The 72,089-nt window shown below is 42.3% G+C and overlaps 1 protein-coding gene across 1 annotated transcript; it reads left to right on the forward strand.

Annotated features, from left to right (window-relative positions):
* Window positions 1–23,549: 23,549 nt before the first annotated feature.
* Window positions 23,550–56,004, forward strand: ANXA5 (annexin A5). Its single transcript, XM_052641740.1, has 13 exons — window positions 23,550–23,688; window positions 23,858–23,905; window positions 37,066–37,150; window positions 38,476–38,570; window positions 39,763–39,876; window positions 41,759–41,849; window positions 44,527–44,606; window positions 45,015–45,071; window positions 50,228–50,321; window positions 51,167–51,262; window positions 52,962–53,020; window positions 53,227–53,349; window positions 54,790–56,004. The coding sequence occupies exons 2-13, from the start codon at window positions 23,897–23,899 to the stop codon at window positions 54,850–54,852; spliced, it is 966 nt and encodes a 321-aa protein (XP_052497700.1). The 5' UTR covers window positions 23,550–23,688; window positions 23,858–23,896; the 3' UTR covers window positions 54,853–56,004.
* The last annotated feature ends 16,085 nt before the right edge of the window (window positions 56,005–72,089 follow it).

Genomic DNA, 72,089 nt, shown 5'->3' on the forward strand with positions numbered 1-72,089 from the left:
CTGATATAAAGTAGTCATTTGGTAAATGTAAAATGCTGTTATTATTACTTTTTGGACATGTGTTTCACTCTACAGTTCATAGCTATAGTTTTAACTAATGACATACATTCTTTTCATTTGTTTTGCCTGAGCATATTAATCATACTTATTTTAAATATTTTTTGATAACTAAAATATCTGGATCAATGTGTCTATTTCCAACATTTTCTTTATGGTCTTTAGTAACTGTTTCTGTGTCCTGGAATGCCTGGTAAGTATTGATCCAATTTGATCCAGACGTTGTATTTCAAAAATTAGAGAGCTTTGGGGTGAAATCTTCCACAAAGAGAGGCCTTACCTTTTCTACTAGAGAACTGATCACTTTAATCCAATCAAAGGTAGAACCAACTGCAGCCTGCATTACAGGTTTTTATTTCTAGAGCTGTTTTTAGTTCACAGAAAAACTGAGAGGAAAGTACTAAGTTCCCATTTGCTTCTTGCCCTCACCGTTGCATAGCCCCCTCCATTATCAACATCCCTCACCAGAATGGTACCTTTTAAAAGTAATTTTTTTACTGAAGTACAGTTGACTTATATATTGTATTAATTTCTACTGTAGAGCAAAGTGATTTAGTTATATATATATATATATATATATATATATATATATATGCACGTATCAGTTCAGTTGAGCTCAGTTCAGTCGCTCAGTCATGTCCAACTCTTTGCGACCCCATGAATCGCAGCACGCCAGGCCTCCCTGTCCATCACCAACTCCCGGAGTTCACTCAGACTCACGTCCATCGAGTCAGTGATGCCATCCAGCCATCTCATCCTCTGTCGTCCCCTTCTCCTCCTGCCCCTAATCCCTCCCAGCATCAGAGTCTTATCCAATGAGTCAACGCTTCACATGAGGTGGCCAAAGTACTGGAGTTTCAGCTTCAGCATCATTCCCTCCAAAGAACACCCAGGGTTGATCTCCTTCAGAATGGACTGGTTGGATCTCCTTGCAGTCCAAGGGATTCTCAAGAGTCCTCTCCAACACCACAGTTCAAAAGCATCAATTCTTCAGCACTCAGCTTTCTTCACAGTCCAACTCTCACATCCATACATGACCACAGGAAAAACCATAGCCTTGACTAGACGGACCTTTGTTGGCAAAGTAATATCTCTGCTTTTGAATATGTTATTAGGTTGGTCATAACTTTCCTTCCAAGGAGTAAGTGTCTTTTAATTTCATGGCTGCAATCACCATCTGCAGTGATGTGGTGCCCCCAAAATTAAAGTCTGACACTGTTTCCACTGTTTCCCCATCTATTTCCCATGAAGTGATGGGACCAGATGCCATGATCTTTGTTTTCTGAATGTTGAGCTTTAAGCCAACTTTTTCACTCTCCACTTTCACTTTCATCAAGAGGCTTTTTAGTCCCTCTTCACTTTCTGCCATTAGGGTGGTGTCATCTGCATATCTGAGGTTATTGATATTTCTCCCGGCAATCTTGATTCCAGCTTGTGCTTCATCCAGTCCAGCGTTTCTCATGATGTACTCTGCATAGAAGTTAAATAAGCAGGGTGAGAATATACAGCCTTGATGTACTCCTTTTCCTATTTGGAACCAGTCTGTTGTTTCATGTCCAGTTCTAACTGTTGCTTCCTGACCAGCATACAGATTTCTCAAGAGGCAGTCAGGTGGTCTGGTATTCCCATCTCTCTCAGAATTTTCCACAGTTTATTGTGATCCACACAGTCAAAGGCTTTGGCATAGTCAAGGAAGCAGAAATAGATGTTTTTCTGGAACTCTCTTGCTTTTTCCATGGTCCAGTAGATGTTGGCAGTTTGATCCCTGGTTCCTCTGCCTTTTCTAAAACCAGCTTGAACATCAGGACTTTCACGGTTCATGTATTGCTGAAGCCTGGCTTGGAGAATTTTGAGCATTACTTTACTAGCATGTGAGATGAGCGCTATTGTGTGGTAGTTTGAGCATTTTTTGGCATTGCCTTTCTTTGGGATTGGAATGAAAAGTGACCTTTTCCAGTCCTGTGGCCACTGCTGAGTTTTCCAAATTTGCTGGCATATTGAGTGCAGCACTTTCACAGCATCATCTTTCAGGATTTGAAATAGCTCAACTGGAATTCCATCACCTCCACTAGCTTTGTTTGTAGTGATGCTTTCTAAGGCCCACTTCACTTCACATTCCAGGATGTCTGGCTCTAGGTGAGTGATCACGCCATCTTGATTATCTGGGTCATGAAGATTTTTTTGTACAGTTCTTCTGTGTATTCTTGCCACTGCTTCTTAATATCTTCTGCTTCTGTTAGGTCCAGACCATTTCTGTCCTTTATCGAGCCCATCTTTGCATGAAATGTTCCCTTGGTATCTCTAATTTTCTTGAAGAGATCTCTAGTCTTTCCCATTCTGTTGTTTTCCTCTATTTCTTTGCATTGATCGCTGAATGTTTATGTATATATACATTCTTTTTCAAATTTTTTTCCATTATGATTTATCCCAGGATATTGAATATAGTTCCCTGTGCTGTATAGTATGACCTTGTTGTTTATCCATTTGGTATATAATAGTTTGTATCTGCTAATCCCAGACTATCAATCCATCCCTCCCCTAGCTTGCCCCCTTGTCTGTAAGCCTGTTTCATAGATAAGTTCATTTTTGCCATGTTTTAGATTTCGTATAGAAGTTATATCATATGATATTTGACTTTCTTTTTCATACTTCACTTAATATGATCATCTCTAGGTCCACTCATGTTGCTGCAAATGCTGTTATTTCATCTCTTTTCTTATGATTGAGTACATTCCATTGTATGTATGTACCACTTCTTTTTTATCCCAGAATGGGACTTTTTTAAACCAGGGATGACTCTCCATTGACACAGCTTTAATCACAAACTCCACAGTTTACATTACGGTTCACTCTTGGTGTTGTACATTCTACAGACTTTAACAAATGTATAACAACAACTTATATTCATCATTATAGGATCATACAGAGTAGTTTCACCGCCCTTAAAAAATCCCTTTTGTTCCATCCATTCTTTCCTCCCTATCCCTAACCCATGGAAACTACTGATTTTTTTTTTTTTTTGTCTTTTTAGCTTTGCTTTTTCCAGAATGACATATAATGCATCATAGTTTTGTGAGGCTTTGTTCCATCCCTATAGTCCATGGGGGTGCAGAGAGTCAGATGCAACTGAGCTGCTAAGCACAGTGATCTCTTTGGAGCACCACGATTCCATCTCTGATCCATCTCTGTTCCCAGGCAGTAGCCCTCTGGGGCAGACTGGATGTTTATGTTCCCCTCAAAATCCATACGTTCAGATATATTTTGTGTCTGTGTTAGTTTCTCATTTGTGTCCAGCTCTTTGCGACCCCATGACTGTAGCCTGCCAGGCTCCTCTGTCCATGGGAGTCTCAGGCAAGAATACTTGAGCAGGTTGCCAAAGTCCCTTCTCCAGGGGATCTTCCCTACCCAAGGTGAATTCTTTACTGTCTGAGCCACCAGGGAAGCTCATTATGTTGAAATCCTAACCCCCAAATATGGTGGTATCAAGAGGTGCAGCCTTGAGAGGTGATTGGGTTGTGACAGAGGAGCCCTCATGAATGTGATTAGTGCCCATATAAAAGAGGCCCTGTGGAGCTCACCCCTTTAACATGTGAGGAAACAGCAAGAAGACAGTCGTCTGTGAACCAAGCAGTTGGCCCTGAACAGACACTGAATCTGCCAGATTCTTGATCTTGGACTTTCCACCCTCCAGAACTGTGAGAAATAAATGTTTAAATCACACAGCCATGGTGTTTTTGGTATACCCATCCCACCCAACTAAAACACCTCCTGGGGTTCCACCTGGGTACTTGGTTCTCACTGTGTCCCTGTCCTCCTGGTGAGTCTTTTGAGTTTTCCAATTCTCCGCTCTACTTTACAGAGACCTTCTGCTTAGTTTAGCTTGATCCACGCAGCATTGGAATCTGGGAGAAAGGGTAAGTGTTAGACTCGTTTTTCTACCTACCCTTCTCACTGGCATCCCTGCCTCAGAAAATCCCAATTTTTCTCTCTAGCACCCCAGACTGCTAAGAATTCTGCTGCTTTCTCTGCCCTTGGTGACCTCCTGCCCAAATCTCTTGCCTGGATACCTGGCCTCTTGCCAGGTACTCAGAATTGGCAAGTGCCCCAAAGGAAAAATCAATTGAAGAATGTCAGCACTCCTCTCCAAGTCTCGTCCTTCTCCAGAATCTGACTGCTCAAGTCTGAGTTTCCCCTGCAGTTCTTCTTTGCCTTCAAACATGAACCGTTTTGTGTATTTTATCCAGCTTCTCTAGTCATTCTCAGTGGGAGCACTGGCCTTCATCTCAGCAGAAAGCAGCAGTCCTGACATACGTTCCTGACGTGTGTATCCATATTTTCTCATTTATTCTACTATTAGCAAATATATTATTTAAGAATTATATCTTTTTTAATCATATAGATTATTATGTAAATTATATAAATATATATAATTTGTTTATTCTACTATTTGTTATTATTAACAAATAATAGAAAGAGTTTAGCCAAGAAATCTACAGTCTACCTTGATTTTATGGATGATTTGTCTTTCACAAGTATAAATCTGTACTTTAATTTAGAATGTCACTATATTAACATCTTTGATTATCTGTTATATAAGTACTTATGGATGTTTTCATGGATTTATATAAAAATGAATATTTAATGGTCATAATCACCATCTTTTATGTACTGTACATGAATTTTAACTGAGCAACACAATATACTGAGGAAATATAATTTTCTAAACTGAGTAGAGTACAATTCTGTGTTAGTTTCTGGTGTACAGATACTTTTTTTTTTTTTAATAACAAGTTAATTTCAACCTTGAGCTTCCATTTTACTTAGGTGGCATAAACTTAATCTCAGCCAATTTGAGGCTCTCCCTAGGCTTGTGTTTAAATAATGAAAGGCTTACATAGTGTCAAAGCCTCAGGGATGGGAGGGATCTCAGTGTCATCTGTCCATGAAGTATCTGCCCACATGGGCATCCCCTGTCCATGATGCCCTGATCCCAGAGTCCATGATCTCTGACATGACACCATCCTGTCTCCCCATTCTTCCCCAGTAGGGAAGAAGTGATCCCCATTGCCTGGGCATACTATTTATTTTTTCTGTAGGGCTTTGGTGCCTCCCTAGAACTGGGCTCTGACTATCTTTTGGATCACTCTTTCCGTTTTAAAGGAGAGATAGAGGTATACTTCACAACTTTCTGCCCCGACATTTTGTTTATGCCATAAGCACTTTGAATTTTCCTAAAGACATAGATATTTGAAATTCAAAATCCAGGCAGAATTTTCTCTCTATTGTCCTATGCGTTCCCTGAAGCTTAGATAACATATTGACCTAGCTGAAAAGGGGAAAATGAGATACTAGAGAGAAAAACAAAACAAAACATTGGTTACTATTTCAAGAAAGTTACTGTGCTACATGTGTATTCACTCAATAGACCCTTACTTTCTTACTGAATTCCTAATTTACGTCAGGCAATAGGCCAGACTCCAGACTGTCATGATAAATGAGCTGCAGTCCTCAGCACACAAGAAGGAAGCAATTTCAAGATTTCTGGTTAAAATATGGCAGAGTAAACACATGTTTTCTCCCTCCCCAAATTACATAAAAGTAACAGTAAAGAACTTTTTCTTAATTAATAAAAGCCATGAACTTATAAAGGCAAAAATTGAACTAGTTGTAAACAGACGATTGACAGCAATGGGATGTTGCAAACTAAAGTAGGTAGACTAGTGGCAAAACTGACTTAACAACTGAACCAAAGCTGGCAGTGAGGAAAGCTAGGAAGAAGGCTGACCTGAACTACAGAATCTCAGAAACACTTAGAACTATTAGAATAAGGGTGCAGGAGGTGATGACAATAGGATGATTCATTGCAGGCAGGTCTGTAAAAGAAATTAGTTAGCAGCCAAACTTTTACTTTCTTGGTGAGAGTGTGGCTGAGTCCTCTGTGCGAAGCCAGATGAAAATAAAAGCAAAGAAACAATGAAAGGGTGGAATGTGGGAAAGAGGTTCAAGAGGGAAGGGACGCATATATACACCTATGATTGATTCATCTTGTTGTATGTCAGAAACCGACACAACATTGTAAAGAAATTATCCTGCAATTAAAAATACATAAATTTTTTAAAAATTAAAAAAGAAATAAATTAAAAGAAACAATGAAAAACCAAATCAGATTGCCGTACATGTATGGATACTAGTCTATTCCAGGCAGTTTTTAAAAATTGCTTTATTTTTAAATATGAGCAGACAGCAGTGTTGCTCAAAATTCTCCAAGCCAGGCTTCAATAGTACATGAACTGTGAACTTCCAGCTGTTCAAGCTGGTTTTAGAAAAGGCAGAGGAACCAGAGATCAAATTGCTAACATCTGCTAGATTATTGAACAAGCAAGAGAGTTCCAGAAAAACGTCAACTTCTACTTTATTGACTATGCCAAAGCCTTTGACTGTGTGGATCACAACAAACTGGAAAATTCCTAAAGAGATGTGAATACCAGACCACCTGATCTACCTCTTGAGAAATCTGTATGCAGGTCAGGAAGCAATAGTTAGAACTGGACATGGAACAAGAGACTGGTTCCAAATAGGGAAAGGAGTACATCAAGGCTGTATATTGTCACCCTGCTTATTTAACTTATATGCAGAGTACATCATGAGAAACGCTGGGCTAGAGTACATCATGAAACGCTGATGAAGCACAAGCTGGAATCAAGATTGCTGGGAGAAATATCAGTAACCTTAGATATGCAGATGATACCACCCTTATGGCAGAAAGTGAAGAACGCAAGAGCCTTTGGATGAAAGTGAAAGAGGAGAGTGAAAAAGTTGGCTTAAAGCTCCACATTCAGAAAACTAAGATGGTGGCATCTGGTCCCATCATTTAATGGCAAATAAATGGGGAAACATTGGAAACAGTGGCTGATTTTATTTTGGGGGGCTCCAAAATCAATGCAGATGGTGACTGCAGCCATGAAATTAAAAGACGATTGCTCCTTGGAAGAAAAGTTATGACCAACCTAGACAGCATATTCAAAAACAGAGACATTACTTTGCCAACAGATGTCCATCTAGTCAAGCCTATGGTTTTTCCGGTGGTCATGTATGGATGTGAGAATTGGACTGTGAAGAAAGCTGAGCGCCGAAGGATTGATACTGTTGAATTGTGGTGTTGGAGAAGACTCTTGAGAGTCCCTTGGACTGCAAGGATATCCAACCAATCCATCCTAAAGATCAGTCCTGGGCGCTCATTGGAAGGACTGATGCTGAAGCTTAAACTCCAATACTTTGGCCACCTGATGCGAAGAGCTGACTCATTGGAAAAGATTCTGATGCTGGGAAAGATTAAAGGTGGGAGGAGAAGGGGACAACAAAGCATAAAATAGTTGGATGGCATCACCAACTTGATGGACATGTGTTTGAGTAAACTCCGGGAGTTGGTGATGGACAGGGAGGCCTGGCGTGCTGCAGTCCATGGGGTCGCAAAGAGTTGGACACAACTGAGTGACTGAACTGAATTGAAGCAAGTTAGGGACATTTGTAGTACATGTGAAGGCTTCTCAGGTGGCGCTAAAGGCAAAGAATCTGCCTACCAATGCAAGAGACAAAAGAGACACCAGCTTAATCCGTGGGTGGGGAAGATCTCCTGGAGGAAGGCATGGGAATCCACTCCAGTATTCTTGCCTGGAAAATCTCATGGACAGAGGAGCCTTGTTGATTACAGTTCTTGGGGTTGCAAGAGTCCAGAGAGACTTAGGGAGGAAACCACCACCATGACCACCACCAGATTCTTTACAAAGGGGTCTTCCCGTAACATGGTCCTTTTCTGCCTTGGCAAGCTTCCTGTTTTTGCCTTTTCCTGCCTTCCAGCACAGAGGGGAGCAAGGTGCCCTTGTTCCTAATTGCTCCCTTGGAGGCCCAGCTCTCCCCAGTGTGGGCTCAGCATCCAGTGCTCAGTTCCTCTTCCATAGCCATCCCACCTGTCTCTCAGGGAGCCCCAGTCTGCAACTGTGAAGCCCTTGTCAATATATTTTCCTTCTTCATCTCTTTTCTGTGCTCAAAGCCCTCCCCCTCCATCCGTGTGGGATTCCTGCGTGCTGAGCCACACAGGGCACCCTGCCCTCTACCCGAACTACTTTGCTCTACCTCCAGTTTTTTTCTTTTTCTGGGGTTTTCTGCTGCGTGGAGCATCCCCATCTTGCAGAGTGCTATTAATATTTGGACACAGCCTGTCCAAAGTGAAGAGAGTTGAATGCTGATTTCCCTCCCCAACTCAGCTCAGAACCAGTGGGTATTTATCATGGCTCAGGGGCTGGGGGTTCCTTTTCTCAAAGGTAGTATTTGGAAAATATTTGGAAATATTTACTTTGTTCCACTTGCGTGATGTGAAAGCTCTTCCTCTTTGGTTTCTGAATTCCCAGTTTTCTTCTTCTGAAAGAGAGGCTATCCTTTCAAAAGGGAAACATGATTTTGTTTTGGTGTTATGCACTATTTTTTTTAATGTTGTCTTTTTAAGATTGAGCTTAAAATGACATAGAGTAAAATGAACATAAGTAAATTGTGATTTTTGATAAATATTTACACCCATGTAATTAAATCAAGATAGAGAACTTTTCAGTCCTTTCCAGAATTTTTTTTCCTCCTTTAGTTGTTAATAACTTCAATCCTACAAAAAACTACTCTTGATTTCTATCACCTTAGCTTAGTTTTCGGAGAAGGCAATGGCATCCCACTCCAGTACTCTTGCCTGGAAAATCCAATGGATGGAGGAGCCTGGAGGGCTACAGTCCATGGGGTTGCACAGAGTCGGACACGACTGAGCGACTTCACTTTCACTTTTCACTTTCATGCATTGGAGAAGGAAATGGCAACCCACTCCAGTGTTCTTGCCTAGAGAATCCCAGGGACGGGGGAGCCTGGTGGGCTGCCATCTATGGGGTCGCACAGAGTCGGACACGACTGAAGTGACTTAGTAGCAACAGCAGCAGCTTAGTTTTCATGTTCCCAAACTTCATATAAGTGGGATCACATAGAATCTTTATTTTGTTCTGCCTCTTTTTCTTTTGTTCAACACATATTTGAGACTATTCCCTGTTGTGTTCTTTTTTTCACTGCTGAATACCATCCCATTAGGTGACTATACCACAGTTTATTTATCTATTCTCATTTTGATGATCATTTCAGTTGTTCCTACACACTAATTTTTAAAATGCAAACTAATTGTATAGAAAGAGTGTTACAGCGGAGTGTGTTCTTCATGAAATCAAAGTTTCATCCCTAGGAACGGACTGGTGGTAACCAGTGATGAGAGGAAGTGGGGAGGAGCGAGCAGGGAGGGAATTAGAGGTGCAAGCTATTCTGTGTAAAATAAGCTATAAGGGTATATTATATAACATGCGGAATATAACTAATATAGTAATTATACATGGAATATAGCCTTTAAAAATTGTGAATCACTATATTGTACACCAATATTGTATGCCAGTATTATACTGTACAGCACTTACACATCAATTTTTAAAAATTACATCCCTAGCTGATTATCTAAAATACGGAAATTAGATTCTATGTATCCTATAGAATCTGATTACTGAAAACAATAGATGCTTGAATGTCAAACAAGAATGTCCTGGGAATTCCCTGCTGGTCTACAGGTTAGGACACTGCACTCCCACAGCCAATAGCCCTGGTTCAATCCCTGGTGGACGAACTAAGATCCTGCAAGCCGAGTGGTGTAGCCAAAAAAGAAAAGAAAAATAAAATCTATTAATGTTCTCTCAATTTCCATCCTGAGTCTTTAGTTCAGTGCAGTTCAGTCACTCAGTCGTGTCCGACTCTTTGTGACCCCATGAATCGCAGCACGCCAGGCCTCCCTGTCCATCACCATCTCCCGGAGTTCACTCAGACTCATGTCCATCGAGTCAGTGATGCCATCCAGCCATCTCATCCTCTGTCGTCCCCTTCTCCTCCTACCCCTAATCCCTCCCAGCATCAGAGTCTTTTCCAATGAGTCAACTCTTCGCATGAGGTGGCCAAAGTACTGGAGTTTCAGCTTTAGCATCATTCCTTCCAAAGAAATCCCAGGGCTGATCTTCTTCAGAATGAACTGGTTGGATCTCCTTGCAATCCAAGGGACTCTCAAGAGTCTTCTCCAACACCGCAGTTCAAATGCATCAATTCTTCAGCGCTCAGCCTGCTTCACAGTCCAACTCTCACATGCATACATGACCACAGGAAAAACCATAGCCTTGACTAGACAGACCTTTGTTAGCAAAGTAATGTCTCTGCTTTTCAATATGCTGTCTAGGTTGGTCATAACTTTTCTTCCAAGGAGTAAGCGTTGTTTAATTTCATGGCTGCAGTCACCATCTGCAGTGATTTTGGAGCCCCAAAAAATAAAGTCTGACACTGTTTCCACTGTTTCCCCATCTATTTCCCTTGAAGTCATGGGACCAGATGCCATGATCTTCATTTTCTGAATGTTGAGCTTTAAGCCAACTTTTTCACTCTCCTCTTTCACTTTCATCAAGAGGCTTTTTAGCTCCTCTTCACTTTCTGCCATAAGGGTGCTGTCATCTGCATATCTGAGGTTATTGATATTTCTCCCAGCAATCTTCATTCCAGCTTGTGCTTCTTCCAGTCCAGCGTTTCTCATGATGTACTCTGCATAGAAGTTAAATAAGCAGGGTGACAATATACAGCCTTGATGTACTCTGTTTCCTATTTGGAACCAGTCTGTTGTTGCACGTCCAGTTCTAACTATTGCTTCCTGACCTGCATACAGATTTCTCAAGAGGCAGGTTAGGTGGTCTGGTATTCCCATCTCTTTCAGAATTTTCCACAGTTTATTGTGATCCACACAGTCAAAGGCTTTGGCATAGTCAATAAAGCAGAAATACATGTTTTTCTGGAACTCTCTTGCTTTTTCCATGATCCAGCGGATGTTGGCAATTTGATCTCTGGTTCCTCTGCCTTTTCTAAAACCAGCTTGAACATCAGGGAGTTCACGGTTCACGTATTGCTGATGTCTGGCTTGGAGAATTTTGAGCATTACTTTACTAGCATGTGAGATGAGTGCAACTGTGTGGTAGTTTGAGCATTCTTTGGCATTGCCTTTCTTTGGCATTGCCTTTCTTTAGAATTGGAATGAAAACTGACCTTTTCCAGTCCTGTGGCCACTGCTGAATTTTCCAAATTTGCTGGCATATTGAGTGCAGCACTTTCACAGCATCATCTTTCAGGATCTGAAATAGCTCAACTGGAATTCCATCACCTCCACTAGCTTTGTTTGTAGTGATACTTTCTAAGGCCCACTTGACTTCCCATTCCAAAATGTCTGGCTCTAGATTAGTGATCACATCATCATGATTATCTGGGTTGTGAAGATCTTTTTTGTACAGTTCTTCTGTGTATTCTTGCCACCTCTTCTTAATAGCTTCTGCTTCTGTTAGGTCCAGACCATTTCTGTCCTTTATCAAGCCCATCTTTGCATGAAATGTTCCTTTGGTATCTCTAATTTCCTTAAAGAGATCTCTAGTCTTTCCCATTCTGTTCTTTTCCTCTATTTCTTTGCATTGATCATTGAAGAAGGCTTTCTTATCTCTTCTTGCTATTCTTCAGAACTTTGCATTCAGATGTTTATATCTTTCCTTTTCTCCTTTGCTTTTTGCCTCTCTTCTTTTCACAGCTATTTGTAAGGCCCCCCCAGACAGCCATTTTGCTTTTTAGCATTTCTTTTCCATGGGTATGGTCTTGATCCCTGTGTCCTGTACAATATCACAAACCTCATTCCATTGTTTATCAGGCACTCTATCTATCAGATCTAGACCCTTAAATCGATTTCTCACCTCCACTGTATAATCATAGGGGATTTGATTTAGGTCATACCTGAGTGGTCTAGCGGTTTTCCCTGCTTTCTTCAATTTAAGTCTTTAAGGCCATATTAAATAATAATAATAGATTTTGAACTCTTACTTTGCATATTACTGTATGAGCATTAAGTAGTTAATTCACTACTAACCCATAATTAGTTTTACTATGTTTTAAAAAGAAATTGGAGAAATAAAAGGCAGTTGGTTGGTACTGTTTAAAGACCCCTGAGGATTGAGTTAGGAAGACCGAGCCCCTGCACTTGAAACTTGGGTCTAGAATTTCATTCATGTTGACCTCTGCAAGTGAACTGTTTCAGTTGGTTTTCTATTGCTCTGTGGCAAAGTATCCAGAAACAACCTTGCTGGCTTACAGCAGTAAATACTTTTTATTTCCTCGTTTCTGTCGGTCGCGAATTCAGGAGCAGCTTAGCCAGGTAAGGCTTGGAGTCTGTTGTGAGGTTGCCGTCAAGGTGTTGGGACACAGGGCCAAAGAAGCCTTTTATTTGTTTGCGGCTATACTGGGTCTTCGTCGCTGTGCTCGGGCTTTCTCTAGCTGCGGCCGGTTGAGTTGCGCTCTAGTCGTGGTGCGCGGGCTTCTCACCGCGGTGGCTGCTCTTGCTGCCGAGCACAGACTCCAGGTGCACAGGTTTCAGTAGCTGCAGTGCGTGGGCTCAGCAGCTCCAGTTCCCAGCTCTGGAGCACAGGCTCAGTAGTTGTGGTCCACAGGCTTAGTTGGGCTTCCCTGGTAGCTCAGTTGGTAAAGAATCCACCTGCAATGCAAGAGATCCTGGTTCAATTCCTGGGTTGGGAAGATCTGCTTGAGAAGGGATAGGCTACCCATTCCAGTATTCTTGGGCTTCCCTTGTGGCTCAGCTGGTAAAGAATCCATCCACAATGCGGGAGATCTGGGTTCAATCCCTGGATTGGGAAGATCCCCTGGCGAAGAGAAAGGCTACCCATTCCAGTATTCTGGCCTGGAGAATTCCATGGACTGTAGAGTCCATGGGGTCGCAAAGAGTCAGACTCGACTTTCACTTTCACAGTCTTAGTTGCTCCATGATGTGTGGCGTCTTTCCTGATCAGAGACCGAGCCCATGTCTCCTGCATTGACAGGTGAATTCTTTAGCACTGAATCACCAGGGAAGCCCCTGAGAAGAGTCTTAGGAAAAAAATTTGAGAAGATGCTTAACAGTGGGCCCTGAGGAGGAATAGGAGCTCACCAGGAGAGCTAAGAGAATGCAAGGGAGTGTGTTTGAAGCAGACAGAGGAGGTAAACGCAAAAGATGGAGTTTTAAGTAGTTCATTAGCAAAAAAATAGTGTCAGCAAAGTTGAAGAAAAATTTCTGGAAGGCCTTTGTACTTCTTGCTAGAGAATTCGGAATATTTCCTACAAGGAATTTGGATTTGCAAAGAATCTATTCATTTTAGGCATGGAGTAACCCAATCAGATTTGCATTTAGAAGACAAATTAGAGAGAAGAGAAACTAAGAGGTCAGTAGAAAATGATTGCTGTAGCAAATGAGTAGAAGTGAGCCAGGACGAGACAGGAAGGGCATTATTAGAATCTACCACCTTAAATGTGGTGGTGGCAGGGCTGGTAAGGGAAAGTGAAGAACCCAGAAGCATTGCCTGGATTCATCACCAGTGACTGGTTAACAGGGATTCTTTAACCAGAACGGGGAATATGAAAAAATCTGGTCTTGAAGGAAAAATGATGAATTTGGTTTGGATGTGTTGGTTTTATCTATGGCCCATCCTGGCTGAAACAAGAGAAGCAAGCAGGTAGCTATGTGAGCCTAGAGCACAAGAGAGGTCTGAGCTGCAGATGAAGACGTGGAAGTGTACTTTGCTATGGCTAGTATTCCTGACAGAGGAGCCTGGCGGGCTACAATCCATGCGATCGCAGAGTGGCATGTAACTGTGCGACTGAGCAGGCTCACACACACACACACACACACACACACGGAGCAAGTAAAGAGAACACCGGGGATCTCTCCCAATGCAGCAAAGCAGTGTTTCCTTGAACAGCAAGATTGGGGAAATTTTAAGCTAAGATTACATACATAGTCATGAAGGGGCTTGAGCAGAGGAGAATTCAGCATAGAACTGGGGCATAGGTCAACAGAGGCCAAGCTTTAGTAGACTGAAGTCAGCAAAGGTCAGGAGCCTTCTTCTATCCTCCTCTTGTGTGGGGCTTTATTTCCTGCAGATCTCAAAGATATGTAGTAAATTGTTGTGTGTTCCTTGAGGAGGAGCTAGGGCTCTGTTTCATGCTGAACTATTATTTCTTGTAGCCATATTTTGCCACAAGAACAAAGCTGGTCTCTGAGACAGGAAAAGGAAACCGAGAGAGAGCTAAGAATGTGTCATCAGTCATACTTTCCTTTTATTGATGTTTCTCCTTCATCTTTCTTTCTTTTTTTTTTTTCTGTTTTAACTTCTATGAAATTGATGTGGGAAGGAAGGAAGGATATTGCTTCCATAAAGTTGAAACTAGCACTCACTTCCCAAAACCTTGAAGTATGACTGATGACAAATTCTTAGCTCTCTGCCTTTTTACCTAAATTAGCTTGAGTTGGATTTCTGTCAGTTGCAACTAAGAGAGTCCTGATTTAAACAGCTGTGTTAATTTAGCCTGAGAAGAAGCTAGTGAAAGGAAAAGATTTAAATATAGGTGGGAATAAGATCACAATCCTGGAGAATGAACTTTAAATCTCAGAACAAATAGGAAGAGGGTCCTTTCACCCTCTGAGTGAGGAGGTAAGAATGGGTATGGGCCAAGATGTGTTTGTAGGTGTAGGGTGAGAATTCAGGGCAACTAGACTTGCTGAGTAGGAATTAAGATCATCTGCTGGGAGAAAGGGTGAGGGCGAGGGTGCAAAGGAGAGCAGTGAAGATCAAATATGATGCGGGATGGTAAGAGGCCTGAATAGGGACATGTTAAAGCATCGCTATGGGATGCTGAGGGCCCAGTTGAGGCTGATGACTCCAAACTGTGTTTTTCGGTGATCTATCGTGTGATGTTGCTGTGTCTAACTGCTCAGCAGCGTGCATATAGTGATACCCTGTGGGGCTCCTGGGCGGGGCCTTCATGTCTCCCACTTCTTTGATTATAGGAAACAGCCTTTGTGCAGTCTTCATGACCTTCCCTGAGTTCCAATGGGCAGATTCAAGCAGTTGTTCATTAGGGAAGGGAGAGAATGGGAGGGCAAGGAGAAACAGTCAAGAGCAACGGGGGCAAGGTCCTGTTTCCCCATCAGTGGAGACACACAGTATCTCTGAGCTATTTTGCAGATATTGAAACCCCCTCCAGGTAGGAGAAGTCAATGATTCATGATGCTATGCTGCCACAAGCATGTGAAACCCCAGACTAGTTGGACCTGAAGGTTGACGACGTGGACTCCTACTTGCCACCTCATTCTTCTGAAAAATGTTCACATGGGCTTCCCTGGTGCTCTAGTGGTTAAGAATCCGCCTGCCTACTCAAGGGACATGGGTTCCATTCCTGATCCTGGAAGATCCCACATGCCACAGAGAGGCTAAGCCCCTGCTCCACAGCTACTGAGCCCACGTGCCTAGAGCCTATGCCCTGCAACGGGAGGGGCAGCCATAATGGGAAGACTGCCCTCTGCAACTAGATGGTAGTCCCTGCTCACTGCAACCAGAGAAGGCCCACAGGGAGCACTGAGGACCGAGCATAGCCGGATATCAATACGTTAAGAAAATGCCCACGAGCTGATCACGCCCTCTTTGAGCAATTACCATAAAACCTGGCACTATTTTCCCCAAACATGTGGTTTTGAGGGCATGAGCCTGCTGTGTCCCCCTTTGCCTCAGGAGGCAATAGATCTATCCTTTTCTACTTCACCCAAAGGTCCATCGCAGCACTGTTTATAATAGCCAAGACATGGAAGCAACCTAGATGTCCATCAGCAGATGAATGGATAAGAAAGCTGTGGTACATATACACAATGGAGTATTACTCAGCCATTAAAAAGAATACATTTGAATCAGTTCTAATGAGGTGGATGAACCTGGAGCCTGTTATACAGAGTGAAGTAAGCCAGAAAGAAAAACACCAATACAGTATACTAATGCATATATATGGAATTTAGAAAGATGGTAATGATAACCCTGTATGCGAGATAGCAAAAGAGACACAGATGTATAGAACAGTCTTTTGGACTCTGTGGGAGAGGGAGAGGGTGGGATGATTTGGGAGAATGGCATTGAAACGTGTATAATATCATATATGAAATGGATTGCCAGTCCAGGCTTGATGCATGATACTGGATGCTTGGGGATAGTGCACTGGGATGACCTAGAGGAATGGTACGGGGAGGGAGGAGGGAGGGGGTTTCAGGATGGGGAACACGTGTATACCTATGGTGGATTCATGTTGGTGTATGACAAAACCAATACAATATTGTAAAGTAATTAACCTCCAATTAAAATAAATAAATTTATATTTAAAAAAAGCTATGGTTTTACCAGTAGTCATGTATGGATGTGAGAGTTGGACCATAAAGAAGGCTGAGCACCAAAGAATTGATGCTTTTGAACTGTGGTGTTGGAGAAGACTCTTGACAGTCCCTTGGAAGAAGATCCAACCAGTCCATCCTAAAGGAAATCAGTCCTGAATAGTCATTGGAAAGACTGATCCTGAAGCTGAAACTCCAATACTTTGGCCACCTGATGCAAAGAACTGACTCATTGGAAAAGACCCTGATGCTGGGAAAGATTAAAGGTGGGAGGAGAAGGGGACAACAAAGGATGAGATGGTTGGATGGCATTACCAACTTGATGGACTTGGGTTTGGGTGGATTCTGGGAGTTGGTGATGGACAGGGAGGCCTGGCATGCTACAGTATTTGGGGTCGCAAAGACTTGGACACGACTGAGCAGCTGAACTGAACTGAACTTCACCCAAAACTCTGTCTCTGAGATTTGATTTGGCACTGGTGTACAGAGAAGCTGAGCTTTCAGAGTCGATAGGGGCATATGATAGTGGTCAGCGGGACTTGTGAAGAGAATAGCCAGACTGAAGGAAAGTGACAAGATGAGGGTGGGGGGGGCGGGGTGGGTAGTCTACAGGCCATAGGTAGGATGGAGAAGGAACAAAGCAGGAGAAAGGATGGACGGCAGCCTGGGTGGAAAGAGAGGCTAGAGGTGGGTGAAGTCTGGGAACACTAGCAGATTTATGATTGGAAAGGTAAGAAAACGTGGAGGACAGGAGGGAGCCGCTGGGGGTGAGAAATAGTAAGTAAAGTATTAGAGGAGGAACTGTGGAGAGGATGGCAGTGTTCGGGGTGTGACACAGTGAGCCCTCATGCCCATCGCATCCAAATAGTCAGACTGCATGAAGGGGAAAGAAGGAACTCTGCTTCCATCCGTCACGTGCCTGGATATCTCTGTTAGGCTGACTTCTGGGAAGGACAACGCCCCCCACCCAGCCCCCCAGTCACACAAACATACCCACCTTGCAAAGCTTTCCTTGTTTCAAGCCTACTTCCTGCTCTTGCCTCCTACTCTAAAGTAAACAAGATTCTGCTGACATATCTCATTTAATGTTAAACCGAGCACTAAAATTAGATTTTTTTAAATTACTGTTTCTTTAGTGCCAATGACAAGATGTAACACACAATAAAGTCACTGAATGAATGAAGATAAAGTTCAGATAAAGAAACCAGTGCTGAGAGGACTTAACACTGGCCCTGGAAGTGGGGGTGGGCTGGGTATAGGGGGCCAGTGCTGAGAAGCTGTCTGTTGATGGGTGAAGCCTGCCTCACTGGAGCACTGGATTCATAGGGATTTAATTTGGGATTCTGAGGGAGACTGGTAGGGACTGAATCATCAGCATGGAATAGATGAGGGTGGGGTTTAGTGGTAAGAGGTTTTGGAAGGAAGAAGAGTAATGAGAAGTTGAAACCAGCCCTCTTGTTTATTTTTAAACTTTAAACAAGTTAGCACATGCAATCCTAACCACCACTCCAAATTAGGAAAAATCAAATCATTGTCTGAAGCCACACATGAGTAAAATCACGAAACAAAACTTCACCCACCCGGAGATGAGTCCTCTCCAGAATTCAGAATCCCAGTCTGACAATACGTTTATTCCACTGGCAAAATTCTCACTTACAAGGTTTCCTTCTAACTTTTTCCCATGTCTTCCTCATCTTTCTGAATATCACCAGCTTGCAGTTAATAACCAACACCACAGTGGATTCATTCAGCCATTCACTCATTTATTTGAAACATTCACCAAACTGTTACTCAGTAGGTACTAAGGGCTACTAAGGGCTCTGTGCTAGGTGCTGGGGATTTAGCAACGAGCAAGAGGGACAGGATGCTTGTCCATTTATAAATATGCTGAGTACTTCTGTGAGTCTTTCTACTAATTTCTATGAAGATTTAACCAGGCTTAATTAAACATTCTGCCTGAAAGATTCCTTTAAGAATCTTTTTTACATAATTATTTACCTAAGACCTACATTCCAGCCTCCTGCTAGGGAAATTGACTTAGCTTTTACTGGATAAACACAAACATTGTTTTGAATAAAAGCAGTGGAAGGACTTCTAAAGCTAAATATCTCCCAAGGGATCTCTGCTTTTAGTTTCTGGTGAGCATGTGAATCTCAATAAGGGGGAAATGAAGAAGTCTCCTAATAATTTCACACTGTTGGCTCAGGATGAGTTTGTCTGGACCTGTTTCCCCAGGGGACGTTACAACCACTTCAAATATAAAGGGCAAGGTCGGGGAGCCACTAGAATGCTGGTTATGTTCAGTATCACTTCTGGGAGAAAGATGATGGTGAAAATGGATGGGGCAGAATCTGCAGAACAATGCGGCCTTCCCTCCATCTCACCCAGAAGGTTCAGGGATGGACAAGATGAGGCCAGGCAGGGGGCTTGAGTTCAGGATGAGATGTTTCTTCTGATGCCTTTGGCCCCAGCACATGGGGACCGTGGGGGCGTGCATATTGAAAGGAGAGTAGAGGGTGGGAGTCTCTTTTAGCTGTATGTGATGGAGGCCACTGATGGGTAACTCCAGTGTGGAAGCGTAGGAGGGAACCGGGAAGCATCAGCTTAGCCCCGGAGAGTTGGGGCTTGCCTGTCAGGTCTGAGGGATCGTCTGCCGATAGAATGGGTCATGCTGCAGGGGAGCAGTGGGAACATCAGAGATTCATTTGTTATAAATGTGAAGGGGGGGCAGCTGAATCATCTGAGAATTACCCGGTTTTTCATGAGAGGAACACCCATTCTTTTATCATTGCTAGGCATTTTTACAGATTCAGTTCAGTTCAGTTCAGTTCAGCCACTCAGTTGTGTCCAACTCGTTGCGACCCCATGACCCGCAGCATGCCAGGCCTCCCTGTCCATTACCAACTCCCAGAGCCTACTCAAAGCCATGTCCATTGTGTCGGTGATACCATCCAACCATCTCATCCTCTGTCGTCCCCTTCTCCTCCTGCCCTCAATTTTACCCAGCATCAGGGTCTTTTCAAATGAGTCGGCTCTTCCCATCAGGTGGCCAAAGTATTGGAGTTTCAGCTTCAACATCAGTCCTTCCAAAGAACAGCCAGGACTGATTTCCTTTAGAATGGACTGGTTGTATCTCCTTGCAGTCCAAGGGACTCTCAAGAGTCTTCCCTAACACCACAGTTCAAAAGCATCAATTCTTCGGCGCTCAACTTTATAGTCCAACTCTCACATCCATACATGACTACTGGAAAAACATAGGCTTGACTAGACGGACATTTGTTGGCAAAGTAATGTCTTTGCTTTTTAACGTGCTGTCTAGGTTGGTCATAACTTTTCTTCCAAGGAGTAAGTGTCTTTTAATTTCATGGCTGCAGTCACCATCTACAGTGATTTTGGAGCCCCCCAAAAGAAAGTCAACCACTGTTTCCAATGTTTCCCCATCTTTTTGCCATTAAATGATGGGACCAGATGCCACTATCTTAGTTTGAATGTTGAGCTTTAAGCCAACTTTTTCACTCTCCTCTTTCACTTTCATCAAGAGGCTTTTAGTTCCTCCTCACTTTCTGCCATCACGGTGGTGTCATCTGCATATCTGAGATTATTGATATTCCTCCCAGAAATCTTGATTCCAGCTTGTACTTCTTCCAGCCCAGAGTTTCTCATGATGTACTCTGCATAGAAGTTAAATAAGCAGGGTGACAATATACAGCCTTGATGTACTCCTTTGCCTGTTTGGAACTAGTCTGTTGTTTCATGTCCAGTTCTAACTGTTGCTTTCAGACCTGCATATAGGTTTTTCAAGAGGCAGGTCAGGTGGTCTGGTATTCCCATCTCTTTCAGAATTTTCCATAGTTTGTGGTGATTCACACAGTCAAAGGCTTTGGCATAGTCAATAAAGCAGAAATAGATGTTCTTCTGGAAGTCTCTTGCTTTTTTGATAATAGAGCGGATGTTGGCAATTTGATCTCTGGTTCCTCTGCCTTTTCTAAAACCAGCTTGAACAGCTAGAAGTTCACGGTTCATGTATTGTTTAAGCCTGGTTTGGAGAATTTTTAGCATTACTTTGCTAGCGTGTGAGATGAGTGCAAATGTGCAGTAGTTTGGGCATTACCGCACAAAGAGTTGGACACGACTGAGCGATTGAACTGAACTTCTGACACCAACTGGATTTTGATTGTGTTTTATATCTCTCTTAAGATTTAGGTTGCTGTCCCATTGTAGTATCTGTATTCATGCACTGTCTATAATACTAACGGCTAGACTCTTGTGTAGACCTTTACCACAGGTACCTAGTAAACTGTTGTCAAATGTAATTAAATAATATCAATTCAAGTTTCTTGTCAAGTTTCTCAGAAACTCCTCAGACCACCTTTGCAAAACAACGCTCCCTTCAGCCTAATTCCCTAGCCCCACTTTATTTTCCTTATAGAAAACTTCATACTGGACATAAGTATTATTTTATTGTCTGTCTCCTGCACAGAATGTATGACCTGTGAGCGCAGGCACTTTGCTTCATTTATTGCATCATCCTACCCCCAGTGCCTAGGACTATGCCTGATCCAGAGTAGGAGTTGAATAGATCCAAGTGACTGAAAGTGAAAGAAATACCAACAGACTATGTATATCAAAATGCTGTTTAATAATTCATTGACTCGATCATTATTTAGCCGCAGGACACAGAGCAAATTGTTAACCTATAATAGGCATCATTCTCCTATAAAATCAACAACATTGTTAAGAACAGAATCGCTGAGGTCTGGTGGCATTCCATCATTCTCAGAGTAGAAAGTGAGAAAGACCATAAAGAAAAGGACTTTAAATAAGTGGATGTGTAAGGAGAAGAGAATGCTGCAGACCTTGCTGAAGGAGCTCCTCTTGGTGAAGTTCAGTAAAATGAAAAGCATTACTTAGAACTAGATGCAGAGCGCAGGGCTGCCTTCACACTCCTGCGCCTGTCTACAGCGCTCCAGGGGAGGTTCAAATTAGGCAGCGTGAGGCCACTGTAGAGACGCTGGGCCACCTGAGAAGAGGCTTCCAGGGAAGAGGAAAGGCAAGCTGAAAGAGGGGAGAGAGAGAGAGAGAGTGTGTGTGTGTGTCTGTGTGCCTTCCTGTGCGGCAAGCTCCACATACTTTGAAATTTTGCCTCCATTTCCAGCAAATAATCGCTCTGTTGTGACTGTGTCAGGGCCGGATGAAGCATGTGGCTCATACGTGAATGAAAGAAGTTTTATCCATACAAAGAACCACACTAGTTCTACATTTATTAATAATTTATGCGACAAACCTCTTTATTCCCCCAAGTAGACTAGCTTATCTATCTTGTATCGCCACAGGACTTTGCTCTTCTGATCCTAGAATATATTACTGTGTCTAGAGTTGCAAGCTCTGTGCTCTTGCCTCCTGGAGCCCACTCCAGTATCTCCCCTCCCCAGGCCTGCGAGTCTGAGAAGGGCACTGTCCTTCTGTCTGCCTTCTCTGTATCAGCCTACTACAGTACCCTTTTGTGTCTGTATCTTTGTCTCTGTCCAAGCCCCCCTCCCCCGCCACAGATATGCATATATTTTACGTTTAATTACTAATAGGAAATGAGCCAAATTTAAGTTATTTGAAGGTTCTAGGCTGGTTCTTGGAGAAGGCAATGGCACCCTACTCCAGTACTCCTGCCTGGAGAATCCCAGGGATGATGGAGCCTGGTGGGCTGCCGTCTATGGGGTCACAGAGAGTCGCGACTGAAGCAACTTGGCAGCAGCAGCGGCAGCAGGCTGGTTCTGAGTATAGAAACTGACCCCAGGCGGAGGTTTTAGGTAGGTAGAATAGGGAAAAGGAGTCCAAGGTGGCAGTGGCTAAAAGACAAGGAAGGGAAAAGCCCATGAAAATAGAACAAAAGAAGGTCTGAGGACCGGAGTGAGGACCTCAGGTAAAACAAACAACACTCCTGGGTGGCCCAATTTACATAGGACAGGCCCAGGGAAAAATAAAGCTATAAATAGAGGAGCCAAAGCTAGCTCTCTCTCTCTCCCGCAGGCGCTGGGGCGCTCTTCTCCTCGCCCCTTTGGATCGACGTGCTCTCACGCCCCAAAGATGGAGTTTCCTGCTATCTTCTAAATAAAATAGAGCTGTAGCACTGATTTGTCTAAGAGCTATAACATGGTCCATTCGAGACCTGAGAGCTATAACACGGTCTACCCAAGACCTGAGAGCTGCGACACCCCTAGGGGGCTCTAATGTCCGTCACCCCAGATCTTTGTTGTGACGAGACCAAGAACCGAGGAACATACACTCGCGTGACAGAGGTTTTGAAATTTTCCAAGTAAGACGCCAAAGAAAAGACATGGCTATCTAACAAGCAAGAAGGGACTCTTTTTTTTAAACAAAAATAAACTTGGGAATTTTAGACGCGCTCTCCTGGACGACAGTGACAGTCCGGTCTTCCAAAAAGATGCGCATGCACCGTGCCGCCCGAGCACTGGCTGGGTGAGGCCCACGTTCCTGCGGCCACAGAGCGGAGGAACATCCCTCACGCCTAACTCGGAGTCCTGCACTGTGTCCGACGGCCTCCTCGCAGCACGAAGGCCAGACTTTGCCCGGTGCCCTGCGGAGCCGACCCCCTCTGGGTTCCAAAGCAGCGGCGGCCGGCCTCCACCCAGGCTGGGAGGACTGGGCGCAGCCGCGCCCCACGCAGGCGCACTGAGGCCTGAGGCGGCCGGGGGCGCGCAGGGGCGGTGCCGGGGGCGCGCAGGGGCGGTGCCGGGGGCGCGCAGGGGCGGTGCCGGGGGCGCGCAGGGGCGGTGCGGGGGGCGCGCAGGGGCGGTGCGGGGCGCGCGCAGGGGCGGTGCGGGGGGCGCGCAGGGGCGGTGCGGGGAGCGCGGGGCAGGGCGGGCGGGGCAGGGCCGGGAGCGCGGGGCCGGGAGCGCGGGGCAGGGCGGGCAGGGCAGGGCCGGGAGCGCGGGGCAGGGCGGGCGGGGCAGGGCCGGGAGCGCGGGGCAGGGCGGGCGGGGCAGGGCCGGGAGCGCGGGGCAGGGCGGGCAGGGCAGGGCCGGGAGCGCGGGGCAGGGCGGGCGGGGCAGGGCCGGGAGCGCGGGGCAGGGCCGGGAGCGCGGGGCAGGGCCGGGAGCGCGGGGCAGGGCCGGGAGCGCGGGGCAGGGCCGGGAGCGCGGGGCAGGGCGGGCGGGGCCGGACCGAGCCGCTGTGTTTCCGTGGCCTGGAGCAGCCAGTAAGCGGCTGCCGCGGCGTCCTCCGCTCACCCTTGCCGGCTCTGCCGCCCCGCCGCGTTCCCCGCAGTTTGGGTCTGGGTGAGTGAGCGCTCGCCGCGCCCGCAGAGGGAGCGGGGGCTCCGGGGGGCGCGGCCGCTGGGCGGACAGCGGTCTCCGGTTGCGGGGAGGCCGGGCGCCGGGGGTTTGTCTGGGCGCCTCGTGGAGGGGTCTGGTCCGCTGAAGCCGCGGTCTTTTTCTTCTGTTGCAGTCCTGTGTGGCTCACCTTCTCCTGACCTGGGCAGGCGCCATGGCACAGGTAAGGCGGTGCGCCCCCGCGCAGCGCTCGTTACCAGCTTTGTAAAGTGCTCAGGAGTTCCAGAATTTGTTGGAAAGTCAGAAAAGTTTAAGAGTAAACTGATCTGCCTGCGGGAACTCTCCTATTCCTGTTTCGTTCCCCCTTTGCTCCCCTGCCTGGGGAAAGTCCACCGGAACCTGCTCCCGCCCGGCGCTGCAGCCCGCGGGCGCAGCCGCCGGTGACGTGGCCGGATTTTGTGCGCTTTTTTTTCGCGAGTAAATGTGTGAAAGGGAACCTTTCAGAAAGCCCAGAGTTGCTGAAGTTAGAACCAAAGCAAATGCAGCTCACTGGTCATGTGATGCGAACGCATTTCTTTTTTCTTTTGACTTTATTTTATTTTCTGTAACTGTTTTGTACTTTAATACTAGGGGTGGGCGTTGGCTTTTTCTAGTAGAGTTGTAGTGGAGCTTTTTCCTATTGCTCAACCTAGCCTCACCCAAAGGAACTGATTCCACCCGGCCCCATGCCAAAAGATTAAACCAAAGAGCTGCTTTTCCTAAGTAACTCGTGCAGCGAGTTCTGAATTGAATCTGCCTTGGGAATGTTTCAGAATTTGATTACCTAATAATATTGCTTTCTTTGCTGTGCATATATTTATCAAAAGTGTAGGGAAGAGAAAGTCGTCTAAATTATGTCGAACTCTGTTAACAGTTGACTGTGTCATACAGTCTTCAACAGTGAATAAAAAAATCGGTACTTAAGACAGCTCCACCCCGAAACTAATTTCACAGAGCCCATCGATCTAACTGGCTTCTTAGAGTCCAGAAACTTTTATTTAAACAAGTGTTTAAACTGCTCAAACAATGCCCTCTTTCATGTATAGTTAACTTAAAAAAAAAATCAGATCGACTTACCAAGTTGAAAAAGCTTTTATAGTCTTCTCCAAGAGAAAATGGGAGGATTAAGAGAAGTTGGTAATTTTATTAAGTTTATACAGTACTTCCATTCTTACTTCCTCTTTTGCACTTAAGAATTACAGCAAACCAATTCTCATATTACTTCAAGTGGAAACTTTGGTTTAGATTCTGCCTTTATATGGGATTAACTTCGCTGAGAATTATTTTTCCTATCTTGATATGCTGGTGTTGATGTAAATGATGATTTCGCAAGCATCAGAGAATAATTCTCTTTATTCTAGCTCATTCGGCTGTTTCTCTTATCTCTTTTGTAAGTTTACCTCGTGATTCCTGAAGTTTTCCAATCAACTCCTTTAATTATGTAGACTCCTTACCCAAAATAGCATAAATGAACACATTTTTTCCAAATGTGGATATTAATAATTTCAAAGAAAATTAATGTAATTACATTAATTAAAAATAATGTATATTAATTAAAAATAATGTATATGCAAAACCTGGGAGATTGGTGACTTGTATTATAGAATTTTGTATGTGATTTCTATTACGTATAACCAGGACTGTTTTCTAGCCAAGTCAGTTTTTAGTTATCATAAAAGTTACAAGTAATATTAAGAAATACAGTGTTGAATTTTACAGTGACTTTGTTATTATCCTTGGAAACCATGGAAGTGAAATAGTTTGTTAAAATATTTAATATTAAGATGGGAGTTTTGTTGGCTTTGTACTTAACATTTGATGGTGTGCAGAATGCACACATTATGGAATTGCACTTTAACTGTCTAAAATTTCCTTTGGGCTCTGAGGTAATTGTAGGAAAGCTGAAGCACTTCAGTGTTAGGTTTCAGACAGTTTCCATGGTAGTTCCATCTGTTGATGTGTGGTGTGGTAACCAAAGGCCTCCACACTGGCCATCTGTAGAGTAATGGAATCATGCCTGGCTTGAAGAGGTGCACATTCTGGCAATTTAAAACGTATTGTTAAATGTGAGTGTCTCTCATTTACTGAAAAATGAAAATGCATCCTCCCACAGTAGTAATGCTTCACGTTTATGAACTAAATCTTCCATACCAATGGTTTTCTCTTTTCACTTAATATTGAGACCACCCTGCAGATGACAGCAGATACCCAGGAATCAGTTATCACATACATAGATGAATGTCATGACTGTTTTATTAAGAAAAACAGTATTGATAGATCTTTGACAGATACCCCAGAGTTTGTTTTTTATGTAAACAAATATTAGGGATATTTTATACTCTTGTGCATATTTATATTGATAACATTAATATAATTCATATCAATGCCCCCCTTTTAGTTAAATTTTACCCTAATGATGTCAGTGTAGGGGGACAGAGCTATAGCAAATGTTGGAAACTACTTAAAAGTGACATGATGTATACACAGTGGAATACTACTCAGCCATGAAAAGGAACACATTTGAGTCAGTTCTAATGAGGTGGATGAACCTAGAGCTTATTATACAGAGTGAAGTCAGTCAGAAAGAGAAAGATAAATATTGCATGCTAATGCATATATATGGAGTCTGGAAAGATGGCTGATGAGTTTATTTGCAGAGCAGCTGTGGAGACGCAGACAGAGAGAACAGAGCTGTGGACACAGGGAGAGGGGAGGGGAGGGTGAGATGTGTGGAGAGGGTCATGGAAGCGTACATTACCGTGTGTACAATAGTCAGCCAATGGGAATTGCTGTATGGCTCTCTATCAACCTAGGGGGTGGGCTGATACAGAGCATATGTATACCTATGGCTGATTCATGTTGAGGTTTGACAGAAAACAACAAAAAGCAATTATCCTTCAACTAAAAAATAAATAAAATTTTTAAACAGTGACATGATGTTAGATAAATGCGTGTGGAGTTAGAGGCATTTGTGGGGCAGCTACTACTTGAGCTCTGACCTCTTTCTGGTCCTAATCCTTGTCCGTTAGTATTGAAATATGTGAGATTCAGCCATTTAACTGTTATGGGAGAGAAGTGTTCTAACCTGAAGCTTCCCAGTTTTTCTTAAAGAGAGCACACTGGTTAACTGTAAACTACTCATGACATACAAGAAGAATATAAATTACAAATGTGCCTGTGTGTAAACAATACCTTGGTAATATTTACTTTTTCTTTTTTAGATTTGAAACTATTCATTTGGATGGTTTTATTTTTATATGGTTTGAAACCACAGCATTCATGTTATTTTCACATAAAGTGCCAAATGAATAATAAATTATTATGATTATTGAATCAGTCACATAATCTACTATGTTAACTTTGGATATAAGCTGGTTGAAGATATTTACTAAGGAATAACCAAAGAGCTGTTAAAATTGCCTGAATTACTATATATAGTAAATGTTTTTGAATCTTTTCTCACCTTTTTTCCTCTCAACAGTCAACTTCTGATTATAAAAGTGAATTTTTCATTATGTTTTAGGGTCATCTCTTTAATCTGATATGCAATATTTTGGGTTGGATTTCTTAAATAGAGTCCTGACCTATTTCTCTCCTCTGGCTTTACTTGCTTACACAGGTTTTTTTTAAATCTCAGTATTTAGCTAGAACCAAATTACTTAATAGATAGTCTAATTTATTTAAGTACTTAAAAGTACATTGTGTACTTCTGTGTTCTTTGGTTTGGAAAATCAAGAGTTGGCTCTGTTTCATAGACAAATGATCCATATAATACATTTTAATTCAACTTAAGGTTTTTATGTCATTTAGCTATCTTTTAAGATAATGAAACTTTAAAAAGTTAGATTTTTGACTGTCTAAACTTAGTTTTATTTATAGTGTTGTTTACAAGGAGTTAATATCTTCAGGGCATTAGGAATGTCATGAAGCAAAAGGAGGCTGCATAATTTTTGGCTAGAAGCTTCATGAACATCATAGTTATCAGCCTGATTCATGTTTAAACTCTCCAAGATTTGAATAAGAAATTGTTTTGATTTGCTTGACATCTTTGTTCAATGACAGTTGACAAGGTCCTGTGCAGAGCAAGCAGTATCAATGGAAATGGAGAAATTTGAAATGACCTTCCTTCCAGAGGAGTTGGCTGGATTTTGAGTGCCTTTTTTCTTGCCATTCACTTTAAGGTCAAATCTCTCTGTAGTTACTCCCTTCGTGGTTCTTAGGTTAGCTTACCTTTTACCTATAGCCTCTGCTGCTTTGGGTTAGTCTCTCTCAGTTCCTAATTCCTTCATTTTGGATGCTGAGAAAGAACTCGATCGCAAGCTGTTTGACACTTTGCAAGCCACTAAGCAATTCATTTTTGTTGTTCAGTTGCTAAGTTATGTCCAACTCTTTGTGACCCTATGGACTGCAGCATGCCAGGCCTCCTTGTCCTTCACTATTTACTGGAGTTTGGTCAGACTCATGTCCGTTAAGTTGGTGATGCCATCCAACCATCTCATTCTCTGTTGTCCCCTTCTCCTCCTGCCCTTAGCCTTTCCCAGCATCAAGGTCTTTTCCAATTGAGTCAGCTCTTCACATCAGGTGGCCCAAGTATTGGAGCTTCAGCTTCCGTATCAGTCCTTCCAATGAGTATTCAGAGTTGATCTCCTTTAGGATGGACTGGTTTGATCTCCTTGCAGTCCAAGGGACTCTCAAGAGTCTTCTGCAGCACCTCAGTTCAAAAGCAGCACTTCTTCAGCGCTTAGCCTTCTTTATGGTCCAACTCTCACATCCATACATGACCACTGGAAAAATCATAGCTTGACTATATTGACCTTTGTTGGCAAAGCAATTTGTTGTTCAGTAAACCTAATTCTCTTATCTTGAACTAGTGCCCGTTTGACACAGGTGGCAAGTTAGAGGTCTAGTTCTGAAATAAAATTTATTCATATAACCCATATACTATTCTAAAACTTCACAAATATATCAGTTGATTTTTTTTAAAACAAAAATTAGTGCTCCTAACACCTTTGCTTTGTGTTTCATGGGCATGTCTATTGGTTTGTAGAATATGTAAATCTGTAAGTTGATTATTTGAAAGCAATGCATATTCCAGTCGGTGTCATTTTCTTTGGACTCCAGTTCCTAACTGTTCTCTTTACTTTGCCATTCATGCATATACTTGTGAACGTTTGAAGCTTTTGAATTCCTCCTCTGTGCCAGTATTCTTAGAGGCGGGATATAAAGAGGAGAATGGAACTGAGATTTATTGATACAAAGTTGCTATTGTCCGTTGTGTTCGGTGCTTACTGTGCAGTTTTGGAAATAAGTATTACTGTTTCTGTTTCACAGAAGAGGAAATGGAGGTTCCTTAACTGGTGTTAGTCATAGGGGACAAAAGAGGAAAGGCATGATACCTTGAGGCAGTGAGAGCAAAAGCTCATGCTCAGGGCTGTAGAGGAGTTTGGGAGGCAGGGCCCAGCGCTTCAGGCAGTCTGGTTCTGCTGGATTGAAGGGGCAGGCAGGTGGGGTGATGGAGCCTGCCTTGGAAAAGGGTGCTGGAGAGGCTGTCCAGGAGCCAGAGTTAACACGGGCCATTCTGTAGGGAATGGGGGGCTACTGTATAGTCAGAGGCTGGGCTGTGCCACGGTCAGGTTTGCATTAACGAAGATGGCCCCAGGGTCATGCCCGGATGGTGGTGTGGGAGTTGAGGAGGGAAGGGGAGGCTGGACGGCTACTTGGGAGTCTGTTGCTATAACCACTGTGAAATTTTAAGATCTTAACCTAGGCAGTAGCTGGGACTTTGGGTAGGAGGGGACTGTAGGAGAGAGTGGGCAGATTGGATGCATGAATGAATGGGGGCTAGTGAAGGGCCACCACCCTTCAAGATGAGTGGCTTGCTTGATGAGTGGTAGATTGTGTTTTCCTTCTGAGAAAGGAATGCAGGTTTGAGGTGAGAGAAAAACAGTTCGTAGATTTGTTGACCTTGAGTTCTTTATAAACCATTTAGGTTGTGTAGCGGGTGTATATGATTTTACCCTCTTTCATCTCTATAGGTCATCTGTTTGTTTATGTATAAGGGCTTCCCTGATAGCATAGCTGGTAAAGAATCTGCCTGCAGTGCAGGAGACCCTGGTTCAATTCCTGAGTCAGGAAGATCTGCTGGAGAACGGATAGGCTACCCACTCCAGTATTTTTGGACTTCTCTTGTGGCTCAGCTGGTAAAGAACCCCTCCTGCAATGTGGGAGACCTGGGTTCCGTCCCTGGGTTGGGAAGATCCCCTGGAGAAGAGAAAAACTACCCACTCAGTATTCTGGCCTGGAGAATTCCATGGACTATAATGTTTCATCTCTGTAGGTCATCCTTTTCTTATGTATTATTTATCTCTTCTTGAAACTAAAGATTTGAAGCTTATTTTCTACCTCTGTGTAGGACCAGCCATGTTCATTCTGTTTCTTGTTTCAATGCAAAAGGAAGTTGTGAATCCATGTGCACTCTTCTCTAATATGAGAAATCTATAAACTTGATTATTTTCTGAAGCTTTGGTAAGAATGAATTGGTTAGTAAAATAGGTATTCATGTGCTGTGTGCAAAATGGCCCATTGAACAACTAGATACAATAGCCCCTTCATCAGAGGCTAATGAATTTGCCCACTTAACTGATTCAAAACTATCACCATTATTCATAGAGAGTTAAACTTTCCATTTTATTAGTATTTGCCAAGGGAAGGCATTCTTATAATTAGCAAGGTGATAGCCATAGGTGCGTTAAAGGAATACAACAGAAGTCTAACTTATATTGACAAAAATCTTTATTAAGTTACTAAACCTTTTCTTCTACTGTGTGTGCGTGCGGGCCCAGTTGCTTCAGTTGTGCCCGACTCTTGGCAGTCCCATGGACTGTAGCCCGCCAGCTCTTCTGTCCATGGGCTTATCCAGGCAAGAATACTGGGGTGGGTTGTCATGCCCACTTCAGGGATCTTCCCAACCCAGGTATCAAATCTGCATCTCCTCAATTGCAGGAGGATTTTTTACCGCTGAGGGTAAACTGCTTTATAGAGATGCTTTTTTTACTTACACCTAACATTTAAAGGTCAAAGGTAGTTGAATAACTAGACAAAATGGAAGGAACCAAAAAGGAGCATGAAAGGGAAAGGAAGCTACGTGAAACTTAACAATAGCGATAGTTTGAATTTGAGACTTTGAATTGTAGTTTTTACCTGTTTTGATGGCATTGCGCAATGGGGAAGGTAAGTTACCTAGTTTCTGAGCCCTCGTGATAGATGTTTGTCCTGTGTCTCTCACTACTCTTGGAGATTCTGCTTTTTTCTGATATTAATTTACTTTGTGTCTCAAATCATGATCATGCTGCCGTGGCTTTTCCCTTTTCTTGCTTATCTCATTTCCTTCCCAGTACAGTAATTTTCAATTTTTTTTTCCTCTGCTGATCTCTGAGTCCCATTATCACAGGAAATATTAATGGGCCTGTACTTTGTCTGTTAGATGAGACCTAAGCTGCTCTGACTCGAGAGGAAGGCAGGACTGCCCTTGGCCTTCCCCCCTTGCCCCTTTCTTGGTGGCCTCCAGAAGGCTTTCTGCAAAACCTGAGCCTCAGAAGAACCGTACTTAAAACCCACTGTACAGCTGCTCAGCTGCATGGCTTTGCTTAATGATTTCTGGCTCAATTAATACTATCTGGAATGACTGGTAGGTGTTTAGGTATTGATTTCATGGAACTAGATGACAGACCTGAAGAGAGTTTAGTTCTCTGTGCCTTCAGTTTAAAATGTTCCAGACCCAGCTGAATGTTTTCTCATCTTTAAATTTGAAGGGGTATTTCTGTATTATTTTCTTGTGTCTTAAATTCTAGAAAAGCAGCCCTCCACTTGTGTTTTGGTTTAATTTTATTCATTTTATTTTGCATACCTACTCTTTCAAGGTAAAGAACTTTTTCAATTAGAGCAAACAAACAAACAAAGCCCACAGAATTATAGACCTAGAAGAATGGGTAATTTTGAAGTTGAGAGTTAGCAGAGTGAATTACATGTTTTGGCCACCTACTGTCTAAGCATATATGATAATTCCCTTGGTTATGGCACTGGTGGCAGAGAATCAGGGTAAATGAGGTGAACTGAGGACAGGTACAGTGAACAGTGGCTGCTTACCCTTGGAATTCATCTGGGGAAGGTGTGCGTGTGGAGCTTGAGGCAAGCAGTGATGCTAGGAAGCAGGGTAAGCCCTCTATGAGTCACTCACAGTCCCGTTGGCTCAACATAGACGGTTTGGTGTGGGCGAGGGCGGGGATGGAGCTGGAAACGGCTGTCCAAGCAAGGGTTCTGTCTGTGTGACTCATGTCCTGTGATTCACAGCTGGCCCCTTAATGCTGCCGCGTGGCTTTGCAAGCTTCCACGATGACTGATCACGTGGAATGTAGTAAGAGTATTCCCCAGTTTCTAGAAAACTCTCAGCTGTTATTTCTTCTTCACAGTGCTAAGACGTGAGGAGACCCCCCATCTCTTTTTTCCATTCTTCACCTGATTTTCTTCAGGATCAGGGGTCAAATGTCTCTCTTGTCTAAGGCAAACCCCTCCTGTCTCCTGTTCTTAATCTCTTCCCTATTTTTAACTTCTCTTATTACTGGAAACTTCTTCAGAGCCTGTAAACTGGATAAAGTGTTTAAAAAAAATATATATATATATATATAAAACCCCACCTGTTTGTAGGATGGGAGTTCACAGAGATGCTCTGCCTCTCAATTCAGTTGTCGGTGTCCTTCCGCCAGACTTTCACCACCACCAGAGACCTCCTGGTTGCCAGGCCCAGTGGACCCTGTCCCACCTTTTCTCTCCCGTGGCTCACGCCCTGTTTGTGCACTGCCTTTTCATCCTTTCCTTGCTTTGGCTTCTGTTCCATCACCTTCTTTGGATTTTATCTTTTTGCCTTTGAGAGGCTGAATAGCATCCTAGTCAAGAGCCCACAGTCCCGTGGCCTGTGTTCCGTCCCAGCTCTGCTGCTTGTTTGCTTGCCGGTCACTTGAGTGACCTGCCAAACCCTTCTAAGCCAGCGTGTTTCTTCATATGTGAAATGGGGTTTCACTGAGGACCCCGTGAAGCTGTGAGCTCATTGCCGCTCTCGCTGATATTATCTGCTCTTCTGATTGTCGATGACTTTCCCTTCTCCTCTGGCTCTTCTTTCCATTCCATTAGTATTGTCTTTGGTGACAGGCGCCACGCACAGCTCCAGTTACCGCTGATGTGCCCCAGCAACTGACAAGCCTGCTGTTGGTTCAGTTTGTGGAGAAAGGCAGAACCAGCCATCCTCTTCCCTTTCCTAAAAGCAAGTCATCCTGAATGGCTTCTTTCTGCCTTGGCCCCGGCCCTTTCCATTTCTCCTGCTCCTGACTTCGATCAGGTCTGTTTTAAGCTTCTTCTGTTTAGTCGTTTTTAAGCCAGTCCTTCTGTCTCCACTCATGCACAGTTCTGTCCTGTTCTCCCCGCTGCTTCCCTGCAGAGTCAGCTTTGTTCTTCCCTGTTGCTGAAATGCCCTCCAGGGGCTTCCCTTGCGGACCGGGGAAGTCTGGCTTTGTGGCTTCCAGCCTTCCTTTTCCCTCTGTGGTGACGACCTTTCCCTTCTTTGTGTTTCTCTCCCGTCTTCCTGCTTGTTCCAGGCTGTTCAAATGCTTAACCCCTTGTCCAAAGTGCCACGTTGGTTCCTTCTCTCACATCTGTATGCCCCTTGAAATACCTGCCTGCCCTTCGCTGTTTTCCTGAGCTTGCCTGGCAAAATCACAGGCATCTCTTCAGACACTGGGGGGAAGTTTCTCTTTCTTTCTTTTATTTTTGACACATTTCAAACTTTTTATTTTATATTGGTATATAGCCAATTAAGAATGTTGTGATAATTTCAGGTGAACAGTGAAGGGGCTCAGCCATACATATACATGTATCTATTCTCCCCCCAAATTCCCCTCCCATCCAGGCTGCCACATAAAATTGAGCAGAGTTTGCTGTGCTATATAGTAGGTTGATCCGTTTTAAATATAGCAGCGTGCACACGTCTATCCCAAACTCCTTAACTGTCCCTTGCTGTGGGGAAGGTTTTCTGATTTCTTTTCTTCCCACTTTTCCCATCTTAGTCCCTCCTTTATGTGCTCACATCACCCTAATGGAACTTCTGTGTGAATATACTCTATTGCACTTGATTATTTACATGTCTGTCATTTTCTCTTAGGGGATCGTGACTTTTTCCTAGTGATGAGTGGCATGAGGAAGCCATTCAGAAAATGGTTTTGAATGAATAAATAAGCAGACAGGTGAACTGAGTCATTCAAGTTCTCACACTGAGAAAACCCATGGCATTTATTCGTTTTTGTGATGATATTGATGGTATCTTTCTCACTGATTTGAAGTGGTCTTACTAAACAGAAATTGCAGTTGGACTTGAGAGAAATAACTTTCCTAACCCATGCTAATTTTGAAGGGCTGTTTCCTCAGATCTTACCAGTTTTTCTCCCAACCTAGTGTTCTTGTTTTAATTACGTTGAACCGTTTAAGCCTCCGGTATCCAGCCGCTTCAGATGCTAGCTGCAAGTCTGGACTGTCACCTGCGCTTCCGCCTGACTGGCTGGAGTTTCTAGTGACTGCATCATTGGCTTATAGAACTCAGAGAAACACTTTACTTACTAGATCACTGGTTGATTATAAAAGGATGCAACTCAGGAACAGCCAGATGAAGAGATATGTAGGGCAAGGTATCCGGGAAAGAAAGCATCGTGTGTCATTTACGGGGTCTGAAGAGCTCGGGTGCCATAGTCCATTATGTCTCAGTGCAGAAGAGAATTCAGTGAGAGGTAAAGTGATAGATAAGTGATTATTAGAATAGGACGCTTGTGAGGCTTACAAGTGGATGGGGGAGAAATGCCATGCCGAGAATTTACTGGGCTGCAGTTTTATAATCAAAGGAAAAGTGGGGAGAGGGAGAAGGCTTCTTTGTCTTCCTTGAGTAGACATCATGTTTCCGTCATCAGCTCCTCCTCCAGGGTGGGCAGGGGAGTTTTCTCATCCCTACGTGGTCAAGCCAGGTCCACAAATTATTGTTTTCCACGTGTGAGGAGAAGGTAGGGGTGGGGATGAAAGTTGCTGCCAGTCAGTAGTCTGGGTTGGGAGATCAAACTGGGAAACATCTCTTCCCTGGGATTATATACTTTTGGCCACATCTTTATAGCCCTAAGGTCTTCCTGTAGGTTCTCTCAAGGCTAACTGTTTAGAGGAAATAAGAATCTTTCTTCTTTCTTTGAATGAGAGAAAACTACTGTTAAAAATTTATTCTCACAGTTGTTAAAATGTAAGGAAGAATTTCAAGACTATTGCAGTAAGGATCATGACTATTTCAGAAGAGACTGGGTTCAAGTGCAAATGGAGCAAAGGCAGCTGGGGATGTATAACCATTGAGCAGACTGAGGGTGCCCATGGGTGGGGAGTTACTGAGAGGAAACATCAAGGGCAGAGAGGTTCTTTTTGAACTGGCCTAATAGGATTAAATTAAAAGACTCTTACTCCTTGGAAGAAAAGTTATAACCAACCTAGATAGCATATTCAAAAGCAGAGACATTACTTTGCCGACTAAGGTCCGTCTAGTCAGGCTATGGTTTTTCCAGTGGTCATGTATGGATGTGGGAGTTGGACTGTGAAGAAAGCTGAGCACCGAATAATTGATGCTTTTGAACTGTGGTGTTGGAGAAGACTCTTGAGAGTCCTTTGGACTGCAAGGAGATCCAACCAGTCCATTCTGAAGGAGATCAGTCCTGAGTGTTCTTTGGAAGGAATGATGCTAAAGCTGAAACTCCAGTACGTTGGCCACCTCATGAGAAGAGTTGACTCATTGGAAAAGACTCTGATGCTGGGAGGGATTGGGAGCAGGAGGAGAAGGGGACGACAGAGGATGAGATGGCTGGATGGCATCACTGACTCGATGGACATGAGTTTGGGTGGACTCCGGGAGTTGGTGATGGACAGGGAGGCCTGGCGTGCTGCAATTCATGGGGTTGCATAGAGTTGGACATAACTGAGTGACTGAACTGAACTGAATAGGATTCGTGCTAAAGGCAGTCCACAGATTCATTCGTCAAAGATGGAAGAGGAGGAACTTGAATAGTTACTAAGTATTGGGGGGATTCTCTGTAAACTGACTCAGCAAGATTCTTGTGCAGCTGGACTTGTCAAAAAGAGGGCTCTGAGGTTTCTGTCTAAAGTTTGGTCAAGGAGAGAGTCTGTCTCCTGAATCTCAAGTGCTACTTCCGGAGGTGTAATTCAGTCCACTGAAGAGAGGTCACTGAGCTGACCTCTGGTGCTGTGTCCCATGGAAGTTCTTCCCCAAGGATAGTGCTCTTTTTTTTGTCATCTTTTTTTTGTTTGTTTCATTGGTTGGTGTTATGATATTGTTGGCAAATGCAGCAGTTGGATGTTAAGGTAGAAGAGAATTTTTTTTCCTTGTAGGAGATTGTGCTTCCATGCCTTCATAATAAAACACAAGTGATTATAAACCAGACAAGCATTCTCAACCTCCATTCCTTGTAACTGTTTATTTCTCAGTTTTAGATGGAACCTTGCCAGGAGTTGTGAGGTACTTCAGGAACATTTATTAGTAAAAATAAATCCTGGGAGCCTCCTTTTATCACAAGATAAAAATTTATGGCTCAGGATTAGTAAAGCCTTTGGATTCTAAAGATCTAATGATATTATAAACATTTTTTAAAATATTAAAATACTTGGATAATTAAAGGTACTATATATGATAAAATAGGAAATCTTATAAATAGAATATTCTGATAATTCTAATATATCTTTATACAACTCTAAATTCAGAAATTTGTGTTCTTCGGGCACATGAGCAACTGAGTATCTTTTCAGGTTTTGCCGAACCTTCAAATCCCTAAGAGATAGGACTAGATGTATTAAAAGCATCGCTTAGAGTTGAGTGCTTAGGGTAGGGCATCAAATTCTAATACAGGCTGAGCACGCATGCAGATCAAAGTGATGAGAGACTGAATGGGAAACAAGCCTGTAAGGACGCGCCCTCCATGAACCAGGACATGCTGGTGGGGCTTGCTCACTGGGGCGGTGCCTGCAGGCAGGACACCAGCCTTCCCACTCCTGGGAGGGCAGGTGGGCTCGGAGAGCGCGTGCGCTGAATCCGTGCACTGAATCCGTGCACTGCTGATCCCCCTTGTAATGGTGTATTTCCCATTTCAAATGAAGCTATGTATCTTACTAAATTAATGTAAAGTCTGAACATGATACAGAGGAAATTTATGCTGTTTGTGGTCTTAGTCATGCCGTTAATAATAAAAAATGTTCCCGAGCCAGGTTCTCAGAGGCACCGTGACTGACTTCCCTGGATTCGATGAGCGGGCTGATGCGGAAACTCTCCGGAAGGCCATGAAAGGCCTGGGTAAATTCAGCTTTCTTTTTGTTCTAAAAAAAATGTGACACTTGTTTTTCTGAACAAAAAGTCTTGTTTTACAGTAAGACTAATTTTAGAATGTTTTGAGCTGAATGTACATAGAAGGAATAGGTAATTAAGATAACAGAAATAATGATAACCATCAATATTCAGTCTGTAGAACTGGACAGGAGTTAAATTCAGCCTCTTTATGTTTTTAGCTTTTCAGCTTTACTTGCACAGTAGCTGATTGAGTAGACAAGCTCACATATCTGAGGGTGATGAGATGTGTAGCCTTTTGCTCTCAGTGTCCGATCAGATATCTGGTTCTCTAAGTGTCTTACATCTCACTGTCTTCCCTTTTGCTGGTTTTTTTTTTTTTTTTTTCCTTTTTGGAAACCTCTCACCGTGGGAATTCCCACAGATAACTGCTCCCCTCGTCCTCAGGCTCCTCCTACACTAATGTCCATGTGACATCTTTCTCAGTCTTGATGCTCTGACCCCAGCGCTCTGCTTTCTGAATGTCTCATGAGGTCTCCTGCTGTAGCAGGGCCAGGTGCAAGCCTTCTGGCCTTGCACGGCCTTCCCTGGCGTTCCAGCCCACTTTCTCGCCAGCTCACATCACCGCCTGGTGTGTCCCCTGACCCAGCTGCTCTCTGGTGATGAGGAAGGACCTGCATCTTCCTACTGCTGAGCTTTTCCTGAATTCTAAAAGCCAGTTTCCCTTCTTTATATCATTGCCCAAAGCCTGTCAAAATCTTTTCATCCTTTAAGACTCTTTTGGGTGGGATTTACCTTTTCCAAGAAGCTTTTCCCAAAACTGTCTTCCACTACTTATCAGCTTAGAGAACCTCCTCTGAACCCCCGTGTAACTCCTGGACCTCTCCTAAGGTCCTTGTCACATTCTACCTTAGCTTGCGATCATTTGTATTTTTGTATTTTTTTTTTCCCTACATTGTTTGTAACTTGAAACCAGGGTCTTTATCTTTTCTCCTTTCTCAGTATCCTGTAACTCCCAACACATTATGCCTTGTGAAGAAGTGTTATTTGAATAACTTTTGTTTCAAAAAAAAATATGTGCATTAGTTTTTAAAAAGTGAGAAGAATTTTTGCATCTACTGTATCATGTTTAGGGGAAATAGTTGGAATACTTCCAACAATAGCATTGTTGGAAATAGTAACATTTTCATATTGTAAATTTTGCATTTTAATAAATGGTTTAATAAAATATTTTTTGTGAGGCAAGGAATTGAAGTGACTGGGGATCTGGTTACAAAGGTTTTTGAGAGAGGGGGCATGGGAGCCATGGTGTAATGGTTCAAACGTAATTGCAGGCACGGATGAGGAGAGCATCCTGACTCTGTTGACATCCCGCAGTAATGCTCAGCGCCAGGAAATTGCTGTGGCTTTTAAAACTCTGTTTGGCAGGGTAAGACCGTACTTCATCCCAAGGTAGAACTGTGAGAGCAGCTTTATCTTTTAAGACTGGTTTGAAAATCTACTGATATTCTTTTGTAAATATCATTTATTTTATGATCCTGACATCCTGTTCCCCCTTTTCTCTTTTCTAGTTTCTTAGTTATGAGCTGTTGGTTAAGGTGCTCACCCAGCTTACTTTCATGTGGTTGATTTTCCTTGCTTGACGCCATAAGTCGCTGAAAGATCTCATGGTGCTAACAGCCCTTTTCCCTTCTGTGTTCCATAGTCAGGATTGTTGTATTATCTGCCAGGTGTAAACCTGTATTGCAGCATGTTTTGTTACGACGCAGTCATAGTCTGGTCCCATTGGAGGGATGTTTTAATAAATGAATTTTAATTCATTGGTTTAAATGTTCTTACTTGATTAACAACTAAAACTAAATTTGTTACTAAGTGAATTAGTACAGACATGAAAAGCTGAATGTACTTTTGTCATTCTGACAATTTTTGTTCATTATTTCGAGAAACGAATAAAAAGGGGAAAAAAAGAAAGTATTTTAAACACAAGTTCTGTTTACCTGTGTCCTGAAACTGAAATGGATGCGAAGTACTGCTTTTATCTTTGAAATTACACAGACAAGTTCCCCATAGTAGCAACTGTCCTGCAGTAGTCAGGGACATAGTAATGAACATAATCTGTTATGTTCTGAAATACATAATCCATTATGTTTTAGAACATATTCTGTATTAGAACATAGCATGTTTTGTATTATAATATTATTAGATATGGAGAGAAGAGAAAACATTGTTTTGTTTAGATTCAATAGGCCAAATTTTATTACTTGTAAAAATGCATTTATGATTTTTGGTGGGGGGGGGTATTTTTTTGCAATAGACATGGTTCTCAGAACAGTATTTTTAAAATATTTTTAGCTTACTTTAAAAATAGTTTTTAAAATCTCTGAAAGTAAGAAAAACATCTTAAAAACAAATACCTTGACACATGAGTGTCTTTGCTCACATGGTAGGTCAGATATCAAAAGTACATCATGCAAAGCTGTAGGGTATTGTTTATCTCATTCATCTTACTTGGAGATAGCAATGTAAAGAATTCATTAGTGCAAAGGGCTGTTGTTCATGTATAAGAAGAATCTCCTTAAAATTTCTACCTGGTTCACAGCTTTATATTTTCTGTGTCCTAGGACCTTCTGGATGACCTGAAATCAGAACTGACTGGAAAATTTGAAAAATTAATCGTGGCCCTGATGAAACCCTCTCGTCTTTATGATGCCTATGAACTGAAGCATGCTCTAAAGGTAAAAAGATGAGTGCAAGGAACATTCTTGTCATGAACAATATTATTTTGTGTTGGTAATTACTTGATGGTGTTTTTTGTATTAAAACAAACTGATTTCACTGAAGGTTTCTTGAATGACAGAATTGTAGGAGGCAATAAGAAAAGGAGGGAAAAAATGACATGTATATTATTTAACCCTTTTGTATAGTTAACTCAATAATAGTGTTTTTTTTTTTTAATTTTTAATATATTTTACAGACCTCTATGTTTTATTTCATGCTTGTTTCCTAATTTGGAGATATGTTTTCAAAATGTTGCAGATTAGTTATTCAGTCCTTTAGTTTGGAAAGTGAAAGTGAAGTCGCTCAGTCGTGTCTGACTCTTTGTGACCCCATGGACTGTAGCTCACCAGGCTTCTCCATACATGGGATTCTCCAGGCAAGAATACTGGAGTGGGTAGTTTGGAAAGTTACCTGATTAGGAAACAATATTGTTAATAGTTTTAGCTTAAAAGATGAAGTTTTGAAGTGAAGAGAACTTTGGGACTTTGAGATAAAGATTTTCTAGTACCCTTTTGTACTTTTCTGTACTTCTGAATACTAAAATGAAGCAGCTGGTAAGCTTGATATAATTTCATTGTAGCAAGTAACTTAAATGTGTATTTCCTTGCTTCCTGCTTGGAATGTTGTATAAAATGTGGCTACATTGAATCATTAGTTTATGTTTACTGGAGTGGAAGTAACTCAGCCCTTAGTGTCTAGGGTTTGCATGAGCAAACAAATTAACAACTAGATCCTCATGTAGCTCAGGTGGAGGGAAGAGAGGGCTTGTCAAGTTAGAGCCTTTCTATGCTGCTTCATTTTCTTACAGTGATTCTCTGGAATAAAGAAAATCTTTTTTCAGCCTTCTGAAATGTTAGTGAAAGTGAAAGTGAGGTCGCTCAGTCCTGTCCGACTCTTTTCGACCCTGTGGACTGTAGCCCACCAGGCTCCTCAGTCCATGGGATTCTCCAGGCAAGAATACTGGAGTTGGTTGCCATTTCCTTCTCCAGGGGATCTTTCCAACCCAGGGATCGAACCCAGGTCTCCTGCATTGCAGGCAGACGCTTTAACCTCTGAGCTACCAGTAGCTAAAATTTTGCCAGAGCATAAACCTAGTTTTTTTCAGTGTTTCATTTTTGGTTAAGAAACAGAAATATAAAGAAATCAAGTCTCTAGTATGTTATCTTTTAAAATTAAGTTCAGCTGAGTCATTGCTTGTATCTTCTAGTTTAGCAATGTAGATAAGACTTTTATCAGGAAGGAGAACAAACTACAATTACTCTTCAGAACTACAGACAGCAAGTGCCAGTTCCTTTATACTGATCCAATAACTGGTTCCTATTAACTAAGCCATGGTACATTTATTGTTACCTTCATTATAGAATTTCCCTCTGATCCATAGAGCACTTAATTTGAGGGCAGAACTGCTTATGCTTTGAGGTATATGACTTAAGTATCAATGTTCATCTGTGTAAATTTATGTAAATTTTTCATTTTAATATTTTACTATTTTTATCATTTCCTGTTTCATTAAAATGTTTCATTTTTAAACTATTTAGAATTAAACTGATAAAATTACAAATTTATGTGATCTGTTATATATACACATAACATACAGTAAACATTTTTTATTAGACGAAAAATGATAAAATTGTCTTTAGAAAGAAAATTAATATGAAATTTTGTATTTCTAAAACTAATAGAACCCATATACAAGAAGTGAATGTTATGTTGGATAATATTTCTGTATTTTTGCAATTTGAATAACAGCTATTCTGGGAAAATCACTTTCTTTTTAATCTTAATAGCATGGTTTTTTTTTTTTTTTTTAAATTCTATAAAAAATAAATCTCCAAACAGGGAGCTGGGACAGATGAAAAAGTCCTGACAGAAATCATTGCGTCAAGGACACCTGAAGAACTGAGAGCCATAAAACAAGTTTATGAAGAAGGTAAATGTTTTGAATTATATTTCCCTTCGTTTCTACTGTCACTGTTTCATTTCTCCAAAGTGAATGCAGTTCTTTAGAGTCCCAGGAGGTAGGCCATACACAAGTGGATGAGTGAGTGAATGAGTAAACAGATAAGCAACAATTCAAAGTAGTTTCTTTTTCAGGAGGAAAAGACTGCCTTTTTCTGTATCTGTTAACTATTTTATTATTTGTAGAAACCTTCTGATGAGGATGGAGCTTATTTTCACGCAGGGTTTACAGTGTAGGAATATACAGGTTGTCTCTTTTACACTAAATTTAAGATGTAAGTGGTCTTTCTTCCTTAAAAACATTGCTTTATGTTAGTAGAAGTTAAAAGTTACTGAAAAGGAAACCTCACCCAAATCAGAGGTGATAATGTCTGAGTACATGTATGTTGTTTTAGCTAAGCACAGTACTTGACGACTCTCCATTTTGATTTTTCTTTTTTTTAATAAATTTGTGTGTGTGTGTGTGTAAAAAAAATCTTTGATTTGATCTGAAGCATATCCTGTTAATGGAACCAAAAGAATGTAATGAAAAGTAGAAGTAGAGTTCTTTTCTCATCAGATTTTCCCTAGAGGACTCTGCCCTCTGCCTGGCTGAGGAGGAGCAGACCATCCAGGCTGTCAGCTCAGTCAGCAGGCCTCCAGGCCTAGCACCTGCAGCTTGGAAAACAGGTTCCTGTCTCGCCATTAGTTTGTTCATCTTAGAAATGACACTGGAACCCAGCTACTTAGAACTGTGAACTCTGTGGCAACTAAATAATGACCTTTTGAATTGCTGGATTTTCCTTTCCTGCTCCTGTTTTTATTGTTGGATAGGGCCAAGCCACTAAAGCAAAGGGGATATATGTATCTCAGGGGATATATGTATCACTGTTGATTCTTACCTGGTATAATATTCAGCTGTCTCTTTCCGGGGATATTGACACTGATGAGTGAGCCTTTGTACCGCTGGATGGCAGATGTGGTGCCTAAGAGGATAGTAACTGTGTGTGGTCCGTCCATCCCTGTGTTCGTGTGCACCTGCTCTGTGTCCAGCAGTGGACTGGCTGTCATGAAGGATGGAAAAGACGCTCCTGTCCTCAAGGAGTTTGCAGTCTGTTTCTGACGTGACTTAGAAAAACTTCAAGAGTTAAAGGCTAGTAAAGGTCAAACCGTGTTTAATGCAAGAATTCACTCAGAGAAGAGAAGTCATTATGGCTTTGGGTGTTGAGGGAGGCTTCACAGTGCAGTCGGACACTGAGCCAGGGTTTCCAGGCGGGATGGGCTTTGCATGGGTGAAGTGGGCATTTTCAGCCCCATGCACCCGCTGAGTGCCGTGGTATGGAGACAGGGTTGAGGGACAGAGAGGACCTGACTGGTGGGGGGATATGCATGTCCACAGTCGAGATAGGCTAAAGGGAACAGCTGCAGTCAGCCTCTGTTACAGGTGGTCTCGTACGGCTAGAATAGAAGCTTGGGCATGCTTCAAAGGCACTGTAAGCTCCTGAATGGATGGTGGGGGGACAAAAGGGGCAATTAAGGGAGGGGGGAGACTTGAGACTGATTAGCTGTATTGGGGGAGGTAAGCTGGCCAATTGTGGCTCAGCCTAGGTTGGTGGGAGGTATGAGGCAAATACATCAGAAAGAGGTGAAATATTTAAAAGCATTTGATGGTTGATTATATATGTATAGGTGTTGGAGTAAGGAAGGAATAAAAAATTCCATCAAAGTTTTTGTATTTGAGCAACTGATTGAAATAGATATATATCTCTTTTGTACTTCTACAAGGAGACGTTTCAAGCTTTTAAAGTTTGTCTCCTTTCAAATAACGAAGTATTTAAATGGCTTGGAGTAACACCTTCAGTGGGCTCAGTGGTAAAGCATCTGCCTGCCAATGCAGGAGATGCAGGTGTGATCCCTGGGTTGGGAAGATCCCCCGGAGAAGGAAATGGCAACCTACTCCAGTATTCTTGCCTGGATAATTCCATGGACAGAGGAGCCTGGTGCAGTATCATCCATGAGATGTGGAAGACTCCATTAGCGACAGACTTTCACTTGCAGTACCTTCTGTAGCTGTTCCTTGAATAGTAGCTGGTAGAGAGACAGTGAAAGGTGCCTCTGGACTTGTGCAAATCCTTGTTCTCCCCTTTGCTGTGGTTTTATGTTGAACAGCTGGAAATAGAGGGGAGAAAGACATATTTAAAAATATCCCTGCTGTCTCTCAGAAATAACTCTGTTGCAGAGGAGAAATATCTTGTTAGGGAAAGGCCATTCCCCAAAGGAAAAAAATTCAGAATATTAGAGAATGGGAGACCTTAGGAAATGAATCATGTAAAATATTTGAAAGGAAAGCAAAGCAAAAATTTGAAGTTAAGATTGATTATATTTTAGAAGCTTTCCGGCATCATCCGGTATCTACATAACTGCATTGGTTGAGAGCATTTCTAAAAGACTAAGTTATGATTTAGGTTTGAACCAAATGCTTTTGAGAGACTGTTTCCATCCAGCCTCTCACTCAAAGCATTTACTAGTCTGTAGAGCACTCAGGGAAGGATAAACTATTATGCTAATCAAATATTTCTTCTTTCATGTCTCTTCCATTTGATTCATGCGGCAAGATACTCTTTTCCAGTTGACAGAAGCTGTAAATAAGTGACATTATTCTGTTGCAGAGTATGGCTCGAGCCTGGAAGATGATGTGGTGGGGGATACTTCAGGGTACTACCAGAGGATGTTGGTGGTCCTCCTTCAGGTATTGGCTAGAGACTATTTGTGGTTTGACTAAAAATCTAAAGCTGGACTAGTCTGAAATTGGTTAAGTAAGGTCACTTAAAATTCTTGTAATTATTTCTGGTACTTGCTTGATTCTGGCTGTGTGGTGCCAGTGTTTGTTTGTATTTCAACATATCTGACCTGAATTCTTAATAGCTAACTCATAGTTGCTTCTTTTTTTTTAATACCACTGTCGTCTTTTATTCATAGATTTTAAAACCAAAAGGGTTAGGTTGGTTTTGAAGAGTGCTTGTGTGATAATCTAAAATAGTAAAAGCATATTATTCCTAAGAGAGAAAGCTCTATGTGCATAACCATCTGGTGGAGCTGTTGTTTTTTTTGAATGAAAATGCTCATGTCATCCAATAATATGACATATCTCTTCTAGGCTAATAGAGACCCTGACGCTAGAATTGATGAAGCACAGGTTGAACAAGATGCTCAGGTAAGTGAGACTTAGGTGATGACTTTATTATGACATAGAAGAAAACCATGCTAATGGAAAACCATAACGTCTTATGCTACCTGCTAAGTCACTTCAGTCATGTCCGACTCTGTGTGACTCCACAGACGGCAGCCCCCGTCCCTGGGATTCTCCAGGCATGAACACTGGAGTGGGTTGCCATTTCCTTCTCCAGTGCATGAAAGTGAAAAGTGAAAGTGAAGTGGCTCAGTCGAGTCTGACTCTTTGCAACCCCATGGACTGTAGCCTACCAGGCTCCTCCGTCCATGGGATTTCCCAGGCAAGAGTACTGGAGTGGGGTGCCATTGCCTTCTCCATAACGTCTTATAATAGCATCTAAAAGTAACCTAATGAGTTATTTACAAATCACAAGACACGTGTAAGTCAATGTCGCTCATTTTGATCTGGACAACAAGATATTTTATCCCAAAGCTGAAACAGAAAAAATTAAATTGCATATAAATATTGAATTCCTCTTGGATGTGTTACTTTTCTTTAGATTATGGAACACTCCTAAAATAGAGAATTTTAGAGGAAAACCAGGTGTTATGAATGCTACCGGCAATGTGGCAGTCAGTTTCTTGGCAGGAAAGGGCAAACAAGAAAAAATAAAGTATTTTAGTGATACATGGTATTTTATTACATAAGAGATGACACGTTATTGTAGTATTTGAAGATTCCATCTCCTTTTCCTTGATAGAATTGTAAATGGAATTGTCCTTTCGTCAGTTGCTCTTCAGCGACTCCCTAATGAAATTTTTGTACCTAAGTTGCTTTTAAATCCCATTATAGTCTGAATGTGGTTTGTGAAGTAGTCAAATGTAGGAAATAAGTGTTGGGAAATAAGTAGTCAAATGTAGGAAATAAGTGTTGGGAAATTTGAAACACGAGACCTAAAAACTGGAAAATGTTAAGAAAGGAATTACTTTGGTTCCTAGAAGCACATACCAGAGTCCTGTCTCTCCGGTCACATTTCCCGTGTAGGCTTACCTCGGAGTTAGTGGACCACCACCCTAAAGTGACTATCAGAATAAAGCAAGTTACAGACATTGTCCTGGTTTCTCAGTGCAAATAAAAGTTATGTTTACACGATACCTCAGTAAGTGTGCAGTAGTATTATATCTAAAAATCTCCCTGAAATGAAAAGTGCTCGAGCGCAGTTGCAAAGTTGTGTTCAATTCGTTTCGAACCAATGGACTGTAGCCTGCCAGGCTCCTCCGTCCATGGGATTCTCCAGACAAGGATACTGGAGTGGGCTGCCATTCCCTTCTCCAGGGGATCTTCTCAACCCAGGGATTGAACCTGTGTTTCCTGTGTTGGTAGGCAGATTCTTTACCACTGTGCCACCTGGAAAGCCCTAAATAAAAATACTTCATTGTTAAAAAAATGCCAAAACAACTACATAGTAACATCAAAGATCACTGATCACACATCACCATGACAAACATAATAATAATGAAACAGTTTTAAAATGTTATGAGAATTACCAAAATGTGACCCAGAGAGACAAAAGTGGGCAAATATTGTTGGAGAAATGGTTCTGGTAAACTGGCCTGACTCAGGGTTGCTTACAAACCTTCAGTGTGTGAAAAATGAAATATCTGTAAAGCATGCAATAAAGAGGTATGCCTGTAATAAAATATAAAATTTTGATTGTTAGATATTCACCATTGAAAGAGAAAAAGCTATATTCACTCCTCCAGTTGACTGTTCACTGTGAAGCAGCCTTTGGATGTGTGATCTGACTTTGTTAATAGAAAAGAGGAGAACGTTCCTCTAATCTAAATTGGGTTGATATCGTTATGGTGTTAGGATGCTATCATCTCTGTGTGTGGCTGGAGAAGGAAAAGGAAAGGAAATGAATGTGTGCAGGGGGATGTCTGTGAAATATTGACGTTTTCCTCATTATCCCTTATAAAATGCAAACCTGTTGTGTCCCATCTTTGTTTAAAACCTTAAAAACCTTCAGTGGAGCTGAGTGTCTGCACGATAAAGTTCAGGCCCCTAAATGTGGTTTTGTCATCTGTCTCTCGCTTTCTTATGCCTCCAGCTTTCTCCTCCCGCCCTGCCTCCGCTCCATCACCTCTTTCCTCCTCAGGGCTCAGCCCTCCTATTGGCTCCTTGCAGGTCCCCCTGCCCGACACCCAGGCTTGCTGGGTGCTCCTTGCAGGGGAGACAGGAGCATCTCAAGCTTCCTGTCCAGGCCATGCCACCTGACCTGGAAGCTGCCTGTTGACCTGAGTGCCCACCCAGGGCATAGGGTTAGCACTCAGTAAAGAACTGAGTGAGCCAGTGCATAACTCTAACATAGGGGCATCATTTCTCTTCTATAAATGAGGAAGCTGAAGCTCAGGGGTTTGAGAAACAAGCGCGTGGCTCCCACTGAGTCGCAGTGGAGCTGGAATTTCCACCTGGGCTTATCTGCCTCTGAAGCCCCTCCTCTCTCACTAGACCACAGTCTTACTGTTCTTACCTGTTAGTTCCTCTCTCTTATTTCTCCCTCCCCAAAATGTGCTTATTGAAATAGATTGAAGGGAAAGATCAGGCTTCATCTTGGCCTTGAGGGAACAAAGCTGACGCAGCTCGCACACTCGTACTCCCCGACGTTAGGGCTTTGAGTGGTTGAGATGAGCCCTGTGGCGTTGTGTGCGCTTCTGTAGGAGCCGTGCTGGTCATACTCTGAGTCTCAGGAGTGGAATCCTGGCTGCTGCTTAGGGCCCGTGGGCACCGTGAGAGGATCAGCTTCAGCCGTCTCTGGGGCCCGCAGCGAGGCCTGCGTTAGTGGGCGGGGAGCTGCTGGTGTGATGGGAGCCCTGCTGCAGGGTGAGGCCACGGAGTGCGAACTGGACATGCTCACCTCCATTTCACTGATTCCTCTGCTTGGAGCACGCACTGTAAAGAGGTGCTTCTCAGACTTGCAGTGTTCCTGTAAATCCCTTGAAAGTGAAAGTGTTAGTCACTCAGTCAGTGTCTGACTCTGTGTGACCCCCCATGGACAGTAGCCTGCCAGGCTCCTCTGTCTATGCGATTCTCCAGGCAGGAACACTGGAGTGGGTTGCTGTTTCCTTCTCCAGAGGATCTTGGCAACCCAGGGATTGAACTCTGGTCACCTGCATTGCAGGCAGATTCTTAACTGTCTGAGCCACAGGGAAGCCCTAATGAGAACTTCAGATTTCATAATTCAGAGTAATCCAAGACATCTAAAGGGCCCTTTCATAAGCTTTTGAATTTTTTTCTCTGCTGAAAGCTGGCATCAAGAAGATTCTTATTATGTCAGGAATTTGGTAAGCCTCAGTGAGTCATTCACCTGGCAATTGAACATTCTGTAGATAATTCACTTGTTTAAAAAACATTTTTAGTATGTTGATCTGATTTTACTTCTTCTCACACCAAATCTTTATTTTGTACTTTCTGTGGAGAGAAAGTTGAGCTCTTAAAGGAAGGAGGGACAAGGGAATCAATATTTATTGAATTCCTTCTATTGATTGCCTAACATTGTTCCATGAATTCATCATGTGAGCTATAGAATCCCCATCAGTAACTATAGAAACAGTATTCCTGTGTAGATGAAGACACTGAGGCTTAAGAAGCGATTAAGAATTCATCTAAGATAAATAAATGCAAACACAGATAAATACAAGGCCCAAGTCTTTTTCTGATTCCTAAACCTCTGTTTCTCATGGGATTCGGAGGTTATCACACTGCTTGGGGGAACTGAAAAGCCCCTTAGAGAAGCGGGAGAGTGAGGAGGTATGAGGATCCCTCAGCTAAAACAGCTCCATGGATATTGGGCCATTTTAACCAGATGACACCACCCTTTTGGCAGAAAGTGAAGAGGAACTAAAAAGCCTGTTGATGAAAGTGAAAGAGAACAGTGAAAAAGTTGGCTTAAAGCTCAACATTCAGAAAACGAAGATCATGGCATCTGGTCCCATCACTTCATGGGAAATAGAAGGGGAAACAGTGGAAACAGTGTCAGACTTTATTTTTTTGGGCTCCAAAATCACTGCAGATGGTGACTGCAGCCATGAAATTAAAAGACGCTTACTCCTTGGAAGAAAAGTTATGAGCAACCTAGACACCATAATCAAAAGCAGAGACATTACTTTGCCGACTAAGGTCCGTCTAGTCAAGGCTATGGTTTTTCCTGCGGTCATGTATGGATGTGAGAGTTGGACTGGGAAGAAAGCTGAGCGCCGAAGAATTGATGCTTTTGAACTGTGGTGTTGGAGAAGACTCTTGAGAGTCCCTTGGACTGCAAGGAGATCCAACCAGTCCATTCTGAAGGAGATCAACCCTGGGTGTTCTTTGGAAGGAATGATGCTAAAGCTGAAACTCCAGTACTTTGGCCACCTCATGTGAAGAGTTGACTCATTGGAAAAGACTCTGATGCTGGGAGGGATTGGGGGCAGGAGGAGAAGGGGACGATAGAGGATGAGATGGCTGGATGGCATCACCGACTCGATGGATGAGAGTTTGGGTGAACTCTGGGAGTTGGTGATGGACAGGGAGGCCTGGCATGCTGCGACTCATGGAGTTGCAAAGAGTCGGACATGACTGAGCGACTGAACTGAACTGAACTGAAAGAGACTGTGGAGTTTTATCATATATTATTGAGCAACCCATTCCAGTATTCTTCCCTGGAGAATCTCAGGGGTGGGGGAGCCTGGTGGGCTGCAGTCTATGGGGTCGCAGAGAGTTGGACATGACTGAAGAGACTTAGCAGACTTAGCAGCAGCATCAAGCAACTACTGAGCAAGCATAACACACATCACAGACCGCTTTCTGGTCTATAAGTGGGTGGTGTCTGAGCAGTGAGGCAGTCAGAGCTCTCTGCCACACATGTCTTTGCTCTTGTGGATTGCTGGTCATGGTAGACACTGTGGGTACATTTATCCTAGCACTGTTGTCTGGCTTTGTTGTTTTGTGCCATTAATTTGCTGCAGCAGAGTTCAGTGGTGAGCTTTGAGGTGGCTCCAAACTTAGTGAACTGAGTTTCAGAGTAGGAAATATTAGAATTGAAATATAAATAGGAGTCAGGCAAATTAATATTCAGGGAATACAGCACATGTGTGATTAAGAACCTGGAAATGAGATGGGAGAACAATTTATTCATTGAAGTTGATTTTTTTTAATAGGCTTTGTTTCAGGCTGGAGAACTTAAATGGGGAACAGATGAAGAAAAGTTTATTACCATCTTTGGAACACGAAGTGTATCTCACTTGAGAAGAGGTGAGTGAGAAAAATGTGTATGACACAGGTACTTTGATTAATTTTGAAAGTAAAGAGCCAGTATGCCAAAATACCTGATGCATAACAGGCTTTTCCTGAATGAATCTGGCTTGGTTTTTTCTTTCTTTGGTGACCTTGGGAAATCTCATAATTCTCTTTGCTGCCATTGTAGGTTTTACAAAACTTGAGACCCTTATTCTGCTCTTTGCTGTCAGGGTAACGAGGGAGATAGGCCACTAGACTGTTACTCATAGTCACACATCACCGAGCTGTAGGCGGTGCCTCAGAGCTCTGCTCTGGATTTTCATCGGTCCCTCTAGTGGGCGGTAGAGTTCAGTTGCGAGTAGCAGGGAGCCCTGCTGAGAGTGGCGTTAGGGTGGGGCTCTCTGTCGGGCGTTGCTTGGCTGGTTTGGCAGGACCCAGGCTGTTTCTGCTTGCTGTTCAGCTGTTCTCTGCTCTGGTTCTCTTTCTCATCTCCGTACCTCATTGTCACAAGACGGCTGATGTTGCTCCAAACGTTTTCACAGCAAGAAGACAAGGGTGAACTAATCCTATTCATTCATTACTTTTAGTTAATAAGGAAAGAGAAAGATTTTTCAGAATCCTCTCCAGCAAATTTACCTTTGGGTCTTATTGGGTATAACTAGTGGGAAATGAGTGAACAAAGAACATTTATAATCTGTTGTTTTGAGCTTGGCACATTGAGACTGAGCAAAATCAAGGTTTGTCAGCAAGGATAAAGGGGAAATTTGTGTTTGGTCGGACAGTACCTGGTTAGAGTAAATGTCTTCTTTCTGGAAAGAGTGGTTCCTATGTGATTAAGAAATTGTCTTCATGTTTTCTAGTGTTTGACAAATACATGACTATATCCGGGTTTCAAATAGAAGAAACCATTGACCGGGAGACTTCTGGCAATTTGGAACAGCTTCTCCTTGCTGTTGGTAAGTAATTTTATAATGTGTATAATATTCATGGTGTTAAGAGCTAAAGTATTTTATTCAGTTGAAGCTATATGTAAAAAATAACCATCAATTTATATAAAAAGAGAGCTTAGTCATGACATATGGGTGAAGCAAACTCCTAGATTTCCAATTCAGAATCTGCTTTGATGTTGCAAAAAAGTGAAATATCTGGTTATTTCATTTTATCTTATGGAAACACTAAGATAATTTTTTTTTAGAAATCACTTTAAAGTGCCATTAAAAATATTACTATTTCATTGTGAACTTGAAGTATGGGTATTATTATCTCAAGAGGTAAACATTTTTCTTGTAAATGTTGTTTCTGATACCTGTTGAGTTTTTTCTTTAGAATACCATTGTCACAGTTTCGAAGCACACTGAGAAGTTGGGGTCTGATTTAGAAAAAGTATCTTTGCTATAATGGAAAATGTGGTAGTGGTTATTAACCTGAGTAAATAGTTTAGAATTTTATTTTAGCTAAATATTCACAATAGCGTGGAAAATTGGAGGCCGAGTTTGTGCATTTTACTGTAGCATTATTACATACTCTCCAGATCCAGGGAATATCTAGTTTGTGAGTTTGCTGTAGTCCCAGTTTTCATACGGGTTTGGAGTGAACCCCTGTCTGCTGTTTGTTCCAAGTATATGGTGTTGAGCTGAAGTTTTTGTGCTGTCTTCTGGAAAATAAGCTCAATGTGTGCACGAACCAGCAGTAACAGTAGCCTTTCATTTCAGTCTGTAGTTAATGAATTTTAATAGAAATCTTTTAGATGGTCTGTTCAAAATAGAATGCACAGAAAAGTTATGACAGTTTTAGTTACCAGTGGCTGTTTTTCTTCAGCATTGGAAAAGAGAAAATACAGCCTCCCATCAGTGATTTGTTATTTTTGTGTATTAAGTGTTCCTGTTTTTTTTTTTTGGCCATACCATGCAGCTTGTGGGATCTTAGTTCCCCAACCAGGGACTGAGCCCAAGCCTTTGGCAGTGAGAGCATGGGGTCTTTAACCACTGGGCCACCGGGGAATCCCCTGTTTTTGAATATTAAGGAACTTTTGTGTGATAGTTTCTGAAACTAGTGGACTTGGTTCTGAGGAGCCCTAACATACAGTAGATGGGTACATGTTCAGCGAAGGTGCTCTTCTCTTTGGGTGTTTCTACCAAAACGGGCAAGTCTCATACTGCCCTGTGTGAATCCTGGATGTTATAGAACACAGAGGGAATACCTAGATTAAGATTCCAGGCAGCTGGTCTGAGGTTTGCCGGAGTACATAGGGTAATGGTGTGCATGGTTTGCTTGAATATATTGAAGTGAAAACTCCTGGGAGATTTGTATAATTCACGGGGATGAAGAAGGTTATGGCTTAACAGTGCAGGCTGCCAAAACTTCGGCAGAAAGGTGGTCATAGCAGAAAGGGGGTGAAAACCGTGCAGCAGCCCCTGTGCCGCACGCCTTTCTGTGTGGACTTCAGAACTCCGAGGAGAACTCAAGCCACTGTCTGTGGAGATGCTCTGTAGCAAGGAAATCAGAGCAGCTTGTGAATGAGCAGCTCTTTCACCTGTGTTACTTTCATACTTGTGTTTAAGAAGAGCCATAGGCATGAGGCACCTTTGATTTTAATTACTTAGTCCTTTTCACATTAAAATAGCATGTGACCATTATATTTATTTATTTTCTTAGTGAAATCCATTCGCAGTATACCTGCCTACCTTGCAGAAACCCTCTACTATGCTATGAAGGTAAGTGCATGCCTTGAATCTTCTAAATTATCTCTCTAATATGTTTTAGAGAATAGACCTTGAGGTTTTTTTTGCCCCCCTCCTTAAAACAGGTGGTTAAATTCTACTAATTGTTTTACTTTATTGACTCGCCCAACTCAGGAGAGTTTGATGCTATAATTGACATTTTTTTAAACAATGTGTGTTTCTCTCTTTCTTTTTCAAAGGGAGCTGGAACAGATGATCATACCCTCATCAGAGTTGTGGTTTCCAGAAGTGAGATTGATCTGTATAACATTAGGAAGGAGTTTAGGAAGAATTTTGGCACCTCTCTTTATTCCATGATTAAGGTAGTAAAACCTTTCTTTAAATTATGTTTGGAAATCCTCAGCAAGACAATAAATAGCATGGAAGACATGCATGGGAGAACCCGATTCTTCTGTCAACTTTAAAATTCTAGTTGTGTGAATAGAGCTCTGAGGTACAGAATTTGGCATAGTGTCTCCTGAAGTGCAGGTGCTGGCTCCCGGGTGCAGGGTTGGCTCTTGGTGAGGCTGAGGCTCCAGGTGAGCTGAGGAGCATTATTTAGTAGTGGTGACAGATGACTCACTGAAACCAGTCTTGTCCACAGTGATGTTTGTTCTTTCTGCCTTTTATCAGTTCCAGCTGTCTTTATCAGTTTCTCCTGTCTTTTATGAATGCATCAGTCTTTTCTTTCTTGCCTGTTATCACCTGATTTCTAGTACTAGTTCACAGTTCAGCAAAGAACCAAACAGGTCATATGAGGTATAAGTAAATTTCATGCATTGAGGAAGGAAATGGCAACCCGCTCCAGTGTCCTTGCCTGGAGAATCCCAGGGATGGGGGAGCCTGGTGGGCTGCCGTCTATGGGGTCGCACAGAGTTGGACACGACTGAAGTGACTTAGCAGCAGCAGTAAAGAGCTTAAGTATTGCTATCATTTTTGTTCTTTTAAAAGCAAGGGACACTGGTTTGTGATTAAATTTGACTTAAGCCTTCTGAGTTTTTCTTTCTTTTCCCTTCCTCCTTCCCCCTCTTTATTCCTTCCCTCCTTCCTTCCTGTCTCTATCTTTCTATTTGATAAAGGGGAATCTGCTGCTGCTGCTAAGTCGCTTCAGTCGTGTCCAACTCTATGCGACCCCATAGATGGCAGCCCATTAGGCTCCTCTGTCCCTGGGATTCTCCAGGCGAGGGTACTGGAGTGGGGTGCCATTGCCTGAGTTGTGTGCAAAGCAGCGTTTCAGTTGAGCAAGCTTTTTCCTTGTGTGTGTGTGTGAGATGTGGCTCGGCTGATGGGCACTACAGAGTCCTCCCAGTGACTCAGAGCTTGAAACATAACTGATCACACATATCTGTGCATGGGACAAGCAGAGGCAAAATGTACCTTGCTTTCCTGTCTGAGGCAAAGCCATATAGCCAGGCAGTCCAGTGTGGCCCACAACCCCCCATGGCCAGACATATACTGTGTGACAGAGACTTAAGTTTGTTCAGAAAGCTTGAGTTGAACATGGTTATAAAAGCTTCCCTGTTCTCTGTGTTACTGGAGGGGAGAACACACTTCACTGTCTTAGACAGGACTGAGCTTTTAAGGGGTAAAATTAAAAGGTAAACATCAGTCTCATCAGTAGGATACTCTCTAAAACATCCCTGATGTGAAATCACTCGGAGAAAAGTCCTATGAATAATACATGTTACCAGATCTGTCTTAATGTTTTCTTTTCTGTGGCTTCTGTGAGTCATGAAGGTTAACGGAATGCATTTGGGTTTCAGGGAGACACGTCTGGGGACTATAAGAAAACCCTCCTGCTGCTCTGTGGAGGCGAAGATGACTGACGGGAGCCTGGGGAGCCGCCCCACGCCGTGTCCGCCCGGCACCACTGCCTTCCTGCAGCGCAGCTCACCACACTCTACACGCCAGTGCTGAGCACACTGCCTTACTCACGCTAGCATGCTGTGGCCAAAACATAAATGTAAAAGAATGTAGCGGTGCTCCTTTCTGATCTTCAGTTAAGATCTTTCTCTTTAACCGTTGTAGCACTAAAGTGTGCTTATGTTACTAGGACTAAAGTCTGGATCATTTATAGTTTCCTGTAAGAGGCAGACTGCTTTCACCCTTTTTTAAAAGCTTCATTTATATTAAATTGATAACCATATTACCTTAGTCAGAGCCTTAGCCTTGAAATTGTGAACTCCTGGAAGTGTTATTAATCAAGTTTGCTACCAAGTTAAACCAAAAAAATTGTAGTGGTTGCAATCAAAAGATTAGTGAATAATAAACATTTCCATCTTCCTGAATTTCTCGTGGGTGTATGTCTAGAAAACTTATTTGATTTACATATTGAACAAGGATGTATTTGTTTCAGGCTAATCAGTTGACCGTGTTATCAGTTGACCACTGAATTGTCGAAAGTTATTAAAAGTTGACTTTTGGTTGAAAAGCATGAAATACAACACTGCAGAATGAATTTCCTGGGCAGTAGGGGATGAGGGAGGAGTTGAAGTGGGGGACTTCGCTGGTAACTCAGATGGTAAAGCACCCGCCTGCTGATTTGGGAGACGTAAGAGATGTTGGAGTGGGGAAGATCCCCTGGGAAATGCAGTGGCTACCCACTCCAGTATTCTTGCCTGGAGAATCCCCTGGACTCTCAGAGGAGCCTGGAGGGCTACAGTCCATGGGGTTGCAGAGTCAGACACAAGTTACCCACTAAGCACATACATAGCATCTAATAAGCCGTTAAGCATTCTCATTTATTGGTAGCACGTTTACGTGGGCATCAGTTAAAGCAGTGCTAACACTAGTTGCTTATTGGAAAATTTGATTTAAAAACTTAAACTAAAAAACAAAACCCAAACATTCCTGATGTGAAAGTCACTCGGAGAAAAGTCATATGAATAAAACATGTTACCAGATCTGTCTTAATGTTTTCTTTTCTCTGGCTTCTATGAGTCATGAAGGTTAATGGAGTGCATTTGGGTTTCAGGGGGACACGTCTGGGGACAGCCCTCCTGCTGCTCTGTGGAGGCGAAGATGACTCGTGAGCCTGCGGAGATGCCCCACACTATGTATATCTTGTCCATCTGTACATTTTAAGTAGAAAAATGTTTATTCAGATCCTCTGTCCATTTTAAAATCAGATTGTTTTTTGTTGTTACTATTATTTGAGCTCTTCATATATTTTGGATATTACCCTCCAATATTTTGGATATTAGCCCCTTATCAGGCATAGGATTTGCAAATATTTTCTCCCATTTGTAGGTTGCCTCTTAATTTTGTTGATGGTTTCCTTTGCTGTGCAGAAGCTCTTCAACTGTTGTAACCCCACATGTTTACATTTGCTTTTGTTGTCCAGAAAATCACCAGGAAGACGGATGTCAAGGAGGTGGCCATCCATGTTTTTCTTCTGAGAATTGTGGTTTCAGGTCTCGCATTCATGGCTTTAATCCGTTCTCAGTTAAGTCCTATATATGGTGTAGGCCCAGTTCTACTCTTTCACATGTGGCATCCAGTTCTCCCAACACTATCCTGGAGAATAGTCTTTTCCTATTATATATCCTTGGCTCCTTTGTCGAACGTTAATTGACCATATATCCCTGGGTTTATCTCCGGGCTTTCTAGTCTGCTGTGTTGATCTGTATAAACTATATGTCTATTTTTATGCCAATAGTTGGTGTTAGTCACTCAGTCGTGTCCAACTCTTTGTGACCCCATGGACTATACATCAGGCTCCTCTGTCTTTGGAATTCTCCAGGCCAGAATACTGGAATGGGCTGCCATTCCCTTCTCCAGGGGATCTTCCTAACCCAGGGATTGAACTCAGGTCTCCTGTGTTGCAGGCAGATTCTTTACCATCTGAGCCACTAGGGAAGCCCTTTTAAGCAAGTGCCTTATTGTTTTGGTACCATAGCTGTATAATATAGTTGAAAATAAGGAAGCATGTTGTCTCCAACTTTGTGCTTCTTTCTCAAGATTGCTCTGGCCATTTGGAGTCTGTGATTACATAAAAATTTTAGGATTGTTTGTTCTATTTCTGTGAAAAAAGCTATTTGCTCTGGCCATTTGGAGGCTGTGATTACATAAAAATTTTAGGATTGTTTGTTCTATTTCTGTGAAAAATGCTATTGAGATTTTGATAGGGATTGCATTGAATCTGTAGATTGCTTTGGGTCACATGGACTTTTAATTATTTAAGCCATAAGTATGGAATATATATCTTTCCATTTTAACAGTATTAATTATTCAGTCTATAAGTATGGAATATATATCTTTCCGTTTTAACAGTATTATTCAATCTATAAGTATGGAGTATATATCTTTCCATTTTAACTATTATTCAATCCATAAGTATGGAATATATATCCTTCCATTTATTTATGTCTTGAACTTCTTTCATCAGTTTCTTAGAATTTTCACCTCCTTGGTTAAGTTTATCCCTAAATATTTTTTTTTTTTTTGATGCTGTAGTAAATGGGATTGTTTTCTTAATTTCTGATAGTTTGTTATATTGTACAGAAAGCAGGGGGGTTTTGTATTTATTTTCTTTATCCTGTAACTTTACTGAATTCGTTTATTCTAGTAGTTTTTGGTAGTGTCTTTAGGGTTTTCTTTTTAGTATCATGTCATCTGTAAATAATGACAGTTTTACTTCTTTCAAGCTGCTGTCTCTGAGCAGGGGGAACAGGCCAAGGATGACTGATTGTAACATTCCTGTGGGACATTTGCGTGCAAGCCCCAGTGGCCACCAGAGCCAGGCAACCAGGAGGTGTCTCGTGAGCAGCAGCTTCTGTGACTGCTGAGCCAGACCAAGTGTGCAAGCAATCCTGGGAGATCCTGGCAGTCTGGGGCAAGGTGGAGTGAGTGTGCTCGGGTGAGGTTTATGGTGAGACTGTGTCTCAGTCTCACCTCCCAGCTTCATTGTAGGTTTTTCCTCATTTGTCTGATGCATAGGAGTCACTTAGCTAGGAGGTTTTTATCTTTTTCATCCCCCACAGAGGAAAATTTTGCCTTCTTAGCTGTAGATTTAGTGTCCATTAGAGAAGATTAAATTCAAGATCCTTCTATGTCACCATTTTGAATCAGACTCTTGGTTTTTCTTCTTTTTCTGTTGATAAGGTGAATTACATCAACTGATTTTGTTGACTTAAAAAAGATACACAGCATGAGAGATGTGAGTTAAGTTTTATTTGGAGCAAAATGAGGACTGCCACCCTGGAGACAGCACCTCGATGGTTCTGAGAGACTGCTCCAAAGAGGTGGGGTGTGGGGGAAGGTCAGTTTATGTGATTCCAGTGAAGGGAGAGTTAATGCAGTCAAGCATTTATCGTACAAAAGGTTTTCTGCTAGTGATGAAGAGCTGATGTCACCATGAAGGGATTTAGTACTTTTATTGGATATTAAGAGATGCAAGCATTGGGCTCGTAAAATCAGTTCCTGAAAATAACTGTTTCACCAGTTCTCCTGGAGCGCAGAGTGCCTCATTCCTGTTGTCCACCCTGAACTCTTTTCAGGCGTGTCAAAGGTTGACAGCTGCACGCAGAGGACTCAGTCCCCACAGAGGTAGATGGCAAACGCCACTGGCGAGCACCAGCTTTTTGTCAACAGTTTTCAATTCTTGAACAATCTTGCATTCCCAGGATGGAACTGCACTTTGTCAACAATGCTTTATCATTTTTATGTATTGCTGGATTTTTTTTTCTAATACTTGTTTGAAGATTTTTCTGTGTTCATGTGGGATACAGGCCTGTTGTTTTCTTGAAATACATTTTTGTCTAGTTTTGATATCACAGTAAGCCTGCCCTCATAAAATGAATTGAGAAGTATTTCTAATCTATCTTGTGTGGGTTTATGTAGAGCTGGTATGAAAAATTTCCTGTTTCCTTTTATGCTTGGTGTTTGGTGGGTTTGCCATTGAAGCCTGTCATGAGCTTTCTATTTTGGGGAGAAGGGTAGTTTTAAACTACAAATTAAAATGTCTATTGTCAACTTGAAAAAATACGCACAACCTGAAAGTTGAGAGTTACGTTTTCTTTGGCAGGAATTTTTAGGACCTCAAGCCTGGTCCATAGCATCTCAGGGAACCCTGAGAGAACTGTTCCAGGAGGCAGCTGGCGGGGAGCCAGCTTATACAGAAGTCTAGCAACAACAGGCAGGTAGTCTGAATGTCAAAGGATCATTGTTAAAGGAAACCAAATACCTCAAAGAATTTAGCTCTTTTCTCTGTACAGGAAGTTGCAGGAGTCTGGGCTCACTGAGATCACCCCTTGGATATGCACCCCAGCTCTCTGGGGCCAACGCCCCGTGTTCTCACACCCTGATATAGACATCAGATAGCATGAAGTTGTTCACTCACTCAGTCGTGTCCGACTGTTTGTGACCCCATGAACCGTAGCACGCCAGGCCTCCCTGTCCATCGCCAACTCCCAGAGTTTACCCAAACTCATGTCCATTGAGTTGGTGATGCCATCCAACCATCTCATCCTCTGTCATCCCTTCTGTTCCCGCCTTCAATCTTTCCCAGGATCAGGGTCTTTTCCAATGAATCAGTTCTTCACATCAGGTGGCCAAAGTATTGGAGTTTCAGCTTCAGCATCAGTCCTTCCAATGAATATTCAAGACTGATTTCCTTTAGGATGGACTGGTTGGATCTCCTTGCAGTCCAAGGAACTCTCAAGAGTCTTCAACAGCACAGTTCAAAAGCATCAATTCTTTGGCACTCAGCTTTCTTTATAATCATGAAGTTAGTGGCTTAAAATAACACAAATTACTATCTTAAGAGTTTGAGAGGTTAGAGTTCAAAATCATTCTCACTGGGCTAAAATCAAGGTGTTGGCAGGCAGGACTGTGTCCTGGAGGCTCTGGGGAGAATCCATCCTGTCTATTCCAGCTTCTAGAGGATACCTGGATTCCTCCACGTTGGGGCCTTCCTCTGTCTTCAAAACAGCAATCAGTTCACTCCAGTTTCTGCTTCCTGACCTCTCATCTCCTTCTCTGTCTCTGACTCTCCCTAGCCCCTTTTTAAGGACCTCTGTTGCTTTTATACTGGGCTCAGCTGGGTAGTCTAGGCTCTCTTTCCATTTCAAAGTCACATCTGCAAAGATGTTTTTGCCACATGAGATCGTGTATTCACAGATTCCAGGAATTAAGACATTGACTTTTTTTTTGCTGGGAGTGGGGACATTTTTCTGCCAACCACAGATGGTTTCCAAAAAATACTTTGTGGTACACACAGTATTTTCTCTTTGTTAGGGTAGGAATGATATTCTATATCCCAAGTATAAGTGAAACTTCCAAATCACAGATACCCTTAGCTAATTTAGCTAACATAGACGGGAGAAACATATTTTATTACTGGATTTTGAATGTATACTTCAGATCAAAACCTCTGTGGATATTTTTCCCCCTCGAATGTGTGTGTGTGTGTTTGTGTGTACACATGCACACTTTGAGGAATGTCAGACCGGGTCTGTGACAGTCTATCTTGTGTACAGTAGGTGGTGCTGTTGGCATACATTTACAAACTGCACTTCCACATAAAATGAGCTTGTTCATTTTTCAGCAACAGAAGATACTCCTACACATCTTCCTCACCTCAACCCTCGGACAAAAAGTGAATTTAAAATTTAATTCCCTTCTAGGTTACTCATCTGTAGCTTGGTGGCTTACAATCATCTTGTTTTCCCTGGTTTAGGCAAGTCAGTGTTGTTTTCTGAAGCACTGATTTGTTTTTCTTCCAGGATGTTTGGTAGTTAATTTAGTCTCACCTTCTCTCCTGCTCCCAACCCTGCAATGGAGCATGGAGGACTGTCACCTTTTCCTACAGTCTTTGAATATTTTCTATGGATGATATGTATTTCTCTTCATTTTTCAACCTGACAACGTTTGAAGATATAGCCGGAGGTGCATATAGAGAAAAGCTGCACCTTCTACGGAATGAATTTGTCTTCTGGGTTTTGATACTTGAAATGGAGAAAGATTTTAAAAATTTAAATTCACCTTTTTAAAACGTTGCCTTTTATAGACAAATATCTGCATCTGTATTCACCACGTCCCACAGACAAGTTTGCCCTCCCAAATTCCCTATTTGTGACAGTGGCTCTAAAATTCTCCTGATTATTCAGTCTCAGAATTTTGGAAATATTTTTATATCCTCTCTTTCTTTGTGTTTCATGTTAAACTAATTATCAAGTCCAAATACTACTTCCTTCAGTATGTTTATCACATCTGCCCCCTCCTTTCCATTCCTGCTGCTTCCTTATTTCTGGAACTAACTAGCTTATTAACTTACTAAAGAAAAATTTCTTTGTTTTTTAACAAAACAATAAATGGAACAATTAAAAAAGTCAAAAAGGGTGGAACTAACTATAAGGAAGAAGCGCTTATCCTTTCACTTCCCAGCCCATTCCATGCCCCAGTGGGGTGGGTATCAAAAGCCTTAAACATTTGAATCATTTTTCATTTAAAATTTTCTAGGAAACTTTATCCATATTTCTGATACACACACACACACACACACACACACACACATATACACACACACATTTATATATACATACACACATATAGGAAATGGCAGCGCCCCCCCCCCCCCCCCCACACACACACATTTATATATACATACACACATATAGGAAATGGCAGCCCACTCCGGTACTCTTGCCTGGAAAATCCCATGGACAGAGGAGCCTGGTAGGCTATAGTCCATAGGGTCGCAAAGAGTCGGACATGACTGAGTGACTTGTCAAATACACATATGTGGATATATATCTTTCTATATATATCTGAGACATGGATTAGTTCAGTCACTCAGTCGTGTCTGACTCTTTGCAACCCTATGGACTGAAGCACGCCAGGCCTTCCTGTCCATCACCAATTCCTGGAGTTTACCCAAACTCATGTCCATTGAGTCAGTGATGCCATCCAACCAACTCATCCTCTGTCGTCCCCTTCTCCTCCTGCCCTCAATCTTTCTCAGCATGAGTCAGCTCTTTGCATCAGGTGGCCAAAGTATTGGAGTTCCAGCTTCAACATCAGTCCCTCCAATGAACACCCAGGACTGATCTCCTTTAGGATGGACTGGTTGGATCTCCTTGCAGTCCAAGGGACTCTCAAGAGTCTTCTCCAACACCACAGTTCAAAAGCATCAATTCTTCAGCACTCAGCTTTCTTTATAGTCCAACTCTCACATCGATACATGACTATTGGAAAAACCATAGCCTTGACTGGATGGACCTTTGTTGGGTCATAACTTTCCTTCCAAAGAGTAAGCATCTTAATTTCATGGCTGCAGTCACCATCTGCAGAGATTTTGGAGCCCCTGAAACTAAAGTCAGCCACTGTTTCCTCTATTTCCTCTATTTGCAATGAAGTGATGGGACCAGATGCCATGATCTTCGTTTACTGAATGTTGAGCTTTAAACCAACTTTTTCACTCTCCTCTTTCATTTTTATCAAGAGGCTCTTTAGTTCTTCTTCACTTTCTGCCATAAGCATGGTGTCATCTGCATACCTGAGGTTATTGATATTTCTCCCATCAGTCTTGATTCTAGCATGTGCTTCATCCAGCCTGATATTTCTCATGATGTACTCTGCATAGAAGTTAAATAAGCATGGTGACAATATACAGCCTTGACGTACTCCTTTCCCGATTTGGAACCAGTTTGTTGTTCCATGTCCAGTTCTAACTGTTGCTTCCTGACCTGCATACAGGTTTCTCAAGAGGCAGGTCTGGTGGTCTAGTATTCCCATCTCTTGAAGAATTTTCCACAGTTGTGATCCACACAGTCAAAGGCTTTGGCATAGTCAATAAAGCAGAAATAGATGTTCTTCTGGAACTCTCTTGCTTTTTTGATAATCCAGTAGATATTGACAATTTAATCTGGTTCCTCTGCCTTTTCTAAAACCAGCTTGAACATCTGGAAAAGATATGTATATGCATTCTACTTCTGCTTCATTGACTATGCTAAAGCCTTTGACTGTGTGGATCACAACAAATAGAAATTCTTAAAGAGATGATGTTGGGGTCCTTTAATGGACCAATGGACCGGAACCTGGTGGTCTGGAGTCAAAGATAAGAAAGTGAAAGAGAGAGCCGCAGGGATGGAGAGAGAGAGAGAGAGAGGAAGAAAGAAAGAAAGACACGGGGACCCATGCTCTGATGGAGCAAAGGTGCTTTAGTGATCTTTCTGTGAGTTTATATAGGCTGTTGTGCAAGAAATTTCTTTTGACAGTGATAAAGATCAGAAAACCAAACATACAACAACAGTTACCAAGGGGACAAGAGATTAATAATGGTCACAAGTTCAGGAGACAATCCATATCTCAAGAAAGAGGATCGAGACTAAGCAGTTTTGTTGTAAGGAGAATGTTTACTGAAGAAGATTCAAGCCTGTCTCATCCTATTGAAAGGTTGTTGTTGAATCACGACGCCGGGATTCTTGGCCCCCAGAGGAGAAGAATTCAATCAGGCCAGAGACGAGGCTTGATCACTCAGAGCTTTTGTGTAACAAAGTTTTATTAAAGTATAAAGGACTTAGAGAAAGCTTCTGACATAGGCATCAGAAGGGGGCAGAAAGAGTACCCCCCTGCTAGTTTTCAGCTGGATGTTATATAGTCACCAGCAGTCTGTTAATGAAAGAAAGGAATGTCTCAAAACTTAGAATGGCACCAGGCCCCTCACCCATAAGATGTATTTTGGGATAATCTTGGCTCCAAATGGTTCATCTTGGGCCATAAAAGGATTAACTTGAATCTTGAAGAAGGGCAGATCACCATACAAATAGTGTCATTTACATAGATTAGAGGAACAATATCAGAGTATAACATACTGGTTTATCAAGTAGGTTCTGAGCCCAAAAGGCAGAACCAACTTGAAGACAGAGTTCGGGGTAAATGCATAGTACATTAGCATAGCTTAAGATAAATATTTCCATTAAAAAAAGGCATTGGTTAACTTCAGGTGAGACAGGTGTCATGGCAACACAGAATTTTAAGAGAAACCTGCTTTTAAATTTGTATAGAGAAGGAAAAAAATATCGCTAGTTTGTCTCCTCCTGCCACTTAAGGGAGATAAAAATGTCTGACACGTGCAGGCTATTTCCTCCATTTGGAGACCCCTGGCCTTCCTGCCTGTTACCCTGTCACTATGACCTCAGTCCTGGGAGCAGCGTGCTGCTCCACTGGTTTCTGATAACAGAAACTAATAAGGAACAGAGGATTTATGAGAAACAGCACATAGGAATCCTCCTGTTAAACATTCCCTGACAATTCCCCCTTATTTATTTATAGTATTTGTGAAAAGTGTTTTGACCATTTGAGTTTGTTTAGTTTTAACAATTTTTGCATGAAGGCAATGGTAGATGACAAATATAATTGACAAGATAATCACCAAAATTACAGTTTTAGACCCGATGCTGTGAGTCATGCTTTGAAACCATCTGCGTGGGTCTAGCCCAGATAATTGATCAACTAGTTGTTCAGCTAAAGTTTTCAAATTAGTGGAAGAGGACAGATTTTTAGAAAACATTTCAAAGATTTCTTTTTGTAATAATTGTACGTTCAGAGAGGCATTATCATGTATGTTTTATAAATGAAATTTGATTTGTTCCCAGTTGTAGGCACTATTATTGAATTGAACAGGAGTGAGGCCTGGCGTGCTGCAATTCATGGGGTTGCAAAGAGTCAGGTACGACTGAGCAACTGAACTGAACTGAACTGAACACAAAATTGAGTAGAATTCCAATCACATTTTAGCATCACCTCTTTTTGTACATCTGTTAATTGATCTCCAACCCATTTGATGGCTGTCTTTAATTCCTGTATTTCATCTTGAATATCCTCATTTATCTGAGCCTGAGTGGCCCACATAGTATGAGCATCTTTAGTCCAATTTTGGATAAAATTATGTGTTTGAATTGAGGTTTGTAAAGCAACGTCAGTGACGGCAGCAGTGGTGCAAATAGCTATTAATCCCCAAATGCCCCAAATCAGCCATCCAATGAATCGTTTAGATCACCAGAGCAATTTAGTAAGTGACCGGGAAGCAAGTCCTGCCATGGGACCGTCTTCCCAGGGCCACTGGAGATTTATTGGTAACCACTGACTATGTTGAGATCGAAGAATCAAAAGGGATTCATTTCTTAAGGAAACAGAAGAGTTAAGTATATAATTTGCAATTTATACAAGTTATTGGACTTCCCTGGTGGCTCAGACGGTAAAGCGTCTGTCTACAATGTGGGAGACCCGGGTTCGATCCCTGGGTTGGGAAGATCCCCTGGAGAAGGAAATGGCAATCCACTCCAGGACTATTGCCTGGAAAATCCCATGGACAGAGGAACCTGGTAGGCTACAGTCCATGGGGTCGCAAAGAGTTGGACACGACTGAGCGAATTAAAAAAAAAAAAAGAATGTAAAGTCTTATTGAATTGTAAACTTCCTATAACTAGAACAAAAGGAAGGGGAACACAAGCTTGTATGAAATATGATTGATTATAATGAAAGAAATAGTTTCTATGACTATTATTGGTCCCTGTGAAATGTCCAGTCCAAGTCCCAAGTTCTTCGGCGCTCACAGCAAGTTTCCAGATGTCCCATTGTTCCGGCCCAATCTGTTTATTGAGGATGATTCGAGGACGAGGAGGGGGGCATTCCATCATCAAGCCCCCCCCGAGAAGTCCTTTGTCATGGTAATACTCCATTGTAGTGTTAGTAACCTGTGCTACTTGAGTAGCAGAGTCACACATAGTGCTGTTAGTATCATCTGAGCAGTTGGATACCCATATACCATGGGGTCCCCAATCAACAATGGTGTAAATGGCCATAAACATTAATTTCCCTAATTTAGCTTGACATTTATCTTAATAAACAGGAGTATATTTAAAGTCTTTATAAGTAAACCCCTTATATTTTAACTTTTGTCTTTTTCCTAGAGTTTTGGTAGTATTGATATGGTTTTTATAAAAGGACAGGGCAGTAAACTAAGCAATGTGTGGAAGTTCCTTTTTCGGAGCCAAGATGAAAGCCCATGTTTGTCAACTAACATTAATACATAATTTTGTTTGGCCCATGCATAAAGGAAGGATTTCATAGCCTAGGGGAATGTTAATTAGTCGTCCTTCTTCCTCAGGATGAGAGGGCCCCTCCAAGCTCCAAGGAGGGGACATATGTGTTGAGTCATTAGTGGATATGATTGGTCCTATATCTGTCCATTCTATAACCTACAATAAAAGGGGAGGTTAGGTATATAAGCCCAATAAGTGTAATCAATCAAGTCAGCCTGAGCAGGGAGAAGCAAAAGCAAGCAAAGCAAACATAGTGACAAAAATATTTTTAGGATTCCGAGGCATTCCCTGTTGAGAAATCAGATTTTCAGCTTGATTAGTAAGGGTTTTTATCTGTCTCCAAGTAGGAAAATCATGAGGTCGATGACATCAAGTGCGGCGTTTTTTGGAAATTTTTAAAGCTGCCATGGCTTGTATTGGAATTTCTTTCTCTTTCTCTTGGGGTTTTTGTTGTTTTGTCTCTAGTTTGAATGTTGGGGGCCCCCCTTAGGTCAAATCTTCTGAAGAGGAAGCTATGTGAGTTTGTTTGATCCATCTGGAGAAATAGAAGCATACCCCTTTCCCTGTAAAATTAGTTTTCTAGATTTTCATTGATAGTTAACCTGTCTAGATACCAAATGGGCAAAGGAAGGGAGGTGTCTTTCAATGTCTCAAAATGTTTTTTTGCTTTTATCAAAATATCTCTTTGTGGTAAGTTTAAAAAATTTAAAACAAATAAAGCTATATTAACAATAGTTATAGAAAGAAAGGAAAGCAATAATGATGAAAACATTTCTAGGAAATATTTCAGTCCAAAAACAATCATCTAGAGATCTGTATGGGGACTGGTAGATAATGTCCCCAAAGAGGACACTGAGAAGCTTTTATTTTAAACTGACATTGACTCTTGACTACCTAAACCTTTTTTCCTGAATATTGTTTCCATGAATTTGTTTACTTCTGTGCCAAATGTATGAGCCACTATCTTGCTCAGCCAATGTTATTGTTTTTCTTTTTCACATATGTAAATTAAACAGACCCAATTTTGGCTTTAAATTAACTTCTTGGTCTTTGGGTATCTTGGAACTGACAATACTGATGTTGTTAGAGGCAGGTTTTTCTGGTTGATACAGTTTATGCCTCACATTTAACAGATGGGACAGTCACTGGCCTAAAACAAGCCTTTGTAGACACATGCACCCATTAAAAAAAATTTTTTTTTCATTAGGCCCAGGTGTTGGTGGCACAGTCTGTCTAATATAGAGTTCATCAGCTTCAACCAAGCAACGTGTCAGTAAGCAAGCCTGTCCTAACTCTCATGAGGCACCACAGTCTTGCTGTCAGCATTGACTAACCATGAAAATTTGGCTGTGGTTTTGAAATAATGGGTTGATTTTCTCTTCATTAGTACATACTTTTATATATATATATATAAAGAAATGGGATCTGACTGTGTTTTAAATGATTTGTGTTATTTGGGGCAAAGGATTAGGAGAAACACTCAAACTTTTTTTTTTTAAGTGAAATTGCTGAAAAGCTGATGTAGAACAACTTGACAAATGAAACATTGCTCACACCCAAATACCTGACCTTGCCTCTGGAAAAGAAATGCCCCCTGGCAGCTGTTGAATCTCTCTGTTCAGTGTATCAAGGAAGATAATTATACTTTCAAGACAGACCTGAAAAGAAGGTGAATATTTTGTACTTTTGATACTCCTAGGAACAAATAACTTATTTGGCAAATGGTGTCTTTTTTAAAAAATATAAATTTATTTATTTTAATTGGAGGTTAATTACTTTATAATATTGTATTGGTTTTGCCATACATTAACATGAATCTGCCACAGGTATATACATGTTCCCCATCCTGAACCCCCCTCCCTCCTCCCTTCCTGTACCATCCCACTGGGTCGTCCCAGTGCATCAGCCCCAAGCATCCAGTATCATGCATCGAATGGTGTCTTTTTTATGTTGTTTTTGTTTTGTATTGTGAAATAGGCACTGAAGCTGATGTTATTTTGTTTTAAGGATCTTACAGACTGGAAATAGAAATAAAGCTATATTAACAATAGTTATAGGCTTAAAGAATATATGGTACGGGGAGGGAGGAGGGAGGGGAGTTCATGATGGGGAACATGTGTTCATGTTGATGTATGGCAAAACCAATACAATATTGTAAAGTAATTAACCTCCAATTAAAATAAATAAATTTATATTAAAAAAAGAATCTATTGCATTGGAATCTAGTAAAGTCTGTTCCGGATAAGGAAGATAAAGTATATTCCGCCTTATTTAATTTTTTATTTGTAGTTTCAGTGTGTAATGTGTTTGTTTAATTATGTCTTATGTTTGTGGATTATAAGGAATGTCTGCAACCTGTTTAATAGAGAATGAATGTAAAAATTGTTTGAATGGTTTAGAAATATAGGCAGGGCCATTGTCTGCTTTTATAGAATTAGGTGTTTTCATTATGTACACCCTGGTCAACGATCCCAATTAAGTCTTTTGTCAGTTTATTGATTCTGCGGTTTGAAATAGAAAAGTGAAAAGTATTGATGAATCTCTAACCTGGCTGTGATCTGAGATTTTATTTCCGTCCTGGTGTACTTCTATCTCCCATCCTCATGCTGTCTGCCTGTATTGTTTCTTCAGTGTTGGTAATATTGTTGCAAGTCTACGGCACCCTGCCCACCGTTTTCCTCCCGGGATTTCTCTCTAGGCGTGCTACGCAGTGGGCACCTCTAAACGCCAGCACGTGTGTGGCTTACCCCCGAGGGGGCCGTACTCACTGACCTGGTCCTCCTTAGACGTGCCCTGCAGTCTTCAGGACTCTCCTCTCCGCGCCATTGTGCTCCGCTCCTTTCCCCTCTCTTCCCGTTCCTCACTTCCCAATCCTCCTTCCCTCATTCCCTTCATCCCTTCCTTTCTTTTTTTGTGGCTGGGGGTAGGGATGGGGTAGGCAGTTGGTGAGAGGTTTCTTGAGCTCCAGTGTTTTGTGTGTATGAGCTTTGTTTCAAAGACAGATTTTCAATTAATTCTTCTGTTTTAGGTCCTACTTGCCATTCTCATGTCCATGCTCCTTGATACCTGTGAGTCAAAAGCTTTTTCTGGGGTACCATGGGGAATCAAGATTGCTGGGAGAAATATCAATAACCTCAGATATGCAGATGACACCACCCTTATGGCAGAAAGTGAAGAGGAACTAAAAAGCCTCTTGATGAAAGTGAAAGAGGAGAGTGAAAAAGTTGGCTTAAAGCTCAACATTCAGAAAACGAAGATCATGGCATCTGGTCCCATCACTGCATGGGAAATAGATGGGGAAACAGTGGAAACAGTGTCAGACTTTATTTTATGGGGCTCCAAAATCACTGCAGATGGTGATTGCAGCCATGAAATTAAAAGACGCTTACTCCTTGGAAGAAAAGTTATGACCAACCTAGATAGCATATTCAAAAACAGAGACATTACTTTACTGACAAAGGTCCGTCTAGTCAAGGCTATGGTTTTTCCTGTGGTCATGTATGCATGTGAGAGTTGGACTATGAAGAAAGCTGAGCACTGAAGAATTGATGCTTTTGAACTGTGGTGTTGGAGAAGACTCTTGAGAGTCCCTTGGACTGCAAGGAGATCCACCCAGTCCATTCTGAAGGAGATCAACCCTGGGATTTCTTTGGAAGGAATGATGCTAAAGCTGAAACTCCAGTACTTTGGCTACCTCATGTGAAGAGTTGACTCATTGGAAAAGACTTTGATGCTGGGAGGGATTGGGGGCAGGAGGAGAAGGGGACGACAGAGGATGAGAAGGCTGGATGGCATCACTGACTCGATGGACATGAGTCTGAGTGAACTCCAGGAGTTGGTGATGGACAGGGAGGCCTGGCGTGCTGTGATTCATGGGGTCACAAAGAGTCGGACACGACTGAGCAACTGAACTGAACTGAACTGACTGATGGGGAAGACTGTCTCCCATCATCTGCAGCCTCTTTTCTGTGTATTTTTGATTCGTGAGATACCACTTCTCCTTCCCATCTTCCAGTTCCCAGACATTTGATGACTTTTCCCTCGTACTGATGACTTCCCTCCCAGTCTCATTTTTGTGAGATTTTTAGCACCTCAATTTTGTTTTTAGAGTCCAGGTTTCATAACTGCTCAGACTTTCACCTAATGAATCTAATAAAATGTAGTAAAAAAAAAAAAAAAAAAGTCTCTACTTCCTGGGGAAATTAGATGTGGAGAATATATATTCAGTTTTAAGTTGTTGAAAATCCATGTGATGTTCTAAATAATAGCAAACATTATTTGAGGTAATTTTCATGGTTTGGTTATTCAGCTTAGATTTGAACTGTGGCTTATTTTACACATGTGTTGATGGAAATTATTTCTAGTTTTCTATGGTTTAAAAATGCTGTCTTTAAAAGAAATTCAGAAAATTCACCTGATATATATACGTTGACTTCCTAAGGAATTTATATTTGTATCAGTATTGAATTGTAGCCAGTGCTCCAATATAAAGAACTCACTGTTTCGAAATAAAGCAAATTTTTATTTCCCTTGGGGGAGAAAACTGTCCTGAAATGCCGTTTAAGTGCCCCTGCTGTTGAGAGCCTCTTGGCCCGTGCTCCTGAGTCCCCATGCCCTTGCTCTTTCTACTTCCCTACGCACCAACAGCGTTGCTCCTTCCCTTGACTCCGTCTCTGTTACCAGGCCGATCAGTGTGACATACAGGAGGCAGTACTAAACTGTCTCCCTGTCTGCCTCACAGAGAGTGGTCACAGGGTGCCCTGCTGGGCTCTGGGCGGGAGTCCTGCTGCTGACCTCTGGGCTCCAGATCTGTCCTCCAGACATGGCTTCTGCCGCAGGCCCCCAGCAGGTCACTGCCGCCTCCTTGCTCCTCCCAGCACCTTTGTCTCGCGTCAGTTTCTTTCCTGCTGGTGGTCTGGTGAGTCGGCCGCCTGCGCAGCATACGTGCAGGGCCGTCACGGCTGGCGGGCCCCGTCGCCCTCTCGGATGCCCTGGTACCATGCTCCTCTGCCTCCCCTGCTCCTGGTAATCCAGCTGCAAGCCACTGCCGCATCGCCCCTGAAACGGCCACATTCTGAAAACCTTGTCCTCCTGGCTCCGCATCCTGCCGTAGGCTCCATCTGCTGCCAAACTGTGCTTGGACCCAACACGTGTTCTTCCGTTAGGCCCCAGCCTCTCCCCCTCCTCGCTTGCTTGGGTTGCTGCAAGGAATACAGAAATCCTTTGTATTCCCAGCTGTTGATAAGTCACCCTCCAGTTCTATGCATCTTACAATCTGTTTATTTTCAATGGGGGCAATGTCACCCCTAAGAGGGTGAAAGTTGATTCTTGGGGGCTGAAAGAATTTACTCTTTTTGTGTATAAAGCATAGATACATATACATAGGTACATAAGCAAATAAGCAGAATACCTGTGGTATTAAAAATTCATATGGAGTGGTAATTAGCAGAAAAAAAAGTGTATGAAAGCTGCTTGTGTGTGTGTGTTAGGGTACATTGATGAAAAAAAAAAAGAAAACACTGGTTTACTTTTGAGGTCTCATATTCATCCTGTTTCTGCTTGCCCAGAAGCCTTCAGTAGCTTCCTGCAGGCAACTCTGTAAAACCCAAATCATGTTCTGTACTTCGAATCTCTTCTTCTTTACCTGCAACCATCTTTGCAGTCCTGGTCCCCACTGTCTGCCTGCATAGATAGACTGCTGCCTACAGCCCCATAACTGCAGCCTCTGCTCTCCTGCTTTGCTCTAAACCAGCGTGTCTGGTTGGCCTTCAGCTGGCATCTGGGAACTTAGGTTTTGAGAGGATTCCCATCAGGCCAGGAGCCACCACGGGAGATCCCACCCATGACAAGGTCATGCGGAGAGACCTGACGGGCAAGGCGGATCAGGACTCGAGGGATCCCATGGAACTGTTCGAGCATCTACCCCAAAAACCAGAGTCTGTCTGTCTTACTATTTTATGACTTTCACCAACTCCTCTGACATTAACCGAGGACTATCCCCGACCACCTTTCTCTGA

Source organism: Budorcas taxicolor, chromosome 6 (assembly GCF_023091745.1).
Source record: "Budorcas taxicolor isolate Tak-1 chromosome 6, Takin1.1, whole genome shotgun sequence".
NCBI lineage: Eukaryota > Metazoa > Chordata > Mammalia > Artiodactyla > Bovidae > Budorcas > Budorcas taxicolor.

Excerpts from the sequence above, each read along its gene's own strand:
- ANXA5 (XM_052641740.1), top strand. Across the intron at positions 39,877-41,758 it reads AACTGAAGCATGCTCTAAAG|GGAGCTGGGACAGATGAAAA; the intron begins GTAAAAAGATGA and ends ATCTCCAAACAG. Across the intron at positions 50,322-51,166 it reads TGTATCTCACTTGAGAAGAG|TGTTTGACAAATACATGACT; the intron begins GTGAGTGAGAAA and ends CATGTTTTCTAG.